The sequence below is a fragment of the Ornithodoros turicata genome, chromosome 2, assembly GCF_037126465.1.
Source record: "Ornithodoros turicata isolate Travis chromosome 2, ASM3712646v1, whole genome shotgun sequence".
Taxonomy (NCBI): Eukaryota; Metazoa; Arthropoda; class Arachnida; order Ixodida; family Argasidae; genus Ornithodoros; species Ornithodoros turicata.
In genome coordinates, this window is record NC_088202.1 from 136,121,384 (window position 1) to 136,191,100 (window position 69,717).

General features: G+C 47.2%; 7 protein-coding genes and 1 long non-coding RNA gene across 9 annotated transcripts in view; 1 reads left to right on the plus strand and 7 right to left on the minus strand.

Moving 5' to 3' along the window:
• Positions 1–2,124: 2,124 nt before the first annotated feature.
• LOC135385066 (prolyl 4-hydroxylase subunit alpha-1-like) lies at positions 2,125–5,241 on the minus strand. The gene is made up of 2 exons (XM_064614242.1): positions 4,219–5,241; positions 2,125–2,870 (listed from the first exon to the last, which is right to left on the minus strand). The coding sequence occupies exons 1-2, from the start codon at positions 5,239–5,241 to the stop codon at positions 2,373–2,375; spliced, it is 1,521 nt and encodes a 506-aa protein (XP_064470312.1). The 3' UTR covers positions 2,125–2,372.
• A 5,911-nt stretch (positions 5,242–11,152) lies between these two features.
• LOC135385067 (prolyl 4-hydroxylase subunit alpha-1-like) lies at positions 11,153–18,439 on the minus strand. The gene is made up of 3 exons (XM_064614243.1): positions 18,383–18,439; positions 14,331–15,446; positions 11,153–11,650 (listed from the first exon to the last, which is right to left on the minus strand). The coding sequence occupies exons 1-3, from the start codon at positions 18,437–18,439 to the stop codon at positions 11,153–11,155; spliced, it is 1,671 nt and encodes a 556-aa protein (XP_064470313.1).
• A 413-nt stretch (positions 18,440–18,852) lies between these two features.
• On the minus strand, positions 18,853–23,162 carry LOC135384116 (prolyl 4-hydroxylase subunit alpha-2-like). Its single transcript, XM_064613337.1, has 2 exons — positions 22,132–23,162; positions 18,853–19,356 (listed from the first exon to the last, which is right to left on the minus strand). Exons 1-2 carry the CDS (start codon positions 23,152–23,154, stop codon positions 18,859–18,861), a joined length of 1,521 nt encoding a protein of 506 aa, XP_064469407.1. The 5' UTR covers positions 23,155–23,162; the 3' UTR covers positions 18,853–18,858.
• Positions 23,163–30,920: 7,758 nt separating this feature from the next.
• LOC135384117 (prolyl 4-hydroxylase subunit alpha-1-like) lies at positions 30,921–35,159 on the minus strand. Its single transcript, XM_064613338.1, has 2 exons — positions 34,117–35,159; positions 30,921–31,778 (listed from the first exon to the last, which is right to left on the minus strand). Exons 1-2 carry the CDS (start codon positions 35,146–35,148, stop codon positions 31,281–31,283), a joined length of 1,530 nt encoding a protein of 509 aa, XP_064469408.1. The 5' UTR covers positions 35,149–35,159; the 3' UTR covers positions 30,921–31,280.
• Positions 35,160–38,980: 3,821 nt separating this feature from the next.
• LOC135385068 (prolyl 4-hydroxylase subunit alpha-2-like) lies at positions 38,981–43,345 on the minus strand. Its single transcript, XM_064614244.1, has 2 exons — positions 42,314–43,345; positions 38,981–39,524 (listed from the first exon to the last, which is right to left on the minus strand). Exons 1-2 carry the CDS (start codon positions 43,343–43,345, stop codon positions 39,027–39,029), a joined length of 1,530 nt encoding a protein of 509 aa, XP_064470314.1. The 3' UTR covers positions 38,981–39,026.
• A 1,762-nt stretch (positions 43,346–45,107) lies between these two features.
• LOC135384118 (uncharacterized) lies at positions 45,108–46,241 on the plus strand. Of its 2 annotated transcripts, none has more exons than XR_010420261.1 (4): positions 45,108–45,308; positions 45,876–45,932; positions 45,993–46,064; positions 46,125–46,241. It is a non-coding gene; the product is annotated as an uncharacterized LOC135384118 (long non-coding RNA). The 2 variants fall into 2 exon arrangements; XR_010420262.1 differs by having other exon boundaries at positions 45,290–45,308; positions 45,873–45,932.
• Positions 46,242–51,046: 4,805 nt separating this feature from the next.
• Positions 51,047–55,323, minus strand: LOC135384120 (prolyl 4-hydroxylase subunit alpha-2-like). The gene is made up of 2 exons (XM_064613339.1): positions 54,286–55,323; positions 51,047–51,884 (listed from the first exon to the last, which is right to left on the minus strand). The coding sequence occupies exons 1-2, from the start codon at positions 55,315–55,317 to the stop codon at positions 51,387–51,389; spliced, it is 1,530 nt and encodes a 509-aa protein (XP_064469409.1). The 5' UTR covers positions 55,318–55,323; the 3' UTR covers positions 51,047–51,386.
• A 7,749-nt stretch (positions 55,324–63,072) lies between these two features.
• LOC135384121 (prolyl 4-hydroxylase subunit alpha-2-like) overlaps positions 63,073–69,717 on the minus strand; it is a 10,143-nt gene continuing 3,498 nt past the window's right edge. Inside the window, exons 2-3 of the mRNA XM_064613340.1 lie at positions 66,497–67,634; positions 63,073–63,794 (exon numbers count right to left, since the gene is read on the minus strand). Of these exons, the coding sequence (XP_064469410.1) occupies positions 63,297–63,794; positions 66,497–67,528 (1,530 nt within the window). The 5' untranslated portion in view covers positions 67,529–67,634 and the 3' untranslated portion in view covers positions 63,073–63,296. The remainder of the gene's footprint in view (positions 63,795–66,496; positions 67,635–69,717) is intronic.

The window sequence follows — 69,717 nt, forward strand, 5'->3', positions numbered from 1 at the left end:
CAGTTAGGGTTGGAAACACTAGTCCCATCAATAAGAATGCTAGCATTATCGCAAATACGTAAGAACAGGTTTATGTATAATGGCGACATGTATCTGAAGCAGGAATACAAAATGCCCCTCTGTCTCTTTCACGAGACTAGTGTTCCTAACACAGAGGAGCATGGCTGACCATGTTAAGGTTGCAGCTTCACAAAAGACAAAACTGGGAAGGAGTTAAATTAACAGTAGGTTAACAAATTAAACTCGTCTCAGAACTAGTCCTTAGACTCTCGCTTCCCCGAGAAAGTGACTGACTGGATGACGAAGGAGATGAAAAAACGTGGACCGAACAAAATAGAAAGACGTACAAGTACGTTCGAAAATTATTTGGCAAGTCCTCCCTCTTTCTCAAGGACATAAATAAAGCGATTCAATTCCATTATGAGGTTTGACATCAACGTCTCCCATTTTTCTTTCCAAGTTTTTGCTGTGATTCACTGGTCCATTTTGAGGTGAATGGCGCGTTATAAGTCGGAATGCCAGTTAAGAAAGTTGGGCGTCACTTAATTTGCCCCTTTAATTCGTGGCTTTACATTGCGAGGCAACTATGATCGTGAGCTACGCCACAGTGGTAGGTCTCTGATCAACTTTTGGCAACCCGAGTGTTCAGTTGGGCGTCACTAAAATAGGAAATATTTTGAAACGTTGTAAAATATATCCCGCGTACAGTGCACTCGAGTTGCGTATACGCATGCGTGGGCAAAAGAGTTTACGCGTCTGCCAACGACATCGGTCTCAGTAAAAGGGTGAAGTGCTAGTGAGGGAAGTCTACAACTAAATGGCACCCGCGCGAGTGTGGCATTGCAGAAATAACAGTCGACCCTACCCTTCGGTTCGTCCGGGGCTCGGTCTACATAAACATCCCGGCTCGTCGTCGCATGACATCGGAATGCTCTTATTTCAACCATTATCGCCTTTCATCCCCAGCAACAGCCCTCATCCGCTTCTCCAGGCGAACGCCGACATACCGGTGGTCCTATGTGGCGACTTCAATGCGGACATAGTGCAGAACACGCACTTCGTCACTTGAATGGAGGACATGCTAGACATCGATTGCTCCACACGGGTGACGTCGGGTACAACTCTTCGCAATACTTGTCCAGATCTCACGTCTACACGCAACATCAGCGTCGGATGCCTGAATTACATATCCTACACCTCGTACCTGCCTCCCACGATATCACTGACGTAACAGCGAAACACTCTAATATTATACGTACTTTTTTTTCTTTAATTTTAATGTTAGCGCCACAGGGCAACTGTGACTATTAGCGGCGTATACAGACATGGACAGATGGCGAGAGGATAGCAGGAACGAGTAGGAGACTGAGGGGGGGGGGGGGTGAGTATGCGTCGTGGGCCGGCTTCAGGGGGAGCCGTGTCGACATTCGTCTAAAAAGTCTTCTGAAAGCCCAGGGGAAATGTCAGGTGCACAGCCGGTGGTAGGAGGTATCTGTGGAATGGTGGCGGTGTTAAGAAGTGAGAAAAAAATGGGACGGTGGTATTTGAAGTACACTTTAATGAAGAGGCAGGACTCGGAGGCAGATGATGATGAGTAAGAATTGAAGACAAGAGGAGAAGAGGAAGGAGGCACCTGGGGGCTGAGGGACGTTGAGTGCTGTGGTCCATGCACGCCACGAAGAGTCTTTGGCGACTGGACGTATATATTAAAGATCGTGCAGCACCTGAAGCTGATCTCCAACCTTACCAATCAAAGCTGGGCTGGTCCCCAACCTCCTCTCGTCCGACAACGATTGACAACTAACACTTTTGTGTGTTTTTTTTTTTTTTACCCTGCACAACTTCAGATTATTGTAACGTATATGGATTCCTATGACTGCCACTGTCGCGGAATTATTCATGGAAATTTTGATTTTTTGTGCCGATCTTTTTTCATGGGCCACGAGACCATCCCCTTACTAAACCATTGTTTGCAGAGAATGTTTTTTTTTTTGTGAATTACTTATTACTGACTTCATCGATGCATGAGCGGCGGAGACCAGTATGCCAGCGGGGTCTGTGTAGATGACGTTATTTACTATTCTTTCTCGCAACAAGCATCCCAAGGAGCACGCACGTCATTGCTTCAAGCATGCAGACTTATAGTCATCCAACAGTCGTCCCAATACAAAGTCACAATGTACAGATAAACAGTGCATAACAGAGTGAACACATGACGCAGAAACACTCGAATTTCGAGCGCAACGACGGCGTACCCGTCCAGTTCACATCCAATTCAATCCAGAATCAGTTGAGTGAAAAAAGAAAAAAAAAACACGCAGCAGAATTCAACGACGCGTTAGTTTTGGCATACAAGCATATTCTAAACGACGTTACCCATGTAGCGGTAATTGGTAGTTCACTTTGTACTGTCCGCTTTCTCGGATCCATTTCGTAGCAATCCATTTGGAGCCTCTCAAGACGGGACATGAGCCATGTAACGTCCTCATATCTCTGGTGCGCGTCTCGCTCCATGTCTGGACGTAATCCGTCTCACTTTTTCCCGGAGTCTTCATATTGAACCAGAAGAGAGCCAGACCAGCTTTAGCCCTGACTTCGATGTCTAATTTCGGGAAAACCGTAGAGCCACCGGCTGCCACGTCTGATAGATAGAGGAGTGCCGTTGCTATACGGAAGCCATTCTGTACCGTGTAGTCCTCCAGTGCGTCTCCTGGATTAGCATTGTCGTTGTGGGGTCCGTAGTGACCGCCCAGTCCGTAGTTGACTATCTGAAGTGGCTCTGCATTATTAATACTCAGTCCAGTAACAGCTGAGATACGTCGTGATACCCTCGCAGCGAGTGCGTCGTCACCGTCGTCTAGCCAAAGCAACTGCACAGGTTCAATAATACAAGATTAAGTAACGCGTGGGTTGACAAAACGAAGAAAAAGCCATGCATCATCACACCGACCATGGTTCAGAATTGAGCTGGGCTTTTGCAAAGTTGATGCATTTTGCGTTCAGCACTAACGTCTAATACCAGCTAAAACTAAAACTAATATTTTAATGCTTTAGATTTAGAACCCTCAACTTGGAAAGTCGTGACCGTCTGATGGGCGTCTGAAGGTGTGAAGCTTCGAACAAACCTCTCTCCACCCTTCCTCTTCCCATACCCGCGTGCTGCGCATGCGCACTGCTACAGGGAAGCCCCCCCTCTCTCTCTCTCTTTCACTCACTCTCTCCGGTAGCGCGGCGAAAGGGCAACTCGCCGGGGAGTAAGATAACTGCGCCACCGTTGTGGCTGTGTTGTTAGTGGGAGTTAGTAACAGTTGGTGATAGTGATAGTTAGTGGTAATGGGTGGGTGGTGGGTCGTAGGCTGTAAAGAAAAAAAAAGATACATAAGAGAATACCTTTAATGCTAACGCGTTTCCGCCCAATTCTCGGACATCGCCAATCAGGAAACGCGCTTTTGCGCTGGTAAGTATCCAATCAGGGACCGGTAGAAGGGCATTTGGAGACCTACGGGCGAGTGGGAGGGCGTCTGCAGGTCGCAGAGAGTCTGTGATCGGCTTGGGGAATGTCACTTCTTAGCATCGGACGTGTTTGTACAGCCAGAAGCGTAGCACAGTGTTCCACGCGACATAGGCGCGTCAGAACTCCCTCTGGTAAGCGAAAGTTGCCGTATTTACTGATGACTTTTGAGTATATTGCGGAAGCAGACGACCTCCGAGACAATTACCTGCGCTATACACTACCATTGGTGTGCCAGCCTTACGTCATCACGATGTTACTATTTCTGGGGCGTCACTAGCTACGGAGGGAGTGCGAACCTTTAGAACACGTTTTAATATGTAAGCTGGTCTCAAAAGAGAAACTTGGTCAACTACACTCTTCAGCGGTGCTGAACGTTACCGTATCGGTCTCATACGTACGGTTCCGGATACGACAATCCCTTTAAAGTATGGACGAGAGAGAACTATACTGCTGAATTTTTACCACCCCCCACGGTGAATTTCTTTCATACCTGTCGTTACCCTTCGTGGCGTACAGCGAGGGCGTGCGTCAATTTTGCCGATTTCCCTACAAGCTACCTGATGCATAACTTCCTAAGTCCGAGCTGAGCACTACGGAACTATACATGCGGAATAAAAGCAGTGAAAGAACGAGCAGTAGGTTTTGACAGTACCTCTTGCCACGTCATGCTATCTTTCCAAAGTTAGTTTACTGTAGATGCTTACCTTTCCTACTCGATATGCTGGTAACTGCTCTGTGGTTGTACGACTTAGCTTGTTCTTTGTGACATCGCACATCGATTCGCACTCTTCCCTACTCAACAGATCATGGTATAAGATTATAGTCGGATCGGCAGACAGCACTTCCACTTTCACTGGTTGAAGGAGCATTGCTGGGTTACCGCCGGCTGTTGTCATTCTGCATGTCAACTTAGAGCTTCTTCTCCGGCTCGAATCTTCTCGTTGTAAACAAGTGTTGGCAAAATAGTACGCATCAGCTTCCATAGGTGATACAGGTTCATGCGGGTTTTTCTTAGCACTTGAGTTTGTCTTAAATTGGCGGAAGATAGCCGATACGTTGACACTCTCCGGTGGATACCGAATAACTTGTCTTGCAAAGGCCATAGCGGAAGATACTTGCTTTCTCTTGAGCAATGAAAGCGCCATGATGTCGTTAAAGCTATGTTTGGCACTGCTGCTGTTTCTGGCTACTTTCATCGCTTCCTGCACCCAGTCAATGGGAGTCTTATAGTCCTTTAGCAAGCACATGTACGCTATCTCAGTTATCTCATTTGAAGTTGGTGGGGGCAAGAGGGGTGACCTCATCTCTATTAGCCTAGATACATTCAGATGGTAGATTTTCTGCAGCCGACACAGCCCTATTGCGGCACCTTCCAAGTCTGTTCTTGTCGGAAATACGCTACCTGAAACGGCGACAGTCAAGTTGTTCACGTTGCGGATCCGCATTTCGGAGCCGTAGACATTGTGCAACAGTATCTGGCAGCCCTCTAAGTCGCGCAAAAGGTGCCCAGAATATCGCTCGAGGCGGGAGAGGCGTTCCTCCTCCAGCGTGATGTACTCCTGCAGAGCTTTAGTTACCATGCGTTCAGTATGCAGCAGTTGCGTCTGTTCACGGGTAGACGTGTACAGATCTGGTGTGGGCTGGCAATGTCCTCCGTGCCATTTGCCAAGCTGAATCAAAATATTAAGGGCGAGCGGCACCAAGTACTCAGGGGTCATTCCATTCATTTTGGACTGTAGTGTTCCTCAATCTGCTTCTTCTTCTGTTTCTTCTCTATTGTAGACAACGCGTTGTCGCTCCCTCGGTACCCGTACAAAGCCGTTATAAAAGGTTTGGGGGCTAAGGAAAATTTATCAACCCGATTAGGCAGATGGAAAATTTTACTTTACGTGCACTGTGCTTAAAGTAGCACAGAAGTCATTTTTAACACGCTGTTTTCTTTGTATAAAACAGCTAAGCAGGCCAGTAAAATGCACCATGAGAAGTAAGTCACACCACAGAGTCATAATTATCGCAGAAATTGAATTTAAAGCACGCCGAAAAAAGCGACCGTGCGCAACGGCGGTGGAGAGCAGTACCAGCCTGGACCTTGCGCTGATGCTACAAGGACCACGCTCGCTGATTGGTCCAGAGAAATGTTGTCTGCTACTCAGCTAAATCAGCTGTCGTCTGCTACTGGGCTGTTCGGGATTCTGAAAAAGCGTTGCTCCTGGGTCGGTCATGATTCGGCCGCTCCTTCTATCCCCAATTCTCAGGGAGAACCGGCAAAATTCGTTTACGGCGGCAAAGGGACAGGGCGCTAAGCCCGACTGACCAGCGAACCAGGTTCGAGTTGCCCCTGTAACGTCATTGGTGACGTGGCATCGTACTTCTCCTCGTTATACTCGGAGTGGCGAGTTAACGGTGAACGGGCGGAGATATGTTTATGTGAGTTTTTTTTTTTTTTTTTTTTTCTGGGAAACAACTTGGCACACATCAAAACCTTTCGCGCTATGCGGTAAAATGAAACACACACTTTGATCAGACGTCTTAATCTGAATTTTTTCTTGAATGGCCCTGTAGTTCTTTAAAGTAGAAGTGTATACCCCCAACATGCGTAAATTTATTTGTCTCACAGAGACGTGACAGAGGCAAGATACATTATAGTAGCAAAGACGGGCTGTTCCAACATGCAGTGCGATGTAATGCACACTGGGCGCTGCTTTGGAATGAAGCACGACGTCCAAAATATTACGGTAGGCGTACAACTCGTTGGAGGTGGCGAGCTTGTTGTTCGCATAAACGGTGACCATGCCGCTCAACAGATGGTCTATTGGGAACACGACATCTTTCTCGTCCATTTCTCCTCCGTCGTCGCGGATTTTGCGCGCGGTCAAAGATACGAAGCTGCCGTAGAGATCCAAGTGTGCCCTTTGTAAATTTTGAATAGAAAATTCGATCACGTATTATTTACCCTGTTGACCGGATAAAAGAGTTGTTAGGATAAAAAAAGGCGCAGTAAATGACTATACCGACAAACCATTAACAAAAAACTTCCCTGAAGGGATCCTTAAAAATCTGACGAGGGCATTATTCGAGTGCGATAACTGTTAAAGGTGTCGGAATTGCTATCGCTAATGAAGATAAGATGAAGTTAAGCTGTTACCCGTATAGGGTACTGATTTACCCAGCCCCCGCAACACACTCATATATGCTTGCCGACATCCCCCGCCCTTTATTTCCTGTGCAACGACTACAGAGCGGCTTTTGGTATTTCTGCTTTAGACACATGTCCACATTGATACATAAAACTTGTTCTCACGTATCTGCGATGTGCATGCGATTCTGCATCAACCACTGCCCTGGGGCTGATGCCAACTTGAACAAAATCTCAGGCTTGTCAGGCATAAGCGAGATGACAACGCGGCCCGGCTGGTCGCTGATGCACTGTAAAAAAATACTGTGATTTCTACGGGCGTTTAATAGTATTTGACGACGGCGTGTTACCGTAAACACAAATACTGCGAAAACTACGTAACACGGTGGCGCCATCCATCATGCGCCAGCCAAAAAGTTGAATGCGGAGGCAAGGCCAAGCCAAGTACGGCACACTGCCGTCATTCGCAACCGCCGGAAGCGGAACATCGTGCGCGGACGATCGTTGATGAAGGAGGACGAAGTGGTCGTTGTAAATCTCGTGAATGCACGTAGTCAGGTAAGCACATTTCTGTTCGCACACCCTGTTCTTTGCGGCCCGGCTGGTCGCTGATGGGTAAAAGTGGTGGCCGAGGTGACGTAGCTGGTGGTGCTAGTGAACGAGTCGCCGTTGTCGTCCTCGCAGAGGTGAGCAACGTCACGACTAAGGCTCTAGGGGGAATGTGCGTCCTGGGCCGACTTCTAAGGGAACTGTGCCGACATATGTCTGACGGCGTCTGAGGAAAACCCAGGAATAACCCCAGACAGCACAACCGGCACCGGGATACGAACCCTGTTACCTCCGAGTCTCGACGTGGCATGGCCTGCACGCTAGCCACTCAGCCACACGAGCTGGTCCGGGAGGACGTACCCGTTTAGTCAGGCGAGATGTTGAGAATGAAGGAACAAATCAGCAGGAGAGTCGAAGAAAGGAAAGATAAATGTTTATTAACATCAGCAACAGATATCAAAACCACCTGCAGTGAATCACCGCACAGAACTTGTCGAGCATATAAGTGTCGTGCTATAAGCAGGTCATTCTTTTGATTTTCACAATGCAAAGACCATGGCACACGAGCATAGATGGGGGTGTAAGAAAATTTTTAGAATCTTGGCACAATACCCGTAATGATAACGCATGTAACAGTCACAAAGGGCCACTACCTGATTGCTACAAGATCATGACTAAGCTATAAGTAGAACTCGGATGACGTACTGTTTCTTGTTTCATTCTGATGATGATGATGCCCGAACAGGCATCGAAACGTCATATTACATTTTGTTTCATTGTTACGTCAAGCCAGTGTGTGTAAGTTTTCCTCAATGGTACACTTTAGAATATCGGTCACCAACGTATAGCGTGTGCCAAGGAATAATGCTTCAAATGAAGGGTTTTACTTCTTCGTAGAAGAATTCTTGTCTTCAGGCCTTGAGGCATCTGCTGATGGATGTGCTGAGCATTCGAGCTGAGTCCCATAAAGCCGGAAGTTCTTCCTCGATGGTGGATTCAGTGAATTCAGATATCTCAAAGGAAGAAAGCGAAAAATGAAGTTCAGTAGAACCAACAGAAAGGACCATGTACCTTGTCCCCACTCAAACACATGTTACAATAACAGGACATGCTACGATCACATGGAGTGTAGCAGATCCACAGAGGGAATCCAAGTCCGAAACTCGCAAGACACGCTACGCTAACAAGGCTACGCGAGTGCTACGCGAGCTTGGAAGTAATGACAAATAACAATGACTTACTGCATGACAAAGCTAAATGTCTTGGTGTTGCTAGAGCAGCCAAAAGAGATTCTGGAAAGCGTCAACGGAACTGAGACAAAAGATTACACAGTAACTATCTCCTTACGCTTCAGGTGGAACACAACAATGTTAGGCTAGTACTATTCTGTGCAGTTAGTCCTAAACGCAAAAAAAAAAAGAACGTCAATAACTGGACGTTCAATGCTGGTGAAACACTGTTCAGCCACCGCAAAAATTCGCTGCAATGACGCAAGAAACACAACTCCTTTGATTAAGAAGAAACGAGCAGTTAGGGTTGAAAACACTAGTCCCATTATTGAGAATGCTAGCATTATCGCAAATACGTAAGAACAGATTTATGTATAATGGCGACATGTATCTGAAGCAGGAATACAAAATGCCCCTCTGTCTCTTTCACGAGACTAGTGTTCCTAACACAGAGGAGCATGGCTGACCATGTTAAGGTTGCAGCTTCACAAAAGACAAAACTGGGAAGGCGTTAAATTAACAATACGTTAACAAATTAAACTCGTCTCAAAACTAGTCCTTAGACTCTCGCTTCCCCGAGAAAGTGACTGGCTGGATGACGAAGGAGATGGAAAAACGTGGACCGAACAAAATGGAAAGACGTACAAGTACGTTCGAAAATTATATGGCAAGTCCTCCCTCTTTCTCAAGGACATAAATAAAGCGATTCAATTCCATTACGAGGTTTGACATCAACGTCTCCCATTTTTTTTTCCAAGTTTTTGCTGTGATTCACCGGTCCATTTTGAGGTGAATGGCGCGTTATATGTCGGAATGCCAGTTAAGAAAGTTGGGCGTCACTTAATTTGCCCCTTTAATTCGGGGCTTTACGTTGCGAGGCAACTATATGATCATGAGCTACGCCACAGTGGTAGGTCTGTGATCAATTTTTGGCAACCTGAGCGTTCAGTTGGTGGGCGTCACTAAAATAGGAAATATTTTGAAAACGTTATAAAATATATCCCGCGTACAGTACACTCGAGTTGCGTATACGCATGCGTAGGCAAAAGAGTTTACGCGTCTGCCAACGACATCGGTCTCAGTAAAAGGGTGAAGTGCTAGTGAGGGAAGTCTACAACTAAATGGCACCCGCGAGTGTGGCATTGCAGAAATAACAGTCGACCCTACCCTTCTGTTCGTCCGGGGCTCGGTCTGCATAAACATCGCGGCTCGTCGTCGCATGACAACGGAATGCTCTTATTTCAACCATTATCGCCTTTCATCCCCAGCAAAAGCCCTCATCCGCTCCTCCAGGCGAACGCCGACATACCGATGGTCCTATGTGGCGACTTCAATGCGGACATAGTGCAGAACACGCACTTCGTCACTTCAATGAAGGACATGCTAGACATCGATTGCTCCACACGGGTGACGTCGGGTACAACTCTTCGCAATACTTCTCCAGATCTCACGTCTACGCGCAACATCAGCGTCGGATGCCTGAATTACATATCCTACACCTCGTACCATCGTCCAGTGTTGAACAGGATGGTTAGACGACACTCCCTCCTGCCGCCCACGATATCACTGACGTAGTAGCGAAACACTCTAATATTATACGTACTTTTTTTTTCTTTAATTTTAATGTTAGCGCCACAGGGCAACTGTGACTATGAGAGGCGTATACAGACATGGACAGATGGCAAGAGGACAGCAGGAACGAGTGGGAGACTGGGGGGGGGGGGGTGATTATGCGTCGTGGGCCGGCTTCAGGGGGAACTGTGTCGGCATTCGTCTAAAAAGTCTTCTGAAAGCCCAGGGGAAATCTCAGGTGCGCAGCCGGTGGTAGGAGGTATCTGTGGAGTGGTCGCGGTGTTAAGAAGTGAGAAAAAATGGGACGGTGGCATTTGAAGTACACTTTAATGAAGAGGCAGGACTCGGAGGCAGATGATGATGAGTAAGAATTGAAAACAAGAGAAGGGGAAGGAGGCACCTGGGGGCTGAGGGACGTTGAGTGCTGTGGTCCATGCACGCCACGAAGAGTCTTTGGCGACTGGACGTATATACTAAAGATCGTGCAGCACCTGAAGCTGATCTCCAACCTTACCAATCCAAGCTGGGCTGGTTCCCAACCTCCTCTCGTCCGACAACGATTGACAACTGACACTTTTGTGTGCTTTTTTTTTTACCCTGCACAACTTCAGATTATTGTAACGTACATGGATTCCTATGGCTGCCACTGTCGCGGAATTATTCATGGAAATTTTGATTTTTTGTGCCGATCTTTTTTCATGGGCCACGAGACCATTTCCTTACTAAACCATTGTTTGCAGAGAATGTTTTTTTTTTTTTTTTTGTTTTGTGAATTACTTATTACTGACTTCATCGATGCATGAGCGGCGGAGACCAGTATGCCAGCGGGGTCTGTGTAGATAGTTATTTACTCTTCTTTCTCGCAACAAGCATCCCAAGGAGCACGCACGTCATTGCTTCAAGCATGCAGACTTATAGTCATCCAACAGTCGTCCCAATACAAAGTCACAATGTACAGATAAACAGTGCATAACAGAGTGAACACATGACGCAAAAACACTGAATTTCGAGCGCAACGACGGCGTACCCGTCCACTTCGTATCCAATTCAATCCGGAATCAGTTGAGTGACAAAGAAAAAAAAAGAAAGAAAAAACACGCAGCAAAATTCAACGACACGCTAGTTTTGGCATACAACATATTCTAAACAACGTTACCCATGTAGGGATAATTGGTAGTTAACTCTGTACTGTCCTCTTTCTCGGATCCATTTCGTAGCAATCCATTTGGAGCCTCTCAAGACGGGACATGAGCCATGTAACGTCCTCATATCTCTGGTGCGCGTCTCGCTCCATGTCTGGACGTAATCCGTCTTACTTTCTCCCGGAGTCTTCATATTGAACCAGAAGAGAGCCAGACCAGCTTTAGGCCTGACTTCGATGTCTAATTTCGGGAAAACCGTAGAGCCACCGGCTGCCACGTCTGATAGATAGAGGAGTGCCGTTGCTATACGGAAGCCATTCTGTACCGTGTAGTCCTCCAGTGCGTCTCCTGGATTACCATTGTCGTTGTGGGGTCCGTAGTGACCGCCCAGTCCGTAGTTGACTATCTGAAGCGGCTCTGCATTATTAATACTCAGTCCAGTAACTGCTGAGATACGTCGTGATACCCTCGCAGCGACTGCGTCGTCATCGTCGTCGAGCCAAAGCAACTGCACAGGTTCAATAATACAAGATTAAGTAACGCGTGGGTTGGCAAAACGAAGAAAAAGCCATGCATCATCACACCGACCATGGTTAAGAATTGAGCTGGGCTTTTGCAAAGTTGATGCATTTTGCGTTCAGCGCTAACGTCTAGTACCAGAAGCTAATATTTTAATGCTTTAGATTTAGAACCCTCAACTTGGAAAGTCGTGACCGTCTGATGGGCGTCTGAAGGTGTGAAGCCTCGAACAAACCTCTCTCCACCATTCCTCTTCCCATACCAGCGTGCTGCGCATGCGCACTGCTACAGGGAAGACCTCTCTCTCTCTCTCTCTTTCATTCACTCTCTCCGATAGCGCGGCGAAAGGGCAACTCGTCGGGGAGTAAGATAACTGCGCCACTGTTGTGGCTGTGTAGTTAGTGGGAGTTAGTAACAGTTGATGATAGTGATAGTTAGTGGTAATGGGTGGGTGGTGGGTTGGCTGTAAAGAAAAAAAAAAACAGATACATAAGAGAATATCCCTAATGCTAACGCATTTCCGCCCCATTCTCGGACAACGCCAATCAGGGACCGCCCTTTTGCGCTGGCAAGTATACAATCAGGGACCGGTAGAAGGGCATTTGGAGACCTACGGGCGAGTGGGAGGGCGTCTGCAGGTCGCAGAGAGTCTGTGATCGGCTTGTGGAATGTCACTTCTTAGCATCGGACGTGTTTGTACAGCCAGAAGCGTAGCACAGTGTTCCACGCGACATAGGCGCGTCAGAACTCCCTCTGGTAAGCGAAAGTTGCCGTATTTACTGTTGACTTTTGAGTATATTGCGGAAGCAGACGATCTCCGAGACAATTACCTGCGCTATGCACTCCCATTTGTGTGCCAGCCTTACGTCATCACGATGTTACTATTTCTGGGGCGCTCCTACCCAAGCAGCACCCCGATATCGGGCCGACATCGGCCCGATGTGCTCCTGCCGACACCCCCGATATCGGCCCAACGTACACTTTGCAACACCGCCCAGAGTTGGGCCGATGTCGGGTCAGGATATTGGCCCGATATCATTTGGACATGCTGCCGATGTCATTTCGACATGTTACCGACATGCTACCGATTTGTGACCGATGTTGCGCGAACATAATTTTTCATTTATATTCGTGTGTCGGCAATCGTAACTACAAAAACAAAGTTAGACTGTTATTTGCTAGGAAACAACATTTTATTTCAGCCATTATTTCTTACTCGTTTCATTTTCTGATGGTTTCTTTTATTCCTCGTATTTCCCATGACGGGCAATGAGCACGGCGTTACAAAAAGCAAGACGAAAAAAAGTTTCAAAGCTCCTAGGACCACGAAGTGTAAGAAGCTTTCAAAAGGTACCGGCATTCCTTTCGAAGCGAAAACAGATACTATATATTTCATGTCTTACGAGCTTCCGCAAATTCGAGTGCCCTGTTAGTCTCGGAATCAAAATGGTGGAGGTGTCGTGTCTCAGTTTAATTCGCTCAAGCATACAAACAAGGCTCAAGTGAGGAATTGCTTCGAATATTAACTCGACATCAACGTAACGAATGTGTTTGCTACTTGCTTTTGGCGCGGGACACAAGTCAGTCTATGGAAAGCCAGTGTCAGCGTCATGTCGTTGGCTTCGGTCAACATCGAGCCGACATTGCCAACTTCAGTGGGATGTTGGTCGCAAGTTGGCAATGTCGGCGTCATGTCTCTGGTTTCTATGATAATCAAGGCGACATTGTCAATCTCTATGGGATGTCAATCGCAAGTTGGCATTGTCAGCGTCTTCTCGCTGGTGTCGGTCAACATCAAGCCGGCATTGCCAACTTCAAAGTGATATCGGTCACAAGTTGGCATTGTCGGCTACATGTCGCATATTTCCGTCAACACTGTGCCGGCATTGCCAACTTCAGTGTGATATCGGCCGCAAGTTGGCAGTGTCGTCTAGATGTCGCGTTTTCCCATCAACATCGAGCCGACATTGCCAACTTCAAAGTGATATCGGTCGGATGTTGGCATTGCCGGCTACATGCCACTTGTTTCGGTCAACACCGAGCCGACATTGCCAACTTCAGCGTGATATCGGTCGCAAGTTGGCAGTGTCGGCTAGATGTCGCGTTTTTTCCATCAACATCGAGCCGACATTGCCAACTTATGTCGTACATCGGTCACAAGTTGGCAGTGTCGGGGATATGTTGGGCCGACACGCCCAACTTGCTGCCGATATCGGCCCGATGTCGTGTGCTGCCTGGGTAGCTACAGACAGAGTGCGAACCTTTAGAACACGTTTTAATATGTAAGCTGGTCTCAAAAGAGAAACTTGGCCAACTACACTCTTCAGCGGTGCTGAACGTTACCGTATCGGTCTCATACGTACGGTTCCGGATACGACAATCCCTTTAAAGTAAGGACGAGAGAGAACTATACTGCTGAATGTTTACCGCCCCCCACGGTGAATTTGTTTCATACCTGTCGTCACCCTTCGTGGCGTACAGCGAGGGCGTGCGTCAATTTTGCCGATTTCCCTACAAGCTACCTGATGCATAACTTCCTAAGTCCGAGCTGAGCACTACGGAACTATACATGCGGAATAAAAGCAGTGAAAGAACGAGCAGTAGGTTTTGACAGTACCTCTTGCCACGCCATGCTATCTTTCCAAACTTAGTTTACTGTAGGTGCTTACCTTTCCTACTCGATATGCTGGTAACGGCTCTATCGTTGTACGTCTTAGCTTGTTCTTTGTGACATCGCACATCGATTCGCACTCTTCCCTACTCAACAGATCATGGTATAAGATTATAATCGGATCGGCAGACAGCACTTCCACTTTCACTGGTTGAAGGAGCATTGCTGGGTTACCACTTGCTGTTGTCATTCTACATGTCAACTTAGAGCTTCTTCTGGGTCTCGAATCTTCTCGTTGGAAACAAGTGTTGGCAAAATAGTACGCATCAACTTCCATAGGTGAAACAGGTTCAGGCGGGTCTTTCTTAGCACTTGAGTTTGTCTTCCATTGGCGGAAGATAGCCGATACGTTGACACTCTCCGGTGGATACCGAATAACTTGTCTGGCAAAGGCCATAGCGGAAGATACTTGCTTTCTCTTGAGCAATGAAAGCGCCATGATGTCGTTAAAGCTATGTTTGGCACTGCTGCTGTTTCTGGCTACTTTCATCGCTTCCTGCACCCAGTCAATGGGAGTCTTATAGTCCTTTATCAAGCACATGTACGCTATCTCAGTCATCTCATTTGGAGTTGGCGGGGGCAAGAGGGGTGACCTCATCTCTATTAGACTAGATACATTCAGAAGGTAGATTTTCTGCAGCCGACACAGCCCTATTGCGGCACCTTCCAAGTCTGTTCTTGTCGGAAATACGGCACCTGAAACGGCCACAGTCAAGTTGTTCACGTTGCGGCTTGACATTTCGGATCTACATCCGCCGTAGACATTGTGCAACAGTATCTGAGAGCCCCTAAAGTCGCGCAAAAGGTGCGCAGAATATCGCTCTAAGCGGGAGAGGCGTTCTTCCTCCAGCGTGACGTACTCCTGCAGAGCTTTAGTTACCATGCGTTCAGTATGCAGCAGTTGGGTCTGTTCACGGGTAGACGTGTACAGATCTGGTGTGGGTTCGCAATGTCCTCCGTGCCATCTGCCAAGCTGAATCAGGATATAAAAGGCGATCGGCATCAAGTACTCGGGGAACATTCCATTCATTTTGGACTGTAGCGTTCCTCGACCTTCTTCCTCTTCTTCTCCTTCTCTAAAGGGGACGAGGCTACCCTGAACCTGAACCTGAACCTGTAGAGTACGCGTCACGCTCCCTCGATACCTGCACAAAGCCGTCATCAAAGGTTTGAGGGGTAACGGAAGTTCAACAACACGATTAGGTAGATGCAAGATTTTACGTTTTACTTTACGCGTAATGTGCTCAACGTGCACTGTGCTAAAAGTAGAAGTGTCTACTCCCAACATTAGTATATTTCTTTGTCTCACAGAGACGTGACAGCGGCAACACATGCACGTTACAGTAGGAAAGACAGGCTATTCCAACATGCAGTGCGATCTAATGTAGACTGGACGCTGCTTTCGATTGACAGGATAAGAAGACGACTGCCCACAAACCATTAAAAAAAAGACTTTTCGGAAGAGATCCTTGAAAATCTAACGAGGGCATTATTCGAGTGCGACAACTGATAAAGATGCCGCAATTGCTGTCGCTGCTACTCGCAAATCGTAGATGAAAGTTAAGCTGTTACCCCTATAGGGTACTGATTTAACCAGTCACCGCAACACCCCCATATGCTTATCGATATCCCCAATCCTCCCAATTTTGGCTGCACTTTCCTGCGCATGCGATTGCGCATAAACCACTGCCCTGGGTCTCAGGCCAACTTGAACAAAATCTCAGGTTTGTCAGGCACAAGCGAGATATGACAACGTGGCCCGGCTGGTCGCTGATAGGTAAAAGCGGTGGCTGAGATGGTGCAGGTGGTGCTAGTGAACCACGTCGAGACTGGGAGGTACCCGGGTTCGAATCCCGGTGCCGGCTGTGCTGTCTGTGGTTTTTCCTGGGTTTTCCTCAGACGCTTTCAGACATATGTCGGTACAGTTCCCTTAGAAGTCGGCCCAGGACGCACATTCCCCCAGGGGCGTGAGTCGTGACGTTGCCCACATACGTGAGGCCGACAACGGCAAGCCCTATCACCACCGCCACCACCACGGTGCTAGTGAACAAGCTCGCCGTTGTCGGCCTCGCAGAGATGAGCAACGTCACGACTAACGCTCAAGGGGGAATGTGCGTCCGGGGCCGACTTCTAAAAGAGAACTGTGCCTAGTCTCGGGGTTTTTACATTATGCATCATCTTCTCCAGCTCGATTGCTTCCTAGCCATTTTTTCATTAACGTATGTCTGACAGCGTCTGAGCAAAACCCAGGAACAACCCCAGACAGCACAGCCAGCACCGGGATTCGAACCCTCTTATTTCCCTGTCTCGACGTGGCATGGCCAGCGCGCTAACCACATAACCACACAAGCTGGTCAGAGAGGACATACGCGTTTAGTGAGTCGAGATGTTGAGCATGATGGAACAAATCAGCAGGAGAGTCGAAGAAAGGCAAGAGAGAGGTTTATTAAGGCTTCTTGGGTGGTGAAGGGCCGAATTAAGAGTTAATGGAAGATGTTTAGACGCCGACTATGCAGCGATGAACTCCAGAGCTTGCGTGGCGATCGTTGCTTTTGCCCGTTGCTGCCACGATGTTGATGAGCCTGTGGAAGTGGAAGTGATATGGTGATGACACTGTCGTTCACACGACCCGCATGTTAAAAGTACAGAATGATACAGTTCAAAATATCGACCAGCGACGTAGCGTGTGCAAAGGAATAATTCTTCAAATGATGTGTTTTACTTCTTCGTAGAATAGTTCTTGTCTTCAGGTCTTGAGACATTTGCTGAGGGACGTCCAGAGCATTCGAGCTGATGTCCCATAAAGCCAGAAGTTCTTCCTCGATGGTGGATTCAGTGCCTTCAGATATCTCAAAGTAAGAAGGCAAAAAAATTGAGATCAGTATAACCAACAAAAAGGACCATGAACCCTGCCCACGCTCAAAGATACGATAACAGGACATACTACGATCAAATCGAGTGTAACCTAAGTGTAAGTCCTTTATTCTTTGCAACAGAGAGAGAAATAGAGAGACAGGGTACAAGATCCTACCATGTAACTTATAGACAAAAAACAAGGAGCCCGTCTTGCGCTCCGGCACATTGTTGTAATGTGAGGAAGTTCTGGAGTTTCCTACCCAAACACCGATGGATGCCATGTATTGTTCACTTGAGGTCCTGCGTTACGTATCCTTGAGGGTCAAACAGTTCAATTTTCCATTAGAACCGAAAACATAGTTTCGGTTTCCCTCCAGAGCATAAAATTTTGTTTCGGCTTCCGTTTTGTTCGGGTTCGCACAAAAATAACGCTTTTTTTCCTCTCTCTCTCTCTCTCTCTCTCGGTTTTGGGTTTACGTTTTCCGTTCGCTTCGGAACCCTGGTTACCACAGTGAAGCAAATGTGACTATGATAGGTTTAAAGATATGCGTGCAGGAGAAGAGGACAGGAAAGTAAAGGGAATTTATTGTTTATTATGGCATCCTGGTTCCATCTCACGGATAACTGTGCTAACTTCTGGAAAGCCTGTCAGAAAACCTGGAGCAAAGCTCAGAAAGCACATCCGGATTCCATTGACACTTACGTCACACTCTAGCGGTAGCGCTGCAGTCAGCAGGTAATAATAAATAATAATGGTGTCGTGATGGTACACGTAAGGTCTGTCTGCCTAGTGTGGCGACATGCTGCACGTGTGCAGGGTAGGACTGTGGATAATTTCGACCACCTGGGGTTCTTTTGACGTGCGCCGGAAATCTCCGACACACGGTGCTGGAAGCAATGTTCGTCTCTGTGTCAATGTGTGTACACATGGAAGAAAAATGTGTGAGAGATAATGGGTCAGAGTGTCTGTGTGTCCGTAACTTTACTGACTCTTTTTTGCCCCGTACAACTCCGGACTGCGGTAACGTACAGGGTGTGTGCAGATGAACTCCAGTGGCATTTGCACACGTATGCATGAGCCACTGGAGTTTATCTGCACGACCTGTACACGCATTCGAATGGAGACCGCTGCCGCGTCATTATACACGGACTTTTTTTCTGGTTTGTTCGTGTGCCACGAGACCGTCCACTTACCAGACCAGCGTTCCCGTTACGGTTGGGACTGTACCGTTTACATGTGTGCTGCTCCATAGTAGATGAGCGAATACAATGATCCCCGATAAGTCCCGGCACCGACATTCTTTTTTTTTTTACAATTACTTATTTCGTTGCTTCATGTGCGGCGGAGCCTGTTATGGAGTTGTTTATCGTTTCTCGCGACAAGCGTTCCAAAGAACACGCAGGCCGTTTCTTCAAGCAAGCAGAGTTATAGTCATCCAACAGTCGTCCCAAGAGAGTCACAATATACAGAGAGACAACAGTGCATAACAGAGTGAACACATGAGACAGGAACACTCGAATTTCGTGCGCAACAACGGCGTACCCGTCCAGTTCACATCCAGTTCAATCCGCACCCAGAATCATTGAATTGAGTGAGAAAAAAAGAAAGAAACGCACAGCAGAATTCAACGAGTCGTTAGTTTTGGCATAGAAGCATATTACAAACGACGTCACCCACTTAGGGGTAATTGGTAGTTAACTTTGTACTGTCCGCTTTCTGCGAGCCATTTCGTAGCAATCCATTTGGAGCCTCTCAAGACTGGGCAGGAGCCATGTAACGTCCGCATATCTCTGATGCGTGTCTCGCTCCATGTCCGCACGTAATCAGTCTCATTTTCCCCAGGAGTCTTCAGGTTGAACCAGAAGAGAGCCAGACCAGCTTTAGGCCTGACTACGATGTCCAATTTGGGGAAAACCGTAGAGCCACCGGCTGCCACGTCTGAGAGATAGAGGAGAGCCGTTGCTAACCGGAAGTCATTTTGCACAGTGTAGTCCTCCAGTGAAGCTCCTGGATACCAGTTGTCGTTGTGGGGTCCGTAGTGACCACCCAGTCCGTAGTTGACTATCTGAAGTGCCTCTGCATTATTAGTACTCAGTCCAGTAACTGCTGAGATACGTCGTGATATCCTCGCAGCGACGGCGTTGTCACCGTCGTCGAGCCAAAGCAACTGCACAGTAATACAAGATTAGGTTACGCGTGGATTCACAAAACGAAGAAAGAGACATGCATCATGCCCACCAAGCTCAAGAATTCAGCTGGGCTTCTGCAGGGTTGATGGATTTAGCATTTAGCATTAGCGTGTACTATGAGAACCTAATATTTTAATGCGTTAGCATTAGAACCCCGAAGTTGGAAAATCGTGACCGTCCGATGGACGTGTGAAGGTGTGAAGCCTCGGAGGAAGACTCCCTCCTCGGCGACAGCCCAGCTCATACCAAGACAACTCATACCACACTCAACTCATACCACGCTCCTCAACTCATACCAGGATAACTCATACCAAGACAACTCTTACCACACTCGACTTTTTGTTCTTTTTTTTTTTTTTTTGCTGGACGAGGGGTTGTTTTCGGGATTAGCTTTTCAAACTCAAAACTCATGCACATGCCCGGAAATGCCATCAGGAAAGAAAAAAAATTTAAAAAAATGACAGAACTTCACTGATACTGAAGTTCTTCCCGCCGTTCTACTGAAGTTCAACAAGTCTGCCTGACCATGAAGAATGGGTTGCTAGTCCCTGGCTGGTGCCTGACGCCCCAACGCATCGCGAAAACAACGCATCCAGAAGATATGGGTTCGATCCCTACAGCTGGCTAACCTTTTCATTGACTTTCATCTTTCGTTGGAGAAACATGTCAATGGACACATTGAGTATAGCATTGTAATGGGCCGCAACACGGATTGAGCCTATTGATGACGTATTCAAAGAACTAGTATTTTAGTGTTCCGTGCGACAATGGAAATGTGGGACATTCTCGATTTGGCTTCTTTAGAAAAAAAAAACAAACCCATTTCTCAGTACAGCTGCAGTGTGCTTTAACTATTTTTCATTGTGCGTCGGTAACTGTCATCTGTAGGAATGCTACATTTCCTTCAGTATAAGTCACATTCTGCGACATTTTCTTCCTGATATGGGGGGGGGGGGGGGGCTTTCCCTGCGTGACTTGAATTTGAATGGTACAAAAAAGCTACTCCCATAATCAACATCCCTTCCCGCAGGACAAAAATAAATAAATAAATAAAAATAACATGTTTCTCGCAAAAAAAAAAAAAAACTAAACAGAAAACACAGTTAAGTGTGGTATGAGTTGTCTTGGTATGACTTGTCCAGGTATGAGCTTGCCTGGTATTGTTTGTCCTAGTATGAGTTGTCTTGGTATGAGTTGTGTATCGTATAAGTTGTCCCGGTATGAGTTGTCTGCTATGAGTTTTCCTGGTATGAGTTGTCTCGGTATGAGCTGGGGTAGAGCCCTCTCCTTTTTTCCTTCTCCCACACCCACGTGCTGCGCATGCGCACTGGTACAGGGAAGACATCTCTCTCCGCCAGTGCGACAAAGGGGGAACTCTCCGGGGAGTAATAACGCTTGCGCCGCTGTTGTGGCTGTGTAGTTAGTGGTAGTTAGTAACAGTTGGTGATAGTTACTGATAGTCGGAGGTGGATAGTGTTGCATAGTGCTCAATAGTGGTGGTAGATCGGCTCTAAACAAACAAACAAAAAAAACATAAGAGAATACATCTAATGCTAACGCATTTCCGCCGCATTAATTACATTAATCGTCTTTCATTTTTTTAAAATTCTGGAATGATGCGTTACGGATCAGTTGAAGCCAGCGGTGACCATTTGGCATCGTAACAAAGGCTTAAAAAATGTCAGTCAGTGTTTGAATAAATTGGTGTCGTATTGTTTCCTCTCGTAAGCTTTAAGACTGTGTCCGACTGTTGCTGGTGCTTTTGTTATCAACCTGAATGTTCTTTAGCGCGCGCAGGAATCTCAGCTGACACACAACGCGAGTGTTTAGCGACTCGCATTAAATCGACTGTCATATCCCTCCCATTAGATCCCGAAACTGTAGTGCCGTTTTAGTCCTCGTTGATCACCGGCAATAACGCCGAAAATCTCATGCGAAATAGTGGAGTGGTTTCTGCGCAAGAGCAGAAGACGGATGCTGAGAGCATGCCGGAATTCGCTGTCAGGCGCTGACAAGTATACAACCAGGGACCGGTAGAAGGACATTTGGAGACCTGCGGGCGAGTGGGAGGGCGTTCGCAGGCCGCAGAGAGTCTGTGATTTGCTTGTGGAACGTCACTTCTGGCCTGGGTTAGCGTGTTTGTAGGTCTCGGACGTGTTTGTACATCCAGGAGCGTAGCACCGTATGTCGCGTCGGCATAATTACTGATGACTTTCGACTATATTGCGGTGCGAATGCTAAGCAGACGAGCTTCGACACAATCACCTGCGCTACGCAGTCCCATTGGTGTGCCAGCCTTGCGTCATCACCGTGTTACTATTGCTGGGACGTCTTTAGCTGCAGAGGGAGTGCGAACCTTTAGAACACGTTGATTTAATATGTAAGCTGTTTTCAAAACAGAAACGTTACCGTATTGGTTTCGTACATACGGTTCCGGATACGATGGTCCCTTTAAAGTATGGACGAGAGAGAACTATACTGCTGAATTTTTACCACCCCACGGTGAACGCGTTTCGTCCCTGTTGTTGCCCCTCGTTGCGTACAGTGTGTGCGTGCGCCAATTTCGCTTATTTCCCAATAAGCTACCGCAAGGACGACTTCTGCCGCCCGAACTAAGCACTGTGTTCCACAAAGCAAAAAAGAAAAAATATACATACGGAAGAAAAGTAGTGAAAGAACGAGCAGTAGGTTTTGGCAGTACATCTTGCCATGCCGTGCTATCCTTCCAGCGTTAGTTTACCGTAGATGCTTACCTTTCCTACTCGATATGCTGGTAACGTCTCTGTGGTTGTACGACTTAGCTTGTTCTTTGTGACATCGCACATCGATTCGCACTCTTCCCTACTCAACAGATCATGGTATAAGATTATAATCGGATCGGCAGACAGCACTTCCACTTTCACTGGTTGAAGGAGCATTACTGGGTTACCGCCGGCTGTTGTCATTCTGCATGTCAACTTAGAGCTTCTTCTCGGACTCGAATCTTCCCGTTGTAAACAAGTGTTGGCAAAATAGTACGCATCAGCTTCCATGGGTGATACAGGTTCATACGGGTTTTTCTTAGCACTTGAGTTTGTCTTCCATTGGCGGAAGGTAGCCGATACGTTGACACTCTCCGGTGGATACCGAATAACTTGTCTGGCAAAGGCCATAGCGGAAGATACTTGCTTTCTCTTGAGCAATGAAAGCGCCATGATGTCGTTAAAGCTATGTTTGGCACTGCTGCTGTTTCTGGCTACTTTCATCGCTTCCTGCACCCAGTCAATGGGAGTCTTATAGTCCTTTAGCAAGCACATGTACGCTATCTCAGTTATCTCATTTGGAGTTGGCGGGGGCAAGAGTGGTGACCTCATCTCTATTAGACTAGAAACATTCAGATGGTAGATTTTCTGCAGCCGACACAGCCCTATTGCGGCACCTTCCAAGTCTGTTCTTGTCGGAAATGCGCTACCTGAAACGGTGACGGTCAAGTTGTCCACGTTGCGACTCGATATTTCGGGTCTGGATCCGCCGTACAGATTGTGCAGTAGTATCTTGCAGCCCTCTAAATCGCGCAAAAGGAGCGCAGAATATCGCTCGAAGCGGGAGAGACGTTCTTCCTCCAGCGTGATGTACTCCAGCAGAGCTTTAGTTACCATGCGTTCAGTATGCAGCAGTTGCGTCTGTTCACGGGTAGACGTGTACAGATCTGGTGTGGGCTGGCAATGTCCTCCGTGCCATCTGCCAAGCTGAATCAGGATAGAAAAGGCGAGCGGCACCAAGTACTCAGGGGTCATTCCATTCATTTTGGACTGTAGTGTTCCTCAATCTGCTTCTTCTTCTGTTTCTTCTCTATTGTAGAGAACGCGTTGTCGCTCCCTCGGTACCCGTACAAAGCCGTTATAAAATGTTTGGGGGCTAACGGAAATTTATCAACACGATTAGGCAGATGGAAAATTTTACTTTACGCGCACTGTGCTTAAAGTAGCACAGAAGTCATTTTTAACACCCTGTTTTCTTTGTATAAAACTGCTAAGCAGGCCAGTAAAATGCACCATGAGAAGTAATTCACCCCACAGAGTCATAATTATCGCAGAAATTGAGTTTAAAGCACGCCGCAAAAGGCGACGGTGCGCAGCGGCGGTGGAGAGAGCAGTACCAGCCTGTTACATCCCTGTGCAAGGGCCACGCTCGCTGATTGGTCCAGAGAAATGTTGTCTGCTGCTCAGCTAACTCAGCTGTCGTCTGCTACTGGGCTGTTCGGGATTCTGAAAAAGCATTGCTCCTGGGTCGGTCATGATTCGGCCGCTCCTCCTATCCCCATCCTTGCCCCTGTAACGTCATCGGTGACGTGGCATCGTGCTTCTCCTCGTTATACTCGGAGTGGAGAGTTAACGGTGAACGGGCGGAGATATGTTTATGTGAGTTCTTTTTTTTCTTTCTGGGAAACAACTTGGCACACATCAAAACCTTTCGCGCTATGCTGTAAAATGAAACACACACTTTTATCAGACGTCTTAATCTGAATTTTTTCTTGAATGGCCCTCTGTAGTCCTTTAAAGTAGAAGTGTATGCTCCCAACATGCGTAAATTTGTTTGTCTCACAGAGACGTGACAGAGACAAGACACGTTATAGTAGCAAAGAGGGGCTGTTCCAACATGCAGTGCGATCTAATGCACACTGGGCGCTGGTTTGGAATGAAGCACGACTTCCAAAATATTACGGTACGGCGTACAATTCGTTGGAGGTGGCGAGCTTGTTGTTCGCATAAACGGTGACCATGCCGCTCAACAGATGGTCTATTGGGAACACGATATCTTTCTCGTCCATTTCTCCTTTGTCGTCGCGGATTTTGCGCGCGGTCAAAGACACGAAGCTGTCGTAGAGATCCAAGTGTGCCCTTGTAAATTTTGAATAGAAAATTCTTTCACGGTATTATTTACCCTGTTGACCGGATAAAAGAGTTGTTAGGATAAAAGAATGCGCAGTAAATGACTATACCGACAAACCATTAACAAAAAACTGCCCTGAAGTGATCCTTAAAAATCTGACGAGGGCATTATTCTAGTGCGATAACTGTTAAAGATGTCGGAATTGCTATCGCTGATGAAGATAAGATGAAGTTAAGCTGTTACCCGTATAGGGTTCTGATTTACCCAGCCCCCGCAACACACTCATATATGCTTGCCGACATCCCCCGCCCTTTATTTCCTGTGCAACGACTACAGAGCGGCTTTTGGTAGTTCTGCTTTAGACACATGTCCACTTTGATACATCAAACTTGTTCTCACGTATCTGCGATGTGCATGCGATTCTGCATCAACCACTGCCCTGGGGCTGATGCCAACTTGAACAAAATCTCAGGCTTGTCAGGCATAAGCGAGATGACAACGCGGCCCGGCTGGTCGCTGATGGGTAAAAGCGGTGGCCGAGGTGACGTAGCTGGTGGTGCTAGTGAACGAGTCGCCGTTGTCGTCCTCGCAGAGGTGAGCAACGTCACGACTAAGGCTCTGGGGGGAATGTGCGTCCTGGGCCGACTTCCAAGGGAACTGTGCCGACATATGTCTGACGGCGTCTGGGGAAAACCCAGGAATAACCCCAGACAGCACAAGCGGCACTGGGATACGAACCCTGTTACCTCCGAGTCTCGACGTGGCATGGCCTGCACGCTAGCCACTCAACCACACGAGCTTGTCCGGGAGGACGTACCCGTTTAGTCAGGCGAGATGTTGAGAATGAAGGAACAAATCAGCAGGAGAGTCGAAGAAAAGAAAGATAAATGTTTATTAACATCAGCAACAGATATCAAAACCACCTGCAGTGAATCACCGCACAGAACTTGTCGAGCACGTAAGTGTCGTGCTATAAGCAGGTCATTCTTTTGATTTTCACAATGCAAAGACCATGGCACACGAGCATAGATGGGGGTGTAAGAAAATTTTTAGAATCTTGGCACAATACCCGTAATGATAACGCATGTAACAGTCACAAAGGGCCACTACCTGATTGCTACAAGATCATGACTAAGCTATAAGTAGAACTCGGATGACGTACAGTTTCTTGTTTCATTCTGATGATGATGATGCCCGAACAGGCATCGAAACGTCATATTACATTTTGTTTCATTGTTACGTCAAGCCAGTGTGCGTAAGTTTTCCTCAATGGTACACTTCAGAATATCGGTCACCGACGTAGCGTGTGCTAAGGAATAATGCTTCAAATGACGGGTTTTACTTCTTCGTAGAAGAATTCTTGTCTTCAGGCCTTGAGGCATCTGCTGATGGATGTGCTGAGCATTCTAGCTGAGTCCCATAAAGCCGGAAGTTCTTCCTCGATGGTGGATTCAGTGAATTCAGATATCTCAAAGGAAGAAGGCGAAAAATGAAGTTCAGTAGAACCAACAGAAAGGACCATGTACCTTGCCCGCACTCAAACACATGTTACGATAACAGGACATGCTACGATCACATGGAGTGTAGCAGATCCAAACAGTGAATCCGAGTCCGAAACTCGCAAGACACGCTACGCTAACAAGGCTACGCGAGTGCTACGCGAGCTTGGAAGTAATGACAAATAACAATGATTTACTGCATGACAAAGCTAAATCTCTTGGTCTTTCTAGAGCAGGCAAAAGAGATTCTGGAAAGCGTCAACGGAACTGAGACAAAAGGTTACACAGTAACTATCTCCTTACGCTTCAGGTGGAACACAACAATGTTAGGCTAGTACTATTCTGTGCAGTTAGTCCTAAACGCAAAAAAAAAGAAAGAAAAAAGAACGTCAATAACTGGACGTTCAATGCTGGTGAAACACTGTTTAGCCACCGCTAAAATGCGCTGCAATGACGCAAGAAACACAACTCCTTTGATTAAGAAGAAACGAGCAGTTAGTGTTGAAAACACTAGTCCCATTAATGGCAACATGTGTCTGAAGCAGAAATACAAAATGCCCCTCTGTCTCTTTCACGAGACTAGTGTTCCTAGCACAGAGGAACATGGCTGACCATGTTAAGGTTGCAGCTTCACAAAAGACAAAACTGGGAGGGAGGTAAATTAACAGTAAGTTAACAAATTAAACTCGTCTCAAAACTGATCCTTAGACTCTCGCTTCCACTAGATAGTGACTGACTGGATGACTAAGGAGATGGAAAAACGTGCACCGAACAAAATGGAAAGACGCACAAGTACGTTCGAAAATTATTTGGCAAGTCCTCCCTCTTTCTCAAGGACATAAATAAAACGATTCAATTCCATTATGAGGTTTGACATCAACGTCTCCCATTTTTCTTTCCAAGTTTTTGCTGTGATTCTCCGGTTCATTTTGAGGTGAATGGCGTGTTATAAGTCGGAATGCCAGTTAAGAAAGTTGGGCGTCACTTAATTTGCCCCTCTAATTCGTGGCTTTACTTTGCGAGGCAACTATGATCATGAGCTACGCCACAGTGGTAGGACTCTGATCAATTTTTGGCAACCTGAGCGTTCAGTTGGGCGTCACTAAAATAGGAAATATTTTGAAACGTTATAAAATATATCCGGCGTACAGTACACTCGAGTTGCGTATACGCATGCGTAGGTAAAAGAGTTTACACGTCTGCCAACGACATCGGTCTCAGTAAAAGGGCGAAGTGCTAGTGAGGGAAGTCTACAACTAAATGGCACCCGCGAGTGTGGCATTGCAGAAATAACAGTCGACCCTACCCTTCGGTTCGTCCGGGGCTCGGTCTACATAAACATCCCGGCTGGTCGTCGCATGACAACGGAATGCTCTTATTTCAACCATTATCGCCTTTCATCCCCAGCAACAGCCCTCATCCGCTTCTCCAGGCGAACGCCGACATACCGATGGTCCTATGTGGCGACTTCAACGCGGACATAGTGCAGAACACGCACTTCGTCACTTCAATGAAGGACATATGCTAGACATCGATTGCTCCACACGGGTGACGTCGGGTACAACTCTTCGCAATACTTGTCCAGATCTCACGTCTACACGCAACATCAGCGTCGGATGCCTGAATTACATATCCTACACCTCGTACCATCGTCCAGTGTTGAACAGGATGGTTAGACGACACTCCCTCCTGCCGCCCACGATATCACTGACGTAACAGCGAAACACTCTAATATTATACGTACTTTTTTTTCTTTAATTTATTGTTAGTGCCACAGGGCAACTGTGACTATGAGAGGCGTATACAGACTTGGACAGATGGCGAGAGGACAGCAGGAACGAGTCGGAGACTGGGGGGGGGGGGGGTGAGTATGCGGCGTGGGCCGGCTTCAGGGGGAACTGTGTCGACATTCGTCTAAAAAGTCTTCTGAAAGCCCAGGGGAAATCTCAGGTGCACAGCCGGTGGTAGGAGGTATCTGTGGAGTGGTCGCGGTGTTAAGAAGTGAGATAAAAATGGGACGGTGGCATTTGAAGTACACTTTAATGAAGAGGCAGGACTCGGAGGCAGATGATGATAAGTAAGAACTGAAGACAAGAGGAGAAGAGGAAGGAGGCACCTGGGGGCTGAGGGACGCGTGCTGTGGTCCATGCACGCCACGAAGAGTCTTTGGCGACTGGACGTACATATTAAAGATCGTGCAGCACCTGAAGCTGATCTCCAACCTTCAGAGTTCCAATCCAAGCTGGGCTGGTTCCCAACCTCCTCTCGTCCGACTGACAACGATTGCGGTGAAAAATTCGTCGCGCACTATCCCCTGGGGGCTCCATAGAGCGTGACGTTCGACTATTTTTTCGTCACTATCCTCAAGATCCTTGTCAATTCTCATTAATTTGAGTAAATTCGGCACGCTGTTCACATTGCCGTGGTAAAAAGTGACTTTTACTTAGCAAATTGCCGAGCTCAATTCGCAAAAATGTACCTAATAGACCTCTACCTGTTTGTGAACAAATGATGTCATAGTGTTCGACAGCGCCACGAATTTGGTATAGAGTTGAACTTACGCTCAAAGCTAGTGGCGAACAAGGTCGCGCACGAAAGCCACGGTCTTGAGGGGATTTTGATGGTCTCTGAAAGGGACGCGACCTTCCGTCCTAGTTTTCTTTCAATAGGAGGCAGCGAACAAACGCCCATTCTTGGAACCCAGCTCTCTCCTTCCGATCTGTTTCGGTTTCAGTCTGTCTACCAACGTCATGATGACGTTCCTTGGGTAGAGGTTTTATTAAACTTACATTACATGACATTCACATCAGGCGGTGGAAAAAACCTAGTAAGAACAAATGCCGTTGCCCGCATGATTCTAGGTGGTGTAGTTTTTTATTATAATTCAATGGGATGTTCTCTTGCGTCGCGTCAATTTTATTAAAATCGCTGTTTGTTTTTCTATGGGAAATGTCGTCGAATAGACCTCTACCTGTTTGTAAACAAAAGACGTCATAATGTTCGACAGCGCCACGAGTTTGGTAGAGTTGAACTACGTTCAATGCTAGTGGCGAACAAGGTCGCGCCCGAAAGCCACGGTCTTGAGGGGATTACGATGGTCTCTGAAAAGGACGCGACCTTCGGTCCTAGTTTTCTTTCAATAGGAGGCAGCGAACAATTGCCCATTCGTGGAACGCAGCTCTCCCCTTCCGATCTGTTTTGGTTTCGGTAAGTCTACCAACGTCATGATGACGTTTCTCGGGTAGAGGTTTATATATCTGTTCCTGACGTGGCCTACTCAGGGGCGGTAGGGCATACCAGGAAGTAGCGCAGCCGTGGTGGTGGTGGTGAAAGGTCTTGCCGTTGTCGGCCCCACATAGGTGGGAATGTGCGTCCTGGGCCAACTTCTAGGGGAACCGTGCCGACATATGTCTGAAAGCGTCTGACGAAAACCCAGGAAAAAAAACCCAGGCACAGCCGGCACCGGGATTCGAACCCGGATATCTCCCAGTCTCGACGTGACATGGGCCAGCACGCTAACCACTGAGCCACGCGAGCTGGCCAGCGCGGTCGGTAATTAGCTTTCATTATTAATCTTCATCATGAGTGAAAATACGTTTACTTTGTCAATTGCAAAGTTGTAGAGCACAAGCCTGAGGATTCTAGTCCGCTAGAATCGAAACCGCAGTGCCTTTCTACGCCTTGTAAAAAATATGCGAACATGCATTATTTTCGAGCGTTGCGCGGAGTCGGCGGCCACTTTTTTCCTCTCGCTCTCTTGTTGTCACCCCCCAAGCAGTACAATGTACTGAAAGTCGGGTGCAATAGGGGTGGACGGTATGTGTCTTATCAATGTTCTTTAGTTCCACGAGTCTCTTCAAGGCCTTCCACCTACCCGTACACCCCTATTGCACTCTTTCACACTTTCGGTACATTGTGCTGCTGGGGCCATTTCCAACTGATATCAGTCTGTATTCCTCAAAGCATGGGGCACCTCCGCTTCCCATCCTCCTGGTCAATACCGTCAATTTTGTTTTGTTAAAACATGGTAAACCGTACGGACTTATCGAGCAGCGGAATCAGTGATTTTTGTTATCTGCGTGGTCTTCGGAAGTAATGGGTTAGAGGTTTTATTGCGTAACATTTATCACATGAAACTGCGAACTGTGTCTTGGGGGGGGGGGGGGGGGAGTTGAGCAGATCAAACCAGATAAGGTGGGAACAAAAAGGCCACGTTTTGGCGGTAACGTCCCAAGCAGCACAATGTACTGAAAGTCGAGTGCAATAGGGGTGGACGGTATGCGTCTTATCAATGCTCTTTAGTTTCACGAGTGTGTTCAAGGCTTTCCACCTACGCGTCCACCACTATTGCACTCGACTTTCAGTACATTGTGCTGCCTGGGATAGGCCCCCCTTCCCCACGACTTCGCAATGACGCAATCAACCTATTTTCGCTAATTATAAAGATTAATTTTGAAAGTTAACGGCTGCTCTAATTACAGATACACCACACCTTTCTTGTAGTCCCCACCGGGAATGAATATATTTAAAGATTTTTTGCGAAAGAAATATAAATCACGAATTTCATAATATTCTAGTCAGCGACAGCGCTATTTTATTTATTTATTAGCAATACTCTACTGCTTTTATATATAAATTGTAGATGCTGGATGAACAATAATCTGGTCAACATAACATTTAAGCGTCACCAACGCAGAATCGATGATCTGCAGGACGGCAGCTGACGGCAGACGTCTGTCTGCATCTGTCTGTTCCTCTGCGTGTGAATGTGAGTGCACATGGAAGAGAAATGAGTGAGAGAGAGGTGTGAGAGAGAATGCCCCACAGTGAGTGTGTGTCCGTAACTTTACTGAAAGCAGCATTGGTATGTGGTTGTTGGAATGATCGATGTCGGTTTGTTGATGTCCGGGTGGCGTAACTGGTAGCACACCTGTTCGGATATCAGAGAGGTGTAGGTTCGATTCTCGCCACCGGCACTCGTTGTGGTAACTTACAGGTTGTCTGCGCGCCCTTGAACATGCATTCGTATTGCGACCACTGTTGCATCATTATACACGAACTTTTTTTTGTCTTAGAGTGCCACGTGACCGTCCTGTTCACATGTGTGCCGCTCAATAGTACATGAGTGATATACAATGAAGCCTGTATGCTTGAGCTTTCCAGCGCCGACATTCTTTGATTCTTTTTTTTTTTTTTGCGAAATCTGAGCGGCGGAGCCCGTTATGGAGTTCCACAACACACAACAAGCGTTCCAAAGAACACGCAGGTCGTTGCTTCAAGCAAGCAGAGTCCTCCAAAAGTCGTCCCAATACAGAGTCTCAATATAAACAGACAACAGTGCATAACAGAGGGAACACATGAGACAGGAACACTCGAATTTCGTGCGCAACAACGACGTACCCGTCCAGTTCATTTCCAATTCAATCCCATCCTGAATCAGTTGAGTGATAAAAGAAAGAAAGAAAAAAAAATCATCCAGCAGGAATTCAACGACACGTTAGTTTTGGCATAGAACCATATTCTAAACGACGCTACCCATGTAGGGGTAATTCGTAGTTCACTTTGTACTGTCCACTTTCTCGGATCCATTTCGTAGCAATCCATTTGGAGCCTCTCAAGACGGGACAGGAGCCATGTAACGTCCTCATATCTCTGGTGCGCGTCTCGGTCCATGTCTGGACGTAATCCGTCTCACTTTCTCCCGGAGTCTTCATATTGAACCAGAAGAGAGCCAGACCAGCTTTAGGCCTGACTTCGATGTCCAATTTGGGGAATACCGTAGAGCCACCGGCTGCCACGTCTGATAGATAGAGGAGTGCCGTTGCTACACGTAAGCCATTCTGTACCGTGTAGTCCTCCAGTGCGTCTCCTGGATTACCATTGTCGTTGTGGGGTCCGTAGTGACCGCCCAGTCCGTAGTTGACTATCTGAAGTGGCTCTGCATTATTAATACTCAGCCCAGTAACTGCTGAGATACGTCGTGATACCCTCGCAGCGACTGCGTCGTCACCGTCGTCGAGCCAAAGCAACTGCACAGGTTCAATAATACAAGATTAAGTAACGCGTGGGTTGACAAAACGAAGAAAAAGCCATGCATCATCACACCGACCATGGTTCAGAATTGAGCTGGGCTTTTGCAAAGTTGATGCATTTTGCGTTGGGCACTAACGTCTAGTACCAGAAGCTAATATTTGAAAGGGGCCGTAAACAGGTACAAAAGGTGCACACTTCTTTGTGTTATATTATTGAAACTTAGGCAGTGAAAACTCCTTGCAATTACTAACGCTCAAAAACAAAAAGCGCTTGCATGCGGAAGAAATATTCACTGCACTCTTTCGCAATTTAGCTCCGTTTTTTTTCGCAATTTAGCTAACTTTTCGTCATTTTGACGTAGCGCTTTCCTCACCAATTACGATCGAGTGTTCCACGTATGATTTTATTTCAAATGCGGAAGTGGACTAGATCAACGTGAATCCTCTTCTATTCAAAATCTAAACAGTTACAGCCTCAAACAAAAAGAAATGCGTTTAATTTAGGTATCATACGCGCACTAAGTTTTCTGGGCAGCAGCACGTAGCACACCACGAGCGCGAATGAATATCCGGGATTACAGTTCCGGAATCTTAGGTAGGTGCGCGATGGAACATCTTCGTCATCTTCGAATGGTTCCGACAACTGGGCTGCCGTACTTTGGATTGACCCACGCTGCATCGAGTCACCAGCTCGCGTGGTACAGTGGATAGCATGCTGGCCATGTCACGTCGTGACTGGGAGGAACCCGGGTTCGAATCTCGTCATGTGACAGCAGCCCAACTGTTGACGTTTGCGCCAGCCGGAGACGTTGAAGATGTCATGACGTTGAATTTCGGAACCACGGAGCGCAAAACGTCGTTTTACACAAACAAACTGAGCACTCCGACTCACAGCTGATAACGAAGTATGTTTATTGGCTGGTAATTTGAAACGTCATGTGCGCAGCTCGGCCCCCCGATTGGACGGCAAAACGCTACGTAGCTATGTGACGTATGCGTGGTGGAGAGAGGCTCGCTGGTTACTCATCTTTGAAAGCAGTTACATGGGTCAATGAGCTGGCACGAGCCGAACGAAATGTATATTTGGGTATTATGATCTGCGTTCTTTCATGGGGTATCATTATTTCAGAAATGTTTGGTGGCCTGTTTACGGCCCCTTTAATGCTTTAGATTTAGAACCCTCAACTTGGAAAGTCGTGACCGTCTGATGGGTGTCTGAAGGTGTGAAGCCTCGAACAAACCTCTCTCCACCCTTCCTGTTCCCATACTAGCGTGCTGCGCATGCGCACTGCTACAGGGAAGACCTCTCTCTCTCTCTCTCTTTCACTCACTCTCTCCGGTAGCGCTGCGAAAGGGCAACCCGCCGGGGAGTAAGATAACTGCGCCACTGTTGTGGCTGTGTAGTTAGTGGGAGTTAGTAACAGTTGGTGATAGTGGTAGTTAGTGGTAATGGGTGGGTGGTGGGTCGTAGGCTGTAAAGAAAAAAAAAAGATACATAAGAGAATACCTCTAATGCTAACGCATTTCCGCCCCATTCTCGGACAACGCCAATCAGGGACCGCCCTTTTGCGCTGGCAAGTATCCAATCAGGGACCGGTAGAAGGGCATTTGGAGACCTACGGGCGAGTGGGAGGGCGTCTGCAGGTCGCAGAGAGCCTGCGATCGGCGTGTGGAATGTCACTTCTTAGCGTCGGACGTGTTTGTACAGCCAGAAGCGTAGCACAGTGTTCCACGCGACATAGGCGCGTCAGAACTCCCTCTGGTAAGCGAAAGTTGCCGTATTTACTGATGACTTTTGAGTATATTGCGGAAGCAGACGATCTCCGAGACAATTACCTGCGCTATACACTCCCATTGGTGTGCCAGCCTTACGTCATCACGATGTTACTATTTCTGGGGCGTCCCTAGCTACAGAGAGAGTGCGAACCTTTAGAACACGTTTTAATATGTAAGCTGGTCTCAAAAGAGAAACTTGGCCAACTACACCCTTCAGCGGTGCTGAACGTTACCGTATCGGTCTCATACGTACGGTTCCGGATACGACAATCCCTTTAAAGTAAGGACGAGAGAGAACTATACTGCTGAATTTTTACCACCCCCCACGGTGAATTTGTTTCATACCTGTCGTTACCCTTCGTGGCGTACAGCGAGGGCGTGCGTCAATTTTGCCGATTTCCCTACAAGCTACCTGATGCATAACTTCCTAAGTCCGAGCTGAGCACTACGGAACTATACATGCGGAATAAAAGCAGTGAAAGAACGAGCAGTAGGTTTTGACAGTACCTCTTGCCGCGCCATGCTATCTTTCCAAACTTAGTTTACTGCAGGTGCTTACCTTTCCTACTCGATATGCTGGTAACGGCTCTGTCGTTGTACGACTTAGCTTGTTCTTTGTGACATCGCACATCGATTCGCACTCTTCCCTACTTAACAGATCATGGTATAAGATTATAATCGGATCGGCAGACAGCACTTCCACTTTCACTGGTTGAAGGAGCATTGCTGGGTTACCACTTGCTGTTGTCATTCTGCATGTCAACTTAGAGCTTCTTCTCCGGCTCGAATCTTCTCGTTGTAAACAAGTGTTGGCAAAATAGTACGCATCAGCTTCCATAGGTGATACAGGTTCATGCGGGGTTTTCTTAGCACTTGAGTTTGTCTTCCATTGGCGGAAGGTAGCCGATACGTTGACGCTCTCCGGTGGATACCGAATAACTTGTCTGGCAAAGGCCATAGCGGAAGATACTTGCTTTCTCATGAGCAATGAGAGCGCCATGATGTCGTTAAAGCTATGTTTGGCACTGCTGCTGTTTCTGGCTACTTTCATCGCTTCCTGCACCCAGTCAATGGGAGTCTTATAGTCCTTTAGCAAGCACATGTACGCTATCTGAGTCATCTCATTTGAAGTTGGCGGGGGCAAGAGGGGTGACCTCATCTCTATTAGCCTAGAAACATTCAGATGGTAGATTTTCTGCAGCCGACACAGCCCTATCGCGGCACCTTCCAAGTCTGTTCTTGTCGGAAATACGCTACCTGAAACGGTGACGGCCAAGTTGTCCACGTTGCGGATCGACATTTCGGATCTAAATCCGCCGTAGACATTGTGCAACAGTATCTGGCAGCCCTCTAAGTCGCGCAAAAGGTGCCCAGAATATCGCTCGAAGCGGGAGAGGCGTTCTTCCTCCAGCGTGACGTACTCCTGCAGAGCTTTAGTTACCATGCGTTCAGTATGCAGCAGTTGCGTCTGTTCACGGGTAGACGTGTACAGATCTGGTGTGGGTTCGCAATGTCCTCCGTGCCATCTGCCAAGCTGAATCAGGATATAAAAGGCGATCGGCACCAAGTACTCGGGGAACATTGTATTCATTTTGGACTCTAGCGTTCCTCGACCTTCTTCCTCTTCCTCTTCTTCTTCTTCTCTAATGTAGAGTACGCGTCACGCTCCCTCGATACCCGCACAAAGCCGTCATCAAAGGTTTGAGGGGTAACGGAAGTTCAACAACACGATTCGGTAGATGCAAGATTTTACGTTTTACTTTACGCGTAATGTGCTCAACGTGCACTGTGCTAAAAGTAGAAGTGTCTACTCCCAACATTAGTACATTTCTTTATCTCACAGAGACGTGACGGCGGCAACACGTGCACGTTACAGTATAGGAAAGACAGGCTGTTCCAACATGCAGGAAGGGAGTTGCCTCAGGACAGAAGCCGCCGATATTTCGAACAGAGACTGTTCTTCTTCTGGGCGGCCCAGAAGAAGAACAGTCTCTGTTCGAAATATCGGCGGCTTCTGTCCTGAGGCAACTTCCTTCCTACATCTCTACCGGTTCGCTGGATTTCTACCCATCTATGTTCCAACATGCAGTGCGATCTAATGTAGACTGGACGCTGCTTTCGATTGACAGGATAAGACGACGCACCGTAAATGACTGCCCACAAACCATTAAAAAGAAAGACTTTTCGGAAGAGATCCTTGAAAATCTAACGAGGGCATTATTCGAGTGCGACAGCTGATAAAGATGCCGCAATTGCTATCGGTGCTACTTGCAAATCGTAGATGAAAGTTAAGCTGTTACCCCTATAGGGTACTGATTTATCCAGTCACCGCAACACCCCCATATGATTGTCGATATCCCGAATCCTCCCAATTTTTGCAGCACTTTCCTGCGCATGCGATTGCACATAAACCACTGCCCTGGGTCTGAGGCCAACTTGAACAAAATCTCAGGTTTGTCAGGCACAAGCGAGATATGACAACGTGGCCCGGCTGGTCACTGATAGGTAAAAGCGGTGGCTGAGATGGTGCAGGTGGTGCTAGTGAACAAGCTCGACGTTGTCGGCCTCGCAGAGATGAGCAACGTCATGACTAACGCTTAGGGGGAATGTGCGTCCGGGGCCGACTTCTAAAAGAGAACTGTGCCTAGTCTCGGGGTTTTTACATTATGCATCATCTTCTCCAGCTCGATTGCTTCCTAGCCATTTTTTCATTAACATATGTCTGACAGCGTCTGAGCAAAACCCAGGAACAACCCCAGACAGCACAGCCATCACCAGGATTCGAACCCTCTTATTTCCCTGTCTCGACGTGGCATGGCCAGCGCGCTAACCACATAACCACACAAGCTGGTCAGAGAGGACGTACGCGTTTAGTGAGTCGAGATGTTGAGCATGATGGAACAAATCAGCAGGAGAGTCGAAGAAAGGCAAGACAGAGGTTTATTAAGGCTTTTTGGGTGCTGAAGGGCCGAATTAAGAGTTAATGGAAGATGTTTAGACGCCGACTATGCAGCGATGAACTCCAGAGCTTGCGTGGCGATCGTTGCTTTTGCCCGTTGCTGCCACGATGTTGATGAGCCTGTGGAAGTGGAAGTGATATGGTGATGACACTGTCGTTCACACGACCCGCATGTTAAAAGTACAGAATGATACAGTTCAAAATATCGATCAGCGGCGTAGCGTGTGCAAAGGAATAATTCTTCAAATGATGTGTTTTACTTCTTCGTAGAATAGATCTTTTCTTCAGGTCTTGAGACATTTGCTGAGGTACGTCCTGAGCATTCGAGCTGTGTCCCATAAAGCCAGAAGTTCTTCCTCGATGGTGGATTCAGTGCCTTCAGATATCTCCCAGTAAGAAGGCAAAAGAATTGAGATCAGTATAACCAAAAAAAAGGACCATGAACCTTGCCCACGCTCAAAGATACGATAACAGGACATACTACGATCAAATCGAGTGTAACAAATCCAAACAGGAAATCCAAGTCCAGAATTCCAAGTCCTTTAATCTTTGCAACAGAGAGAGAAATAGAGAGACAGGGTACAAGATCCTACCATGTAACTTATAGACAAAAAACAAGGAGCCCGTCTTGCGCTCCGGCACATTGTTACATTGTTGTAATGTGAGGTTTCTGGAGTTCCCTACCCAAACACCGATGGATGCCATGTATTCTTCACTTGAGGTCCTGCGTTACGTATCCTTGAGGGTCAAACAGTTCAATTTTCCATTAGAAACGAAAACATAGTTTCGGTTTCCCCCCAGAGCATAAAATTTTGTTTCGGCTTCCGTTTTGTTCGGGTTCGTCCAAAAATAACGCTTTTTTTCCTCTCTCTCTCTCTCTCTCGGTTTTGGGTTTACGTTTTCGGTTCGCTTCGGAACCCTGGTTAACACCGTGAAGCAAATGTGACTCTGAACGATAGGTTTAAAGATATGCGTGCACTGTAAACTGAAAAACACCCTTATGGGTGTAAATGGCCTGTCCTATAACTCACTACTTTTTACACCGTATGGTCTGGAACGCCATTTTTGAGGGTGTATTCTGTGTAAAACACCCTTTAAAATGGTGCTTTTCCTGGAAAACGCCGTAATTTGAACCCTTTATGCACCCTTTCATGAGGGTGTTTAACAATCTTACACCTTGTAAAAAAGGGTGTTTAAAGGGTGCAAAAGAAGGCATTTTCAAGCAAAAGCACCATTTCAAAGAGTGTTCTACATAGAATACACCCTCAAAAAAGGGTGTTCCAGACCATACGGTGTAAAAAGTAGTGCGAGTTATAGGACAGGCCATTTACACCCATAAGGGTGCTTTTCAGTTTACAGTGTGCAGGAGAAGAGGACAGGAAAATAAAGGAAATTTATTATTTATTATGGCATCCTGGTTCCGCCTCACGGATAACTGTGCTAATGACTTCTGGAAAGCCCATCAGAAAACCTGGAGTAAAGCTTAGAAAGCACATCCGGATTCCATTGACACTTCGCAGCCTTCAGCCTGCATTACGTCACACTCTAGCGGTAGCGCTGCAGTCAGCTGATAATAATGAATAATAATGGTGTCGTGATGGTACACGTAACGTTTGTCTGACTAGTGTGGCGACATGCTGCACGTGTGCAGGGGAAGGACTGCGGATAATTTCGACCACCTGGGGTTCTTTTGACGTGCGCCGGAAATCTCCGACACACGGTGCTGGAAGCAATGTTCGTCTGTGTGTCAATGTGAGTACACATGGAAGAAAAATGTGTGAGAGATAATGGGTCAGAGTGTCTGTGTGTCCGTAACTTTACTGACTCTTTTTTGCCCTGTACAACTCCGGATTGTGGTCACGTACAGGGTGTGTGCAGATGAACTCCAGTGGCATTTACACACGTATACATGAGCCACTGGAGTTTATCTGCACGACCTGTACACGCATTCGAATGGAGACCGCTGTCGCATCATTATACACGGACTTTTTTTCTGGTTTGTTCGTGTGCCACGAGACCGTCCACTTACCAGACCAGCGTTCCCGTTACGGTTGGGACTGTACCGTTTACATGTGTGCTGCTCCATAGTAGATGAGCGAATACAATGATCCCCGATAAGTCCCGGCACCGACGTTTTTTTTTTTTTTTTTACAATTACTTATTTCATTGCTTCATGTGCGGCGGAGCCCGTTATGGAGTTGCTCATCGTTTCTCGCGACAAGCGTTCCAAAGAACACGCAGGCTGTTTCTTCAAGCAAGCAGAGTTGTAGTCATCCAACAGTCGTCCCAACAAAGAGTCACAATATACGGATAGACAACAGTGCATAACAGAGTGAACACATGAGACAGGAACACTCAATTTCGAGCGCAAGAACGGCGTACCCGTCCAGTTCAATCCACACCGAGAATCATTGAATTGAGTGAGAAAAAAAAAAGAAAAAAAAGAAAGAAACACACAGCAGAATTCAACGACACGTTAGTTTTGGCATAGAAGCATATTCCAAACGACGTCACCCACGTAGGGGTAATTGGTAGTTAACTTTGTACTGTCCGCTTTCTACGAGCCATTTTGTAGCAATCCATTTGGAGCCTCTCAAGACGGGGCAGGAGCCATGTAACGTCCGCATATCTCTGGTGCGCGTCTCGCTCCATGTCCGCACGTAATCCGTCTCATTTTCCCCAGGAGTCTTCAGGTTGAACCAGAAGAGAGCCAGACCAGCTTTAGGCCTGACTACGATGTCCAATTTCGGGAAAACGGTAGAGCCACCGGCTGCCACGTCTGAGAGGTAGAGGAGAGCCGTTGCTAAACGGAAGTCATTTTGCACAGTGTAGTCCTCCAGTGAAGCTCCTGGATACCAGTTGTCGTTGTGGGGTCCGTAGTGACCACCCAGTCCGTAGTTGACTATCTGAAGTGCCTCTGCATTATTAGTACTCAGTCCAGTAACTGCTGAGATACGTCGTGATATCCTCGCAGCGACGGCGTTGTCACCGTCGTCGAGCCAAAGCAACTGCACAGTAATACAAGATTAGGTTACGCGTGGATTCACAAAACGAAGAAAGAGACATGCATCATGCCCACCAAGCTCAAGAATTCAGCTGGGCTTTTGCAGGGTTGATGCATTTAGCATTCAGCATTAGCGTGTACTATGAGAACGTAATATTTTAATGCGTCAGCATTAGAACCCCGAAGTTGGAAAATCGTGACCGTCCGATGGACGTGTGAAGGTGTGAAGCCTCGGAGGAAACCTCCCTCCTCGGCGACAGCCCAGCTCATACCAAGACAACTCATACCACACTCAACTCATACCACGCTCCTCAACTCATACCAGGACAACTCATACCAAAACAACTCATACCAGGACAACTCATACCAGGATAACTCATACCAAGACAACTCATACCACACTCGACTTTTTCTTCTTTTTCTTGCGGGACGACGGGTTGTTTTCGGGATTAGCTTGTCAAACTCAAAACTCATGCACACGCCCGGAAATGCCATCAGGAAAAAAAAAATTAAAAAAAAAATGACAGAACTTCACTGATACTGAAGTTCTTCCCGCCGTTCTACTGAAGTTCAACAAGTCTGCCTGACCATGAAGAATAGGTTGCTAGTCCCTGGCTGGTGCCTGACGCCCCAACGCATCGCGAAAACAACGCCTGGAGAAACATGTCAATGGTCACATTGAGTATAGCATTGTAATGGGCTGCAATACGGATTGAGCCTATTGATGACGTATTCAAAGAACTAGTATTTTAGTGTTCCGTGCGACAATGGAAATGTGGGACATTCTCGATTTGGCTTCTTTAGAAAAAAAAAAAAACTCCCCATTTCTCAGTACAGCTGCAGTGTGCTTTAACTATGTTTCATTGTGCGTCGGTAATTGTCATCTGTAGGAATGCTGCATTTCCTTCAGTATAAGTCACATTCTGCGACATTTTTTTCCTGATATGGGGGCCTTTCCCTGCGTGACTTGAATTTGAATGGTACAAAAAAGCTACTCCCATAATCAACATCCCTTCCCGCAAGACAAAAATAAATAAATAAATAAAAATAACATGTTTCTCGCAAAAAAAAAAAAAAAACTAAACAGAAAACACAGTTAAGTGTGGTATATGAGTTGTCTTGGTATGAGTTGTCCAGGTATGAGCTTGCCTGGTATTGTTTGTCTTAGTATGAGTTGTCTTGGTATGAGTTGTCCTGGTATGAGTTGTGTATGGTATAAGTTGTCCCGGTATGAGTTGTCTGCTATGAGTTTTCCTGGTATGAGTTGTCTCGGTATCAGCTGGGGTAGAGCCCCCTCCTCCTTTCCTTCTCCCACACCCACGTGCTACGCATGCGCACTGGTACAGGGAAGACATCTCTCTCCGCCAGTGCGACAAAGGGGGAACTCTCCGGGGGAGTAATAACGGTTGCGCCGCTGTTGTGGCTGTGTAGTTAGTGGTAGTTAGTAACAGCTGGTGATAGTTACTGATAGTCGGAGGTGGATAGAGTTGCATAGTGCTCAATAGTGGTGGTAGATCGGCTGTAAACAAACAAACAGAAAAACATAAGAGAATACATCTAATGCTAACGCATTTCCGCCGCATTAATTGCATTAATCGTCTTTCGTTTTTTTTTAAATAATTCTGGAATGATGCGTTACGGACCAGTTGAAGCCAGCGGTGAGCATTTGGCATCGTAACAAAGGCTTAAAAAATGTCAGTCAGTGTTTGAATAAATTGGTGTCGTATTGTTTCCTCTCGTAAGCTTTAAGACTATGTCGGACTGCTGCTAGTGCTTTTGTTATCAACCTGAATGTTCTTTAGCGCGCGCAGGAATCTCATCTGACACACAACGCGAGTGTTTAGCGACTGCCATTAAATGGACTGTCATATCCCTCCCGGTAGATCCCGAAACTGTAGTGCCGTTTTAGTCCTCGTTGATCACCGGCAATAACGCCGAAAATCTCATGCGAAATAGTGGAGTGGTTTCTGCGCAAGACCAGGAGACGGATGCTGAGAGCATGCCGGAATTCGGGCGCGGATGTCAGGCGCTGACAAGTATATAACCAGGGACCGGTAGGACCGGACAGGGACCGGACATTTGGAGACCTTCGTGCGAGTGGGATGGCGTCTGCAGATCGCAGAGAGTCTATGATTTGCTTGTGGAACGTCACTTCTGGGTTAGCGTCGGACGTGTTTGTTCAGCCAGGAGCGTGGCACCGTGTTCCACGCGACATGGTCGCGTCGGCGTATTTACTGATGACTTTTGAGTATATTGCGGTGCGAAAGCGACGCGGACGAGCTTCGACACAATCACCTGCGCTACACTCCCATTGGTGTACCAGCCTTACGTCATCACGATGTTACTATTGCTGGGGCGTCTTTAGCTGCAGAGGGAGTGCGAACCTTATGTAAGCTGTTTTCAAAACAGAAAGTTGGCCAACGAGACCTTGAAGCGGTGCTGAAGGTTACCGTATCGGTTTCGTACGTACGGTTCCGGATACGATGGTCCCTTTAAGGTATGGACGAGAGAGAACTATACTGCTGAATTTTTACCACCCCACGGTGAACGCGTTTCGTCCCTGGTGTTGCCCCTCGTGGCGTACAGTGTGGGCGTGCGCCAATTTCGCTGATTTCCCAATAAGCTACCTCATGGACGACTTCTGCCGCCCGAACTAAGCACTGTGTTCCACAAAGAAAAAAAGAAAAATATACATACGGAAGAAAAGCAGTGAAAGAACGAGCAGTAGGTTTTGGCAGTACACCTTGCCAAGCCGTGCTATGCTTCCAAAGTTAGTTTACCGTAGATGCTTACCTTTCCTACTCGATATGCTGGTAACGTCTCTATGGTTGTACGACTTAGCTTGTTCTTTGTGACATCGCACATCGATTCGCACTCTTCCCTACTCAACAGATCATGGTATAAGATTATGATCGGATCGGCAGACAGCACTTCCACTTTCACTGGTTGAAGGAGCATTGCTGGGTTACCAGTTGCTGTTGTCATTCTGCATGTCAACTTAGAGCTTCTTCTCCGGCTCGAATCTTCTCGTTGTAAACAAGTGTTGGCAAAATAGTACGCATCAGCTTCCATAGGTGATACAGGTTCATGCGGGTTTTTCTTAGCACTTGAGTTTGTCTTCCATTGGCGGAAGATAGCCGATACGTTGACACTCTCCGGTGGATACCGAATAACTTGTCTGGCAAAGGCCATAGCGGAAGATACTTGCTTTCTCTTGAGCAATGAAAGCGCCATGATGTCGTTAAAGCTATGTTTGGCACTGCTGCTGTTTCTGGCTACTTTCATTGCTTCCTGTACCCAGTCAATGGGAGTCTTATAGTCCTTTAGCAAGCACATGTACGCTATCTCAGTTATCTCATTTGGAGTTGGCGGGGGCAAGAGGGGTGACCTCATCTCTATTAGACTAGATACATTCAGATGGTAGATTTTCTGCAGCCGACACAGCCCTATTGCGGCACCTTCCAAGTCTGTTCTTGTCGGAAATACGCTACCTGAAACGGTGACGGCCAAGTTGTCCACGTTGCGACTCGATATTTCGGGTCTGGATCCGCCGTACAGATTGTGCAATAGTATCTTGCAGCCCTCTAAATCGTGCAAAAAGCGCGCAGAATATCGCTCGAAGCGGGAGAGGCGTTCTTCCTCCAGCGTGACGTACTCCTGCAGAGCTTTAGTTACCATGCGTTCAGTATGCAGCAGTTGCGTCTGTTCACGGGTAGACGTGTACAGATCTGGTGTGGGCTGGCCATGTCCACCGTGCCATCTGCCAAGCTGAATCAGGATAGAAAGGGCGAGTGGCACCAAGTACTCAGGGGTCATTCCATTCATTTTGAACTGTAGTGTTCCTCAATCTGCTTCTTCTTCTGCTTCTTCTCTATTGTAGAGAACGTGTTGTCGCTTTCTCGGTATACCCGTACAAAGCCGTTATAAAAGGTTTTGGGGCTAACGGAAATTTATCAACACGATTAGGCAGATGCAAAATTTTACTTTACGCGCACTGTGCTTAAAGTAGCACAGAAGTCATTTTTAACACCCTGTTTTCTTTGTATAAAACTGCTAAGCAGGCCAGTAAAATGCACCATGAGAAGTAATTCACCCCACAGAGTCATAATTATCGCAGAAATTGAGTTTAAAGCACGCCGCAAAAGGCGACGGTGCGCAGCGGCGGTGGAGAGAGCAGTACCAGCCTGTTACATCCCTGTGCAAGGGCCACGCTCGCTGATTGGTCCAGAGAAATGTTGTCTGCTACTCAGCTAACTCAGGTGTCGTCTGCTACTGGGCTGTTCGGGATTCTGAAAAAGCATTGCTCCTGGGTCGGCCATGATTCGGCCGCTCCTTCTATCCCCATCCTTGCTCCTGTAACGTCATCGGTGACGTGGCATCGTAGTTCTCCTCGTTATACTCGGAGTGGCGAGTTAACGGTGAATGGGCGGAGACATGTTTATGTGAGTTTTTTTTTTTTTCTGGGAAACAAATTGGCACACATCAAAACCTTTCGCGCTATGCTGTAAAATGAAACACACACTTTCATCAGACGTCTTAATCTCAATTTTTTCTTGAATAGCCCTCTGTAGTCCTGTAAAGTAGAAGTGTATACTCCCAACATGCGTAAATTTGTTCGTCTCACAGAGACGTGACAGAGACAAGACACGTTATAGTAGCAAAGACGGGCTGTTCCAACATGCAGTGCGATCTAGTGCATACTGGGCGCTGCTTTGGAATGAAGCACGACGTCCAAAATATTGCGGTAGGCGTACAACTCGTTGGAGCTGGCGAGCTTGTTGTTCGCATAAACGGCGACCATGCCGCTCAACAGATGGTCTATTGGGAACACGACATCTTTCTCGTCCATTTCTCCTCCGTCGTCGCGGATTTTGCGCGCGGTCAAAGACACGAAGCTGTCGTAGAGATCCAAGTGTGCCCTTGTAAATTTTGAATAGAAAATTCGATCACGGTATTATTTACCCTGTTGACCGGATAAAAGAGTTGTTAGGATAAAAAAGGCGCAGTAAATGACTATACCGAAAAACCATTAACAAAACACTGCCCTGAAGTTATCCTTAAAAATCGTCCTTATCCTTAAAAAATCATAAAAATCCTTAAAATCTTTAAAAAAAAATCCCAAAAAATAACAAATACATACATACAAATACATACATACACATACTATTCGAGTGCGATAACTGTTAAAGATGTCCGAATTGCTATCGCTGATGAAGGTAAGATGAAGTTAAGCTGTTACACGTATAGGGTTCTGATTTACCCAGCCCCCGCAACACACTCATATACGCTTGCCGACATCCCCCGCCCTTTATTTCCTGTGCAACGACTACAGAGCGGCTTTTGGTACTTCTGCTTTAGACACATGTCCACATTGATACATAAAACTTGTTCTCACGTATCTGCGATGTGCATGCGATTCTGCATCAACCACTGCCCTGGGGCTGATGCCAACTTGAACAAAATCTCAGGCTTGTCAGGCATAAGCGAGATGACAACGCGGCCCGGCTGGTCGCTGATGCACTGTAAAAAAATACTGTGATTTCTACGGGCGTTTAATAGTATTTGACGACGGCGTGTTACCGTAAACACAAATACTGCGAAAACTACGTAACACGGTGGCGCCATCCATCATGCGCCAGCCAAAAAGTTGAATGCGGAGGCAAGGCCAAGCCAAGTACGGCACACTGCCGTCATTCGCAACCGCCGGAAGCGGAACATCGTGCGCGGACGATCGTTGATGAAGGAGGACGAAGTGGTCGTTGTAAATCTCGTGAATGCACGTAGTCAGGTAAGCACATTTCTGTTCGCACACCCTGTTCTTTACGGTTTGAGCGTGGTGCACCGTATGCCTGGTTTTTGTTCAACTTATGGGACACCAGTTAATCGTGGCTCGCGTTTGCTGTGAAGCGTCTCCCTAGTTCAGATCTCCGTGTGTCATGCGTCCTGGTTCGTAGGGTCATCAAGGCGCTCCTATTGTAATGTATCGTTGCGGAAGGTGCCCTTGTGTTTTTAACACTCTTATGGGCTACGTTGACCACTGTACGGGGGCGAACTATGCAACACTCAGATGTCACATTTTGGGACGTTACAAGAACACACCAGGACGGTCGCCTCGAATCGATTTGCTCTCCGAAACCACGAAAGTATGTCACGTCCATTCGTGCTCCCGTCTGTTCACTACAAATATAGAGATACTGTCACATATGAAGCAGCACATACGAGAGGGCCATGATCAGATATCCTTATGAACGCTGCCAGAAGAAGTTCCGTGCCACCTCCGCGTTTCGTGTGCACCTTCTTATGTTCTTCCTTTGAAAAAATAAAACGGTGAGTATAATTTCCTTTCTCTTAGCAGGGTTTTGATGCCAGAGCTGACTGATGGGTTCACGTGGTTCCTTTGAAAAAATAAACGGTGAGTATAAGTGCATGTCAGTTGCCCTGCTCCGTGTAACAATTTCCTTTGTCTTTGCAGTGTTTTGATGGCAGAGCTGACTGATGGGTGCGCATGGTTCCTTCGTATGTTCTTCCTTTGAAAAAATAAATGGTGAGTATAATTGCATGTCAGTTGCTCGGCTCCCTGTAACAGTTCCCTTTCTCTTTGCAGGGTTTTGATGCCAGAGGTGACTGGCGCATTTTCATCACTATGTACATAGAAAATAAATCACAATGTGACAAACATCACAATCTGTTGCGCATGGTCATTGCTTAAACTGCTCTCATTGCTACGACTATATGTAGAAAAAAAAAAAAAAAGAGGGGCTCCAGGGACGGGCACAGCACGATAGGGGTACGCGGCATATGCCAGTTAAAATTACTGGCCAATGCAGTTCTTTTAACGACCACAGCACAGTAATGCTACACGTCGTATGCCTGTTAAAATTACTGGCCAATGCAGTATTTTTTCACGGGCACAACTTATACGGGGCCACCGTAAAAAAAACGGCCAATGTTTGGCAGCCAACTTTCCATGCATTTGCCCGTTTTTTTTACGGTGAAATTTTTTACAGTGTGGGTAAAAGCGGTGGCCGAGGTGACGTAGCTGGTGGTGCTAGTGAACGAGTCACCGTTGTCGTCCTCGCAGAGGTGAGCAACGTCACGACTAAGGCTCTGGGGGGAATGTGCGTCCTGGGCCGACTTCCAAGGGAACTGTGACGACATATGTCTGACGGCGTCTGGGGAAAACCCAGGAATAACCCCAGACAGCACAACCGGCACCGGGATACGAGCCCTGTTACCTCCGAGTCTCGACGTTGCATGGCCTGCACGCTACCCACTCAGCGACACGAGCTGGTCCGAGAGGACGTACCCGTTTAGTCAGACGAGATGTTGAGAATGAAGGAACAAATCAGCGGGAGAGTCGAAGAAAGGAAAGATAAATGTTTATTAAGGCTTTTTGGGGCGGTGAAGGGCCGAATTAAGAGTTCATGGAAGATATTTAGTCGTCGACGATGCCCGGTGAACTCCAGGAATTGCGTGGCGATCGTCGCTTTTTGCCCGTTGCTGCCACGATGTTGATGGGTCTGCGGGGGAGATAGTGATCACACTGGCGTTCACACGACTCTCATTTTAAAAGTAGAACTGTACTCAGTTCGGGTGAAAAATACGCTAGTTTACATTCACGTAATTAAGCTATACAGTTCGAAGATAGACCAAAAGCCAGGGGACATCATGAGGAAAACACACTGGCTTGGCGTAACAATGAAACAAAATGTAATATGACGTTTCGATGCCTGTTCGGGCATCATCATCATAATGAAACAAGAAACAGTACGCCATCCGAGTTCTACTTATAGCTTAGTCATGACCTTGTAGCAATCACGTAGTGGTCCTATGTGACTGTTACATGCGTTATCATTACGGTGAATGTGCCAACATTCCAAAAATTAATTAATTAATTAATTATTCCAAACATGATGTTGTCAGAAGCCTTTACAAACGTCTAGATGCAGTTTCATGCACTCGCCGAGCAAGAGAACCCGAACGTAAGCTATCAAGTGACATCCTCACCAAGAACCATTACCCTGTCGACATCGTCAAGAGTACCATTTCTAGAATGTCTGATGTTCATGAGAAGAACCCCACACCTGAAAACATTGTATGCATTCCCTATGTTCTGGGCCTATCAGAAGCTGTGCGAAGAATTTTAAAACCACTTGGTATATACACACAGCCTTTAAACCCGTCAAAACACTGTATAATATTTTATGTCACCCCAAAGACCCTGTGCCCCACATGGAAGAATCTGGTGTTTTATACAGGTTGGAATGTGAACAATGCAGTGCCTGCTACGTGGGAGAAACTGGAAGAAAAAAAGCCACGAGACTGAAAGAACATCAGCAACAGATATCAAAACCACCGGCAGTGAATCACCGTACAGAACTTGTCGAGCACGTGCTATAAGCAGGTCATTCTTTTGACTTTCACAATGCAAAGACCATGGCACACGAGCATAGATGGAGGTGTAAGAAAATTTTTTGAATCTTGGCATATTACCCGTAATGAAACGCATGTAACAGTCACAAAGGGCCACTACCTGATTGCTACAAGGTCATGACTAAGCTGTAAGTAGAACTCGGATGGCGTACTGTTTCTTGTTTCATTCTGGTGATGATGATGCCCGAACAGGCATCGAAACGTCATATTACATTTTGTTTCATTGTTACGTCAAGCCAGTGTGTGTAAGTTTTCCTCAATGGTACACTTCAGAATATCGGTCACCAACGTATAGCGTGTGCCAAGGAATAATGCTTCAAATGAAGGGCTTTACTTCTTCGTAAAAGAATTATTGTCTTCAGGCCTTGAGGCATCTGCTGATGGATGTGCTAAGCATTCGAGCTGAGTCCCATAAAGCCGGAAGTTCTTCCTCGATGGTGGATTCAGTGAATTCAGATATTTCAATGGAAGAAGGCGAAAAATGAAGTTCAGTAGAACCAACAGAAAGGACCATGCACCTTGCCCGCACTCAAACACATGCTACGATAACAGGACATGCTACGATCACAGGGAGTGTAGCAGATCCAAACAGGGAATCCGAGTCCGAAACTCGCAAGACACGCTACGCTAACAAGGCTACGCGAGTGCTACGCCAGCTTGGAAGTAATGACAAATAAGAATGATTTACTGCATGACAAAGCTAAATCTCTTGGTCTTGCTAGAGCAGGCAAAAGAGAATCTAGAAAGCGTCAACGGAACTGAGACAAAAGATTACACAGAAACTGTCTCCTTACGCTTCAGGTGGAACACAACAATGTTAGGCTAGTACTATTCTGTGCAGTTAGTACTAAACGCAAAAAAAAAAAAAAAGAACGTCAATAACTGGACGTTCAATGCTGGTGAAACACTGTTTAGCCACCGCAAAAATGCCCTGCAATGACGCAAGAAACACAACTCCTTTGATTAAGAAGAAACGAGCAGTTAGGGTTGAAAACACTAGTCCCATTAATGAGAATGCTAGCATTATCGCAAACACGTAAGAACAGGTTTATGAAATAATGGCGACATGTATCTGAAGCAGGAATACAAAATGCGCCTCTGTCTTTTTCACGAGACTAGTGTTCCTAACACAGAGGAGCATGGCTGACCATGTTAAGGTTGCAGCTTCACAAAAGACAAAACTGGGAAGGAGTTAAATTAACAGTAAGTTAACAAATTAAACTCGTCTCAAAACTAGTCCTTAGACTCTCGCTTCCTCGAGAAAGTGACTGACTGGATGACGAAGGAGATGGACCGAACAAAATGGAAAGATGTACAAGTACGTTCGAAAATTATTTGGCAAGTCCTCCCTCTTTCTCGAGGACATAAATAAAACGATTCAATTCCATTGTGAGGTTTGACATCAAAGTCTCCCATTTTTCTTTCCAAGTTTTTGCTGTGATTCTCCGGTTCATTTTGAGGTGAGTGGCGTGTTATAAGTCGGAATGCCAGTTAAGAAAGTTGGGCGTCACTTAATTTGCCCCTTTAATTCCTGGCTTTACGTTGCGAGGCAACTATGATCATGAGCTACGCCACAGTGGTTGGTCTCTGATCAATTTTTGGCAACCTGAGCGTTCAGTTGGGCGTCACTAAAATAGGAAATATTTTGAAACGTTATAAAATATATCCCGCGTACAGTACACTCGAGTTGCGTCTACGCATGCGTAGGCAAAAGAGTTTACGCGTCTGCCAGCGACGTCGGTCTCAGTAAAAGGGTGAAGTGCTAGTGAGGGAAGTCTACAACTAAATGGCGCCCGCGAGTGTGGCATTGCAGAAATAACAGTCGACCCTACCCTTCGGTTCGTCCGGGCCTCGGTCTACATAAACATCGCGGTTCGTCGTCGCATGACATCGGAATGCTCTTATTTCAACCATTATCGCCTTTCATCCCCAGCAGCAGCCCTCATCCGCTTCTCCAGGCGAACGCAGACATACCGATGGTCCTATGTGGCGACTTCAATGCGGACATAGTGCAGAACACGCACTTCGTCACTTCAATGAAGGACATATGCTAGACATCGATTGCTCCACACGGGTGACGTCGGGTACAACTCTTCGCAATACTTGTCCAGATCTCACGTCTACACGCAACATCAGCGTTGGATGCCTGGATTACATATCCTACACCGCGTACCATCGTCCAGTGTTGAACAGGATGGTTAGACGACACTCCCTCCTGCCGCCCACGATATCACTGACGTAACAGCGAAACACTCTAATATTATATGTACTTTTTTTCTTTAATTTTAATGTTTGCGCCACAGGGCAACTGTGACTATGAGAGGCGTATACAGACATGGACAGATGGCGAGAGGACAGCAGGAACGAGTCGGAGACTGGGGGGGGGGGGGGGGGTGAGTACGCGTCGTGGGCCGGCTTCAGGGGGAACTGTGTCGACATTCGTCTAAAAAGTCTTCTGAAAGCCCAGGAGAAATCTCAGGTGCACAGCCGGTGGTAGGAGGTATCTGTGGAGTGGTCGCGGTGTTAAGAAGTGAGAAAAAAATGGGACGGTGGCATTTGAAGTACACTTTAATCACGGTCCCTTGATAGCTATCAAGGGACCATGCTTTAATGAAGAGGCAGGACTCGGAGGCAGATGATAATGAGTAAGAATTGAAGACAAGAGGAGAAGAGGAAGGAGGCACCTGGGGGCTGAGGGACGTTGAGTGCTGTGGTCCATGCACGCCACGAAGAGTCTTTGGCGACTGGACGTATATATTAAAGATCGTGCAGCACCTGAAGCTGATCTCCAACCTTACCAATCCAAGCTGGGCTGGTTCCCAACCTCCTCTCGTCCGACAACGATTGACAACTGACACTTTTGTGTGCTTTTTTTTTACCCTGCACAACTTCAGATTATTGTAACGTATATGGATTCCTATGGCTGCCACTGTCGCGGAATTATTCATGGAAATTTCGATTTTTTGTGCCGATCTTTTTTCATGGGCCACGAGACCATCCCCTTACTAAACCATTGTTTGCAGAGAATGTTTTTTTTGTGTGTGTGTGTGTGAATTACTTATTACTGACTTCATCGATGCATGAGCGGCGGAGACCAGTATGCCAGCGGGGTCTGTGTAGATGGAGTTATTTACTAGTCATTCTCGCAACAAGCATCCCAAGGAGCACGCATGCCATTTCTTCAAGCGTGCACACTCCCAACATTCGTCCCAACAATCGTCCCAATACAAAGTCACAATGTACAGATAAACAATGCCTAACAGAGTGAACACATGATGCAAAAACACTGAATTTCGAGCGCAACGACGGCGTACCCGTCCAGTTCACATCCAATTCAATCCGGAATCAGTTGAGTGGCAAAAAAAAAAAAAAAAATAGAACACGCAGCAAAATTTAACGTTAGTTGTTGCATACGAACATATTCTAAACGACATTACCCATGTAGGGGTAATTGGTAGTTCACTTTGTACTGTCCGCTTTCTCGGATCCATTTCGTAGCAATCCATTTGGAGCCTCTCAAGACGGGACATGAGCCATGTAACGTCCTCATATCTCTGGTGCGCGTCTCGCCCCATGTCTGGACGTAATCCGTCTCACTTTCTCCCGGAGTCTTCATATTGAACCAGAAGAGAGCCAGACCAGCTTTAGGCCTGACTTCGATGTCTAATTTCGGGAAAACCGTAGAGCCACCGGCTGCCACGTCTGATAGATAGAGGAGTGCCGTTGCTACACGGAAGCCCTTCTGTACCGTGTAGTCCTCCAGTGCGTCTCCTGGATTACCATTGTCGTTGTGGGGTCCGTAGTGACCGCCCAGTCCGTAGTTGACTATCTGAAGTGGCTCTGCATTATTAATACTCAGTCCAGTAACTGCTGAGATACGTCGTGATACCCTCGCAGCGACTGCGTCGTCACCGTCGTCGAGCCAAAGCAACTGCACACGTTCAATAATACAAGATTAAGAAACACGTGGGTTGACAAAACGAAGAAAAAGCCATGCATCATCACACCGACCATGGTTCAGAATTGAGCTGGGCTTGTGCAAAGTTGATGCATTTTGCGTTCAGCACTAACATCTAGTACCAGAAGCTAATATTTTAATGCTTTAGATTTAGAATCCTCAACTTGGAAAGTCGTGACCGTCTGATGGGCGTCTGAAGGTGTGAAGCCTCGAAAAAACCTCTCTCCACCCTTCCTCTTCCCATACCAGCGTGCGGCGCATGCGCACTGCTACAGGGAAGACCTCTCGCTCTCTCTCTTTCACTCACTCTCTCCGGTAGCGCGACGAAAGGGCAACCCGCCGGGGAGTAAGATAACTGCGCCACTGTTGTGGCTGTGTAGTAAGTGGGAGTTGGTAACAGTTGGTGATAGTGGTAGTTAGTGGTAATGGGTGGGTGGTGGGTCGTAGGCTGTAGAGAAAAAAAAAAGAAACATATGACCTCTAATGCTCACGCATTTCCGCCCCATCCTCGGACATCGCCAATCAGGAAACGCCCTTTTGCGCTGCCAAGTATACAATCAGGGACCGGTAGAAGGGCATTTGGACACCTACGGGCGAGTGGGAGGGCGTCTGCAGGTCGGAGAGAGTCTGTGATCGGCTTGTGGAATGTCACTTCTTAGGATCGGACGTGTTCGTACAGCCAGAAGCTCCAGAAGCTCCAGCCAGAAGTTCCACGCGACATAGCCGCGTCAGAACTCCCTCTGGTAAGCGAAAGTTGCCGTATTTAGTGATGACTTTTGAGTATATTGCGGAAGCAGACGAGCTCCGAGACAATTACCTGCTCTATACACTCCTATTGGTGTGCCAGCCTTACGTCATCACGATGTTACTATTTCTGGGGCGCTCCTAGCTACGGAGGGAGTGCGAACCTTTAGAACACGTTTTAATATGTAAGCTGTTCTCAAAAGAGAAACTTGGCCAACTACACCGTTACTACAACCGAACGTTACCGTATCGGTCTCATACGTACGGTTCCGGATACGATAATCCCTTTGAAGTATGGACGAGAGAGAACTATACTGTTGAATTTTTACCACACCCCACGGTGAATTTCTTTCATACCTGTCGTTACCCTTCGTGGCGTACAGCGAGGGCGTGCGTCAATTTTGCCGATTTCCCTACAAGCTACCTGATGCACGACTTCCTAAGTCCGAGCTAAGCACTACGGAAGTATACATGCGGCAAAAGGGCAAGGGTGCAGGCCAGCTGGTACATGGTGAAAACATTTGGAACCCGAGAAAGGGACAGAGGAGGGACAACACGACACGTTCTCGAACACAGCAAACCCTTTAATAACAGCAACACCTACGTACCCAACAACTTCCGTATTGGTGGCGAAGGGGCAACCGACGCCACACTTACACAATTTCCCCTCGTGACAATCTCTTTGTACTCCTTTAACAGTCTGGCCACAGGGTCCCGAACAGGATCTAGGACACTTGTCTCGTCGAAGGCTGGGGAACAATTATTACAAAGTCTAAGATGGGCGACAAGTTCGGAATTCCCAGACAACGACTCCGCATTTCTCTTGTGTTCGCTGAGCCGAGTGTTTAGACACCGTCCAGTCTGACCTACATAGCAAAACCCACAACCAAGCGGTATACAATACACCACATTGTTTGCACAGGTCACGAAAGCATTTTTGTGAGAAATACCACAGCCGGAGTTCTGTGAGAGGAAAGGGGCAAGTTTTGAGAGACGACATACATTTGAGAAAACAACCTGAATGTTAAATCTACGTGCGGCAGCCAAAATGTTGTGTGATACGGAATGATAGTACGGGATACAAACACGCGGCAATTTTTCTTTCTGAGAAACAGGTGGCCGAGCGAAACCATTAGCAAAATCTAACAACTTCCGATATAGGCAATAGCCGTAACCAGCTTTCTGCAAACGGCTCACTTGGCAACCAATACTTTCAAAACCAAAGTGACAGCAGGACTTTTCGACGGCCGAACGCAAGAGGGACATGATGACACCTGACTTGATCAGCTTTGAGTGAGAACTACATACATGCGGAATAAAAGCAGTGAAAGAACGAGCAGTAGGTTTTGACAGTACCTCTTGCCACGCCATGCTATCTTAGGGTTAGACCAGCGGGGTGGTTGTTCGTGATTGGCGGACGGAGTACTCACGTGATCAACTTAAACCAGACGTCACTAAACCAGTGGCTAAGTGGGACTGGTGAATACGGGCATACGTGTTCTACGAAGCAATAAGAAAAAAAATATATACATACGGAATAAGAGCAGTGAAAGAACGAGCAGTAGGTTTTTGCAGTAAACCTTGTCACCCCGTGCTATCTTTCCAAACTTAGTTTACTGTAGGTGCTTACCTTTCCTACTCGATATGCTGGTAACGGCTCTGTCGTTGTACGACTTAACTTGTTCTTTGTGACATCGCACATCGATTCGCACTCTTCCCTACTTAACAGATCATGGTATAAGATTATAATCGGATCGGCAGACAGCACTTCCACTTTCACTGGTTGAAGGAGCATTGCTGGGTTACCGCTGGCTGTTGTCATTCTGCATGTCAACTTAGAGCTTCTTCTCGGACTCGAATCTTCCCGTTGTAAACAAGTGTTGGCAAAATAGTACGCATCAACTTCCATAGGTGAAACAGGTTCAGGCGGGTCTTTCTTAGCACTTGAGTTTGTCTTCCATTGGCGGAAGATAGCCGATACGTTGACACTCTCTGGTGGATACCGAATAACTTGTCTGGCAAAGGCCACAGCGGAAGATATTTGCTTTCTGTTGAGCAATGAAAGCGCCATGATGTCGTTAAAGCTATGTTTGGCACTGCTGCTGTTTCTGGCTGCTTTCATCGCTTCCTGCACCCAGTCAATGGGAGTCTTATAGTCCTTTATCAAGCACATGTACGCTATCTGAGTCATCTCATTTGAAGTTGGTGGGGGCAAGAGGGGTGATCTCATCTCTATTAGACTAGATACATTCAGATGGTAGATTTTCTGCAGCCGACACAGCCCTATTGCGGCACCTTCCAAGTCTGTTCTTGTCGGAAATACGCTACCTGAAACGGCGACAGTCAAGTTGTTCACGTTGCGGCTTGACATTTCGGACCTACATCCGCCGTAGACATTGTGCAACAGTATCTGAGAGCCCTTTAAGTCGCGCAAAAGGTGCGCAGAATATCGCTCGAAGCGGGAGAGGCGTCCTTCCTCCAGCGTGATGTACTCCTGCAGAGCTTTAGTTACCATGCGTTCAGTATGCAGCAGTTGCGTCTGTTCACGGGTAGACGTGTACAGATCCGGTGTGGGTTCGCAATCTCCTCCGTGCCATCCGCCAAGCTGAATCAGGATATAAAAGGCGATCGGCACCAAGTACTCGGGGAACATTGCATTCATTTTGGACTGTAGCGTTCCTCGATCTTCTTCTTCTTCTTCTCTAATGTAGAGAACGCGTCATCGCTCCCTCGGTACCCGCACAAAGCCGTCATCAAAGGTTTGAGGGGTAACGGAAGTTCAACAACACGATTAGGTAGATGCAAGATTTTACGTTTTACTTTACGCGTAATGTGCTCAACGTGCACTGTGCTAAAAGTAGAAGTGTCTACTCCCAACATTAGTATATTTCTTTGTCTCACAGAGACGTGACAGCGGCAACACATGCACGTTACAGTAGGAAAGACAGGCTATTCCAACATGCAGTGCGATCTAATGTAGACCGGACGCTGCTTTCGATTGACAGGATAAGAAGACCCACCGTAAATGACTGCCCACAAACCATTAAAAAAAAGACTTTTCGGAAGAGATCCTTGAAAACCTAACGAGGGCATTATTCGAGTGCGACAACTGATAAAGATGCCGCAATTGCTATCGGTGCTACTTGCAAATCGTAGATGAAAGTTAAGCTGTCACCCCTATAGGGTACTGATTTATCCAGTTACCGCAACACCCCCATATGCTTGTCGATATCCCCAATCCTCCCAATTTTCGCAGCACTTTCCTGCGCATGCGATTGCGCATAACCACTGCCCTGGGTCTGAGGCCAACTTGAACAAAATCTCAGGTTTGTCAGGCACAAGCGAGATATGACAACGTGGCCCGGCTGGTCGCTGATAGGTAAAAGCGGTGGCTGAGATGGTGCAGGTGGTGCTAGTGAACCACGTCGAGACTGGGAGGTACCCGGGTTCGAATCCCGGTGCTGTGCTGTGCTGTCTGTGGTTTTTCCTGGGTTTTCCTCAGACGCTTTCAGACATATGTCGGTACAGTTCCCTTAGAAGTCGGCCCAGGACGCACATTCCCCCAGGGCGTGAGTCGTGACGTTGCCCACATACGTGAGGCCGACAACGGCAAGCCCTATCACCACCGCCACCACCACGGTGCTAGTGAACAAGCTCGCCGTTGTCGGCCTCGCAGAGATGAGCAACGTCACGACTAACGCTCTAGGGGGAATGTGCGTCCGGGGCCGACTTCTAAAAGAGAACTGTGCCTAGTCTCGGGGGTTTTACATTATGCATCATCTTCTCCAGCTCGATTGCTTCCTAGCCATTTTTTCATTAACATATGTCTGACAACGTCTGAGCAAAACCCAGGAACAACCCCAGACATCACAGCCAGCACCAGGATTCGAACCCTCTTATTTCCCTGTCTCGACGTGGCATGGCCAGCGCGCTAACCACATAACCACACAAGCTGGTCAGAGAGGATATACGCGTTTAGTGAGTCGAGATGTTGAGCATGATGGAACAAATCAGCAGGAGAGTCGAAGAAAGGCAAGACAGAGGTTTATTAAGGCTTTTTGGGTGGTGAAGGGCCGAATTAAGAGTTAATGGAATATGTTTAGACGCCGACTATGCAGCGATGAACTCCAGAGCTTGCGTGGCGATCGTTGCTTTTGCCCGTTGCTGCCACGATGTTGATGAGCCTGTGGAAGTGGAAGTGATAATGGGATGACACTGTCGTTCACACGACCCGCATGTTAAAAGTACAGAATGATACAGTTCAAAATATCGACCAGCGACGTAGCGTGTGCAAAGGAATAGTTCTTCAAATGACGTGTTTTACTTCTTCGTAGAATAGTTCTTGTCTTCAGGTCTTGAGACATTTGCTGAGGGACGTCCAGAGCATTCGAGCTGATGTCCCATAAAGCCAGAAGTTCTTCCTCGATGGTGTATTCAGTGCCTTCAGATATCTCAAAGTAAGAAGGCAAAAGAATTGAGATCAGTATAACCAACAAAAAGGACCATGAACCTTGCCCACGCTCAAAGATACGATAACAGGACATGCTACGATCAAATCGAGTGTAACAAATCCAAACAGGAAATCCACGTCCAGGATCCCAAGTCCTTTATTGTTTGCAACAGAAAGACAAATAAAGAGACAGGGTACAAGATCCTACCATGTAACTTATAGACAAAAAACAAGGAGTCCGTCTTGCGCTCTGGCACATTGTTGTAATGTGAGGTTTCTGGAGTTTCCTACCCAAACACCGATGGATGCCATGTATTGTTTACTTGAGGTCCTGCGTTACGTATCCTTGAGGGTCAAACAGTCCAATTTTCCATTAGAACCGAAAACATGGTTTCGGTTTCCCTCCAGAGCATAAAATTTTGTTTCGGCTTCCGTTTTGTTCGGGTTCGCCCAAAAATAACGCTTTTTTTTCCCCTCTCTCTCTCTCTCTCTCTCGGTTTTGGGTTTACGTTTTCGGTTCGCTTCGGAACCCTAGTTACCACCGTGAAGCAAATGTGACTATGATAGGTTTAAAGATATGCGTGCAGGAGAAGAGGACAGGAAAGTAAAGGGAATTTATTATTTATTATGGCATCCTGGTTCCATCTCACGGATAACTGTTCTAATGACTTCTGGAAAGCCTGTCAGAAAACCTGGAGCAAAGCTCAGAAAGCACATCCGGATTCCATTGACACTTCGCAGCCTTCAGCCTGCATTACGTCACACTCTAGCGGTAGCGCTGCAGTCAGCAGATAATAATAAATAATAATGGTGTCGTGATATTACACGTAAGGTTTGTCTGCCTAGTGTGGCGACATGCTCCACGTGTGCAGGGTTGGACTGCGGATAATTTCGACCACCTGGGGTTCTTTTGACGTGCGCCGGAAATCTCCGACACACGGTGCTGGAAGCAATGTTCGTCTGTGTGTCAATGTGAGTACGCATGGAAGAAAAATGAGTGAGAGAGAATGGGTCAGAGTGTCTGTGTGTCCGTAACTTTACTCTTTTTTGCCCTGTACAACTCCGGATTGTGGTAACGTACAGGGTGTGTGCAGATGAACTCCAGTGGCATTTGCACACGTATACATGAGCCACTGGAGTTTATCTGCACGACCTGTACACGCATTCGAATGGAGACCGCTGTCGCATCGTTATACACGGACTTTTTTTCTGGTTTGTTCGTGTGCCACGAGACCGTCCTCTTACCGGACTAGCGTTCCCGTTGTGCTATAACGACGAAGAGGCTCTGCGAGCCTCGTGAGAAAGTGTAATATCTCGCGCGCCCAGTTCGGGTAGCCATTGTATCGTTCTACAATAAACGTGTACTGACGTACAGACCCTGACTTGCACATGGTGTCAGAAGTGGGATACTCAGGGAAAGCCTCGACTATAGGACGTGAGTAGAAGTTCCGTTCTGCCGATCAAACGCCATGTTGTCTCCAGAGTCTAGTTTGGGGCAGAGTTCAACCCCCGGGGTTGCCGTGGCCCTAACGCATTGTCAGCCCCCAGAGCAATTCAATTTTAGTTGCCCTGAAGAATGGCCTAAGTGGATCAGACGCTTCGGAAGATACCGCGTGGTCAGCGGGCTGAATTTAAAGCCTCACGAAGAACAGGCCAACGCCCTCATATATGTTATGGGAGATAAGGCCGAAGATGTACTGTTGTCTTTGACGTTAAGCGAAGCTGACATGACGAACTACGAGACCGTTGTAGCCGCTTTTGACAAGCATTTTGTGGTCAAGCGCAATATCACCTATGAACGAGCAAAGTTTAACTCCCGTTCTCAAAAAGAGGGAGAGCCCGTCGAAGAGTTCATAACGGATCTGCATGCTCTTGCCGAACATTGCAAATTTGGGTCCCTACGCGATGAGCTGATTCGGGACAGAATTGTTGTTGGAGTAAAAGACAGAGTTCTCTCGGAAAAGATGCAATTGAATCCTGACCTTACGCTGGAGAAAGCCACGACTATGGCTCGACAGACGGAAACGGTTAAGAAGCAACAAGCGTCGTTGCAGCCAGGTCCTGAACACAAGGTTCAACGAGTCAAAAGTTCCAAGTTATTGGTGCAGAAGAGCGCTGCTGGGCACGCACATAAATCTGCAACCAACAATGGAAGGACAGGGCATTCTGCTAACTCGCGAAGCGGGAATTTCTGTCGGAAGTGTGGTCGTTCTCCACATCGCAGAGATAGTTGCCCAGCAAGAAATGCAAAATGCAATAACTGCAACAAAATGGGGCATTACTCCCGAGTATGTTTAAGTGCTGCAGCAGTCAGGGTGGTTTCAGAAGAACCCGCGTTTCTCGGCACAATAAACGTCGAAGGGCCCAAGCGTTGGCTAGCGCCAATAAACCTTTGCGGAGCTACGCTGGATTTTAAAGTCGACACGGGAGCCGATGTAACTGTAGTCTCTGAGGAGACATATCGTACATATTTATCGACGATTCCGTTAAACAAGCCAAGCAGAATACTGAAAGGGCCGAATAGGAGCAAGCTTCAAGTCCTGGGCGTAATAAAAGCTGAACTCGAATACCGGCTGAAGAAGCTGTCCACGGATGTTTTTGTAATTAGAGGTCTAGAAGAACCCCTATTGTCTAGCGAAGCTAGCGAAGCCCTTGGTCTTGTGAAAAGACTCTTCGAAGTTACGGCGATAGAATCGGCGACGGAATCTAGTCTTCAACCTGTAAGAGAATTCCCAAAGCTATTCCAAGGACTAGGCTGTGTCAAGGTACCCTATCATGTACGTTTGAAACCGTACGCCGTACCCTTTGCGCTTTCAGCCCCGCGCAGAGTACCCCTTCCTCTCATGGAAACGATAAAGAAGGAAATTGACCACATGGTCGCACAGGGTGTCATCGTACCGGTAGATGAGCCTACGGAATGGTGCTGCGGCATGGTAATTGTGAAAAAGCCAAATGGAACTTACCGAATTTGTGTTGACTACACACCGTTGAACAAATTCGTAGAAAGGGAACTTCATCCTATGCCAGTCACAGACCATGTCATCGCTCAGATAGGCGTCTCCAAGTACTTCTCAAAGTTGGATGCGAATTCTGGCTACTGGCAGTTTCAACTTACCGAAGAGTCGCAATTACTTACGACCTTCATTACTCCCTTTGGTCGCTTCAAGTTCACAAGGTTACCGTTTGGGATATCATCAGCACCCGAGTTTTTTTCAGAAGAAGATGGCTCATATCGTCTCGGGTTTAAATGGAGTCGTCTGCAACATGGATGACATCCTTGTTCACGCGAAGACAAGAGAAGAGCACGATGACAGAGTACGCAAGGTTCTCGCTCGATTGCAAGACTATGGGTTGACCTTGAACAAAGACAAGTGCGTCTTCGGTGTTCAACGAGTAAAGTTCTTGGGTCATATCATCGACCAAGAAGGAATCCATCCAGATGACACAAAAGTGAAGGCCATTCAAGACATGAAGCCTCCTACGTCTCTTACGGAACTAAAAAGTTTTCTTGGAATGGTGAACTACCTCGGAAAGTTTATTCCTCATCTGGCTGATGTTGTGAGCCCGTTAAACGCTTTATTAAGTTCCAAGTCGCAGTGGGTTTGGACAGAAGCACAACAGCGAGCATTCAAGACCGTCAAGACGTTGCTAACGACAAGTCCGGTTCTGGTCTTCTTCGATCCGAAGAAAAAGACAGTTGTTTCCGCTGATGCTTCGTCATATGGACTTGGGGCGATTCTTCGACAGTTGCAACCTGATGGGACGTATCGACCTGTCGCATATGCTTCACGAAGTCTCACGGACACGGAGAAGAAGTATGCTCAGATAGAAAAGGAGGGACTCGCCATTGTGTGGGCATGCGATATGTTTCGGGATTACATCACGGGGATGCACATCACTATCGAGACCGATCACAAGCCCTTAATTCCAATCTTCATGAACAAACCTTTGGACGACATAACCCCTCGTCTACAAAGGATGAAGCTGAAGCTGATGCGGCACTCTTGTGATTTGGTTCATGTCCCAGGAAAATCTCTAGTAGCGGCCGACGTTCTCTCGCGAAGCCCACTGCCGGACATTGAAGACAATGGGTTGGAGGATGAGCTGGCGGCTTACGTCAGGGGAATTGTCACCTACTTTCCTGCGACAGATCAGAGATTGTCCCAAATCAAGAAGGCGCAATACGAAGACACTTCGTGTCAGATGCTGTCGAATTACCTTCAACAAGGCTGGCCAGACAAAGCTCTTGTTGACTCGAGCTGTAAGAACTACTGGCAAGAGAGGTTCAACCTTTCTCTCGACGACGGACTTCTCATGAAAGGGTCCCGAATTCTTATCCCCGTCGCCATGAGAAGAGAGATACTCAACAAGACCCATGAAGGGCATATGCCGGGATCACAAAGTGCAGGGAAAGAGCCAGGCAGACAGTTTGGTGGCCTGGAATTTCTAAGGACATCGAGGATGATGTTCGAAGATGTCCGCGCTGTGTCCAGGAGTCTACCAATAGGCATGAGCCTTTGATGCCTTCGCCGTTCCCAGAGCGCCCATGGCAGAAGGTAGCGGTCGATCTTTTCTACCTTAGTGGCAAGTGGTTCCTGCTGGTAACGGATTATTATTCAAGATATCCGGAACTGGCTCCTTTGACCAACTTAACAAGTTCAGCGGTCATCGATCACCTGAAATCCATATTTGCTAGGCACGGAACGCCAGAAGTACTCATCAGCGACAATGGACCACAATTTCGGAGACTAGTGGGCAGTGACTTTGCTACATTCGCGAGTGGTCATTTGAACACAGGACTTCTAGTCCACGTTTTCCACAAAGCAACGGCTTCGTCGAAGCCGCTGTCCGTGTCATCAAGCTCAGTCTCAAAAAGTCGGACGATGCGTATAAAGCTCTTCAGAGCTACCGCGCTACGCCATTAGGAAATGGTTTCAGTCCGGCTGAGCTACTTATGGGTCGCCGTCTTCGCACGTCGCTTCCTACCGCCGCGTCGCTGTTAAGTCCCAAGACACCAGATCGGAATCAGTTGCGTCAATGGGAAGAGCGTCGCATTGAAATGCAAAAAAGAAACTATGACCAGCGACATGGTGTGCGAACCTTACCACCCCTACGGCAAGGCGAGAGGGTATGGATAACGGACACCCGATCAAGTGGCGTGGTTCAGGCACCAGCAGCAGCGCCTCGGTCCTACAACATTCAGATGGACGATGGTGTACTCCGTAGGAACTTGATACCTGTACCGTCACCGTCCTCTGATTGCCCCCAAAAAGGTCCTTCTGCAGACGCGTTGGCAGCTCCCACGTCCGACTCTCGTCCCCAGGAACCCGGAGGAGGAACAGGCCCTGGGCCTGAGCTTGCTGTCTCCGCGTGGTCGTCGTCTGGGGAAGTTTCACAAGCTCGTTCGTCTGACAGTTCCGGCCACCAACCGGGAGACCACCCCCCACATAACCCAACAGGAATGACTACTCGCAGCGGCAGAGTGGTGAAGCCAGTGAAAAGACTATGTTGGAAGCCAGTGAAAAGAAAAGTTGGATTTGAATGAGTGTGTTTGTGTGATGGGGACAGGTTTGTTAGCTGAGTGCATTAAAGGGGGGAGATGTGCTATAACGACGAAGAGGCTCTGCGAGCCTCGTGAGAAAGTGTAATATCTCGCGTGCCCAGTTCGGGTAGCCATTGTATCGTTCTACAATAAACGTGGACTGACGTACAGACCCTGACTTGCACACCCGTTACGGTTGGGACTGTACCGTTTACATGTGTGCTGCTCTATAGTAGATGAGCGAATACAATGATCCCCGATAAATCCCGGCACCGACATCTTTTTTTTTTACAATTACTTATTTCGTTGCTTCATGTGCGGCGGAGCCCCTTATGGAGTTGCTCATCGTTTCTCGCGACAAGCGTTCCAAAGAACACGCAGGCCGTTTCTTCAAGCAAGCAGAGTTATAGTCATCCAACAGTCGTCCCAACAGAGTCACAATATACAGAGAGACAACAGTGCATAACAGTGAACACATGAGACAGGAACACTCGAATTTCGAGCGCAAGAACGGCGTACCTGTCCAGTTCAATCCACACCCAGAATCATTGAATTGAGTGAGAAAAAAAGAAAGAAAAAAGAAAGAAACACACAGCAGGGGAATTCAACGAGACGTTAGTTTTGGCATAGAAGCATATTCCAAACGACGTCACCCACTTAGGGGTAATTGGTAGTTAACTTTGTACTGTCCGCTTTCTACGAGCCATTTCGTAGCAATCCATTTGGAGCCTCTCAAGACTGGGCAGGAGCCATGTAACGTCCGCATATCTCTGATGCGTGTCTCGCTCCATGTCCGCACGTAATCAGTCTCATTTTCCCCAGGAGTCTTCATATTGAACCAGAAGAGAGCCAGACCAGCTTTAGGCCTGACTACGATGTCCAATTTCGGGAAAACCGTAGAGCCACCGGCTGCCACGTCTGAGAGATAGAGGAGAGCCGTTGCTAAACGGAAGTCATTTTGCACAGTGTAGTCCTCCAGTGAAGCTCCTGGATACCAGTTGTCGTTGTGGGGTCCGTAGTGACCACCCAGTCCGTAGTTGACTATCTGAAGTGCCTCTGCATTATTAGTACTCAGTCCAGTAACTGCTGATATACGTCGTGATATCCTCGCAGCGACCGCGTTGTCACCGTCGTCGAGCCAAAGCAACTGCACAGGTTCAATAATACAAGATTAGGTTACGCGTGGATTCACAAAACGAAGAAAGAGACATGCATCATGCCCACCGAGCTCAAGAATTCATCTGCGCTTTTGCAGGGTTGATGCATTTAGCATTCAGCATTAGCGTGTACTATGAGAACCTAATATTTTAATGCGGTAGCATTCGAACCTCGAAGTTGGAAAATCGTGACCGTCCGATGGACGTGTGAAGGTGGGAAGCCTCGGAGGAAACCTCCCTCCTCGGCGACAGCCCAGCTCATACCAAGACAACTCATACCACGCTCCTCAACTCATACCAGGATAACTCATACCAAGACAACTCATACCACACTCGACTTTTTCTTCTTTTCCTTTTTTTTTTTTTTTTTTTGCGGGGTTGTTTTCGGGATTAGCTTTTCAAACTCAAAACTCATGCACACGCCCGAAAATGCCATGAGGAAAAAAAAAATTAAAAAAATGACAGAACTTCACTGATACTGAAGTTCTTCCCGCCGTTCTACTGAAGTTCAAGTCTGCCTGACCTTGAAGAATGGGTTGCTAGTCCCTGGCTGGTGCCTGACGCCCCAACGCATCGCGAAAACAACTGGAGAAACATGTCAATGGACACATTGAGTATAGCATTGTAATGGGCTGCAATACGGATTGAGCCTATTGATGAGCCTCCTCCTTTCCTTCTCCCACACCCACGTGCTGCGCATGCGCACTGGTACAGGGAAGACATCTCTCTCCGCCAGTGCGACAAAGGGGGAACTCTCCGGGGAGTAATAACGCTTGCACCGCTGTTGTGGCTGTGTAGTTAGTGGTAGTTAGTAACAGTTGGTGATAGTTACTGATAGTCGGAGGTGGATAGAGTTGCATAGTGCTCAATAGTGGTGGTAGATCGGCTGTAAACAAACAAACAAAAAACATAAGAGAGTACATCTAATGCTAACGCATTTCCTCCGCATTAATTACATGAATCGTCTTTGATTTTTTTTTTAATTCTGGAATGATGCGTTACGGACCAGTTGAAGCCAGCGGTGAGCATTTGGCATCGTAACAAAGGCTTAAAAAATGTCAGTCAGTGTTTGAATAAATTGGTGTCGTATTGTTCCCTCTCGTAAGCTTTAAGACTGTGTCGGACTGTTGCTGGTGCTTTTGTTATCGACCTGAATGTTCTTTAGCGCGCGCAGGAATCTCAGCTGCCACACAACGCGAGTGTTTAGCGACTCGCATTAAATGGACTGTCATATCCCTCCCGTTAGATCCCGAAACTGTAGTGCCGTTTTAGTCCTCGTTGATCACCGGCAATAACGCCGAAAATCTCATGCGAAATAGTGGAGTGGTTTCTGCGCAAGAGCAGAAGACGGATGCTGAGAGCCAGGTCCCCCAAACTCACCTCGGAAAAGCGTGCAACGAAGAAGGCCGCCACTAGATACCCCGCTGTTGCCGTTCCGGATCACTTCAGCCCGCTAAGTTTAGCGGCAAAATGCTTTTGTTGTTTCTGCGAATGAATCTAGTCTTTATATGTCCAAATAAGACGCGTATAACAACTTTCTCTGTCGTGTTTCACTTTTTGGTCCCGTTTTTAAACGTGTTAAACGTGTTTTAAACGTGTTAAAGGATCTAGTGCACGGCTGCGTGCATCACATAGCGTACCTGTCGTACCAGGCGCCGCAGGCGCTGCAGTCGTCCATTTCTCCTTCGGTGACTTGGCCTGGCTTGGATTGTGCTTGAACTGGATCTTTAGCGCGCTACAATCCACGCAAGCCAACGTCTGGTAACAATGGGGTATCTAAGGGCGGCCTCCGGCATTGCACGCATCGGGATAGGAACAAATACATGGGAAAATGGCGACCTTGGGGGACCTGCTGAGAGCATGCCGGAATTCGCTGTCAGGCACTGACAAGTATACAACCAGGGACCGGTAGAAGGACATTTGGAGACCTGCGGGAGGGCGTTCGCAGGTCGCAGAGAGTCTGTGATTTCCTTGTGGGACGTCACTTCTGGGTTAGCGTGTTTGTAGGTCTCGGACGTGTTTGTATAGCCAGGAGCGTAGCAGCGTGTTCCACGCGACATGGTCGCGTCGGCGTAATTACTTTTGACTTTCGAGTATATTGCGGTGCGAATGCTAAGCAGACGAGCTTCGACACAATCACCTGCGCTACGCAGTCCCATTGGTGTGCCAGCCTTGCGTCATCACCGTGTTACTATTGCTGGGACGTCTTTAGCTGCAGAGGGAGTGCGAACCTTTAGAACACGTTGATCTAATATGTAAGCTGTTTTCAAAAGAGAAAGTTGGCCAACGAGACTTTGAAGCGGTGCTGAAGGTGCTGAAGCGGGCTTTGAAGGTGCTGAAAGCGTTACCGTATTGGTTTCATACATACGGTTCCGGATACGATGGTCCCTTTAAGGTATGGACGAGCGAGAACTATACTGCTGAAGTTTTACCACCCCACGGTGAACGCGTTTCGTCCCTGTTGTTGCCCCTCGTGGCGTACAGTGTGGGCGTGCGCCAATTTCGCTGATTTCCCAATAAGCTACCTCAAGGACGACTTCTGCCGCCCGAACTAAGCACTGTGTTCCACAAAGCAAAAAAGAACAAATATACATACGGAAGAAAAGCAGTGAAAGAACGAGCAGTAGGTTTTGGCAGTACATCTTGCCAAGCCGTGCTATCCTTCCAGCGTTAGTTTACCCTAGATGCTTACCTTTCCTACTCGATATGCTGGTAACGTCTCTGTGGTTGTACGACTTAGCTTGTTCTTTGTGACATCGCACATCGATTCGCACTCTTCCCTACTCAACAGATCATGGTATAAGATTATAATCGGATCGGCAGACAGCACTTCCACTTTCACTGGTTGAAGGAGCATTGCTGGGTTACCGCCGGCTGTTGTCATTCTGCATGTCAACTTAGAGCTTCTTCTCGGACTCAAATCTTCCCGTTGTAAACAAGTGTTGGCAAAATAGTACGCATCAGCTTCCATGGGTGATACAGGTTCACGCGGGTTTTTCTTAGCACTTGAGTTTGTCTTCCATTGGCGGAAGGTAGCCGATACGTTAACACTCTCCGGTGGATACCGAATAACTTGTCTGGCAAAGGCCATAGCGGAAGATACTTGCTTTCTCTTGAGCAATGAAAGCGCCATGATGTCGTTAAAGCTATGTTTGGCACTGCTGCTGTTTCTGGCTACTTTCATTGCTTCCTGCACCCAGTCAATGGGAGTCTTATAGTCCTTTAGCAAGCACATGTACGCTATCTCAGTCATCTCATTTGAAGTTGGTAGGGGCAAGAGGGGTGTCCTCATCTCTATTAGACTAGATACATTCAGATGGTAGATTTTCTGCAGCCGACACAGCCCTATTGCGGCACCTTCCAAGTCTGTTCTTGTCGGAAATACGGTACCTGAAACTGTGACGGTCAAGTTGTCCACGTTGCGACTCGATATTTCGGGTCTAGATCCGCCGTACAGATTGTGCAATAGTATCTTGCAGCCCTCTAAATCGTGCAAAAGGTGCGCAGAATATCGCTCGAAGCGGGAGAGGCGTTCTTCCTCCAGCGTGACGTACTCCTGCAGAGCTTTAGTTACCATGCGTTCAGTATGCAGCAGTTGCGTCTGTTCACGGGTAGACGTGTACAGATCTGGTGTGGGCTGGCAATGTCCTCCGTGCCATCTGCCAAGCTGAATCAGGATAGAAAGGGTGAGCGGCACCAAGTACTCACGGGTCATTCCATTCATATTGCACTGCAGCGTTCCTCAAACTTCTTCGTCGTCGTCTTAATTCTTCTTCTCTATTGTACAGAACGAGTTGGCGTCGCTGTTCACCCCAATAAAGCCGTTATATCTGCAATGCGCAATATGTTATTCAAGACATGGCTGTCTTAGACACATGTCTTCGTTGATACATAAACCTGTTATGACATATTTGTGATAATGTGCCTTCTCCCAATTTTTACAACACTTCCCCGTGCATGCGATTCTGCATAAAGCACTTCGCTAGGGCTGGGCCACCGTGAATGAAATCCCAGGTTTCTAGGGCATATAAATGGGTTGACGAAGTGGCCCTGATGGTCGCTGATGGTAAAAGCGGTGTCTGAGATGACGTACCCGTTTAGCCAGATGGGATGTTGGAAATGAAGGGACAAATCAGCACGCGAGTAAACATGGTTCTGCTTAATTTCTATAATTTCTGGGTCACAAGAGCTGAACGCGATGTGAGAGAGTACAACTGATAGTGGGACAACTCATACCAGACAACACCCAACTCATACTGGGACAACTCATACCAGCACAGCTCAGACCACACCCAAATCATACCCGGAGAACTTATACCAGGACTGCTCATAGCAAGACAACTCATGCGAAGACAACCCATACCGGGACAACTCATACCGGGACAACTCATACCGGGACAACTCATACCAGGACACCTCTTACCAGGACACCTCTTACCAGGACACCTCTTACCAAGACAACTCATACCAAGACAACTCATACCAGGACAACTCATACCACACCCAACTCATACCGGGACGATTCATACCAGACAACTCATACCACACTCAAATCATATGAGGGAAATTCATAGGACACTCAACGCATACCAGGACAACTCATACCACACCCAACTCATACCGGGACAAATCATACCACACTCAACTCATACCAGGACAGCTCATACCAGGACACCTATTACCAAGACAACTTTTACCACGACAGCTGATACCATTACACCTCTTAAGAAGACAACTCATTCCAAGACAATTCATACCACACTCACTCCCTCTTTTCCGGGAAGGTGTGTTGATTATGGGAGCTGCTTTTTTGTACCATTCAAATACAAGTCATGTCGGTAAAGGTCACATCAGGAAAAAAATGTCACAGAATCTGACTTATACCAAAGGAAGTGCACGAGTCCTACAGATTACATTTGTCGACGCACACTGAAGGATGGTCAAAGCGCAGTGCCATTGTAACGGGAAACGGGGAAAGTTTTTTTAAAGAAACGAAATAGGTCGTTGCAAGGAACAGTAAGACACTAATCCTTTGAAGATGTGATGAATGGGCTCAATCCGTATTCCAGCCCATTACAGTACTATTCGCAAGGTGTCCATTGGAACGCTTCTCCAGGAGTTGTTTTCGAGATGCCCTGGCACGACAGGCGCCTGTTAGGGGCTAGGAACCCATTCTTCATGATGGCCAGTGTGGGTTGTACAACATAGTAGAACGGTAGGAAGAACTAAACAACAGCCTCCACTTCGAGTGAATTGGTCCGATCCTCCCGAACGACTTCCCGACCACCGCGATTAGCCATAATTAAGGTAACAACAACAACAACTTTATTTTGGCTTTGGAGAGTAGGGAGTGTTATCTCCCCACACTTGTTATCTCCCCACACTCTCTGTTGGGTAGTGTGGGGAGCCATCGTAATTAAGGTAATCGAGAAATAAGCCTCCTATTCTTGCAAGCAACGATGCGTGCTCTGAAAAAAAAAAAAAAAAAACAGAAAAAAACGCACACATACAAAACAAAAACAAGGAAAAGACAGAAAGAAGAAGCGGTTTTAGGATCTCATACGACGACGAAAATGTGGCACAATTTCGATTTGATTTCTTTTCTAAATTCCCTATTTCCAATAACCATCGTAGTACGGTTTAACTACCCTTCATACCCGCGAGTAAACATGGTTTTGCTTAATTTCTATAGCTTCTGTGTCACAAGAACTGAACGCAATGTGAGAGACTACAACTGATAGTGGGACAACTCATACCAGACAACACAGCCAAGTCATACTGGGACAACTTATACCAGCACAACTCAGACCACACCCAAATCATACCCGGAGAACTTATACCAGGACTGCTCATACCAAGACAACTCATGCGAAGACAACTCATACCGGGACAACTCATACCGGGACAACTCAT

Excerpts from the sequence above, each read along its gene's own strand:
- LOC135385066 (XM_064614242.1), bottom strand. The coding sequence starts at position 5,241 with ATGAATGGAATGACCCCTGAGTACTTGGTGCCGCTCGCCCTTAATATT. Across the intron at positions 2,871-4,218 it reads CAGCATATCGAGTAGGAAAG|TTGCTTTGGCTAGACGACGG; the intron begins GTAAGCATCTAC and ends GAACCTGTGCAG.
- LOC135385067 (XM_064614243.1), bottom strand. The coding sequence starts at position 18,439 with ATGGAGCAGCACACATGTAAACGGTACAGTCCCAACCGTAACGGGAAC. Across the intron at positions 15,447-18,382 it reads GTAACGGGAACGCTGGTCTG|GTTCAGGTTCAGGTTCAGGG; the intron begins GTAAGTGGACGG and ends CGTACTCTACAG. Across the intron at positions 11,651-14,330 it reads CAGCATATCGAGTAGGAAAG|TTGCTTTGGCTCGACGACGA; the intron begins GTAAGCACCTAC and ends GAACCTGTGCAG.
- LOC135384116 (XM_064613337.1), bottom strand. The coding sequence starts at position 23,154 with ATGACCCCTGAGTACTTGGTGCCGCTCGCCTTTTCTATCCTGATTCAG. Across the intron at positions 19,357-22,131 it reads CAGCATATCGAGTAGGAAAG|TTGCTTTGGCTCGACGACGG; the intron begins GTAAGCATCTAC and ends ATTACTGTGCAG.
- LOC135384117 (XM_064613338.1), bottom strand. The coding sequence starts at position 35,148 with ATGAATACAATGTTCCCCGAGTACTTGGTGCCGATCGCCTTTTATATC. Across the intron at positions 31,779-34,116 it reads CAGCATATCGAGTAGGAAAG|TTGCTTTGGCTCGACGACGG; the intron begins GTAAGCACCTGC and ends GAACCTGTGCAG.
- LOC135385068 (XM_064614244.1), bottom strand. The coding sequence starts at position 43,345 with ATGAATGGAATGACCCCTGAGTACTTGGTGCCACTCGCCCTTTCTATC. Across the intron at positions 39,525-42,313 it reads CAGCATATCGAGTAGGAAAG|TTGCTTTGGCTCGACGACGG; the intron begins GTAAGCATCTAC and ends ATTACTGTGCAG.
- LOC135384120 (XM_064613339.1), bottom strand. The coding sequence starts at position 55,317 with ATGAATGCAATGTTCCCCGAGTACTTGGTGCCGATCGCCTTTTATATC. Across the intron at positions 51,885-54,285 it reads CAGCATATCGAGTAGGAAAG|TTGCTTTGGCTCGACGACGG; the intron begins GTAAGCACCTAC and ends GAACGTGTGCAG.